At 41.2% G+C, this 72,089-nt stretch overlaps 1 protein-coding gene, 2 non-coding genes and 1 pseudogene across 3 annotated transcripts; 2 read left to right on the plus strand and 2 right to left on the minus strand.

Moving 5' to 3' along the window:
* Window positions 1-5,862: 5,862 nt before the first annotated feature.
* On the minus strand, window positions 5,863-14,480 carry LOC148666591 (uncharacterized). The gene is made up of 8 exons (XM_088632920.1): window positions 14,466-14,480; window positions 14,225-14,320; window positions 13,846-14,079; window positions 13,565-13,724; window positions 13,014-13,073; window positions 11,900-11,932; window positions 11,725-11,751; window positions 5,863-6,665 (listed from the first exon to the last, which is right to left on the minus strand). The coding sequence occupies exons 1-8, from the start codon at window positions 14,478-14,480 to the stop codon at window positions 6,103-6,105; spliced, it is 1,188 nt and encodes a 395-aa protein (XP_088489046.1). The 3' UTR covers window positions 5,863-6,102.
* On the plus strand, window positions 14,479-16,418 carry LOC148666592 (uncharacterized; annotated as a pseudogene).
* Window positions 16,419-40,463: 24,045 nt separating this feature from the next.
* On the minus strand, window positions 40,464-40,535 carry trnaa-ugc (transfer RNA alanine (anticodon UGC)). Its single transcript has one exon. It is a non-coding gene; the product is annotated as a tRNA-Ala (tRNA).
* Window positions 40,536-59,414: 18,879 nt separating this feature from the next.
* Window positions 59,415-59,496, plus strand: trnal-aag (transfer RNA leucine (anticodon AAG)). The gene has a single exon. It is a non-coding gene; the product is annotated as a tRNA-Leu (tRNA).
* The last annotated feature ends 12,593 nt before the right edge of the window (window positions 59,497-72,089 follow it).

Here is a 72,089-nt window from a genome sequence, read left to right on the forward strand (position 1 = left end):
GAGGTTTGTAGTGTTAAAGAGTTAGGGGATCTGCAGGAGACCCTGTTTTTCCCTACCTGGCCTAAGAGATGTTCTGTCATTTCAGGGTCATTCAGGTTCTGTAACGAACAGTTCTTTCCGGACCCTATGCGGACGACACAGTCCGACGGAGTGGGGAAACACTAGGGAAACGTCATGCAGGAAAATGGGGCTGAAGACAAGGGGGCGTGTCCACGGTGCGCTGGTGCACGGGGGAGGTGTGGCCGAGGCGAACAATCCGAGAGTAGTCCTTAGGGAAAATCCAAAACGCAAGGGTAAGTCCAAAACCAGGAGATCCATCAGAGCAAGGATTTAAAAACCACGAAGGCTGGGTCGGAACCGGCGGACAGGTAACAGGAACGGGAACAGAGGTTAAAACCTTAATGGGACCAGGCGCTTCCAGGTCCCGGACTCGCACAATATGGAAATCAGATGCAGAGCCCGGATGAGCGTCAGCGCCTGGCTTTTAAGGTGGGCTGGGAATGGGAAACGGGTGCAGAGAATGAAATCTAAAGTGAAAGGGCTGGAGCACCCTTAAGGAGGGGGGATTATAATCGTGACAGGTTCAGGCTTTTATCCAGAGAGATTCTGACCTTCATCACCACCCTCTTCTCTACAGAGACAAGCAAAAGGAATGTGAAGACATAACAGACAGGTAGGTGGCACAGTATCTGCATGGAGTTTACATGTTCACATCTGCTCATGGCAGACAGCACCCCAGTCTGGAATTGAACTCAGGGCTCTATCACTGCAATGCTAACCACTGTGCCACTATCGTTTCCTTAATGAACTCTGTCTTCTTTTCTACTTCCTGACAGTATGAGGCCACAGCTAGACTAGTGAGCCCAGACTCTCGGACTTGTTCCGCTGACGTTATAACCTACGATATCACGTTTCCCCTTGCAATGTTTCTAACTATTGCTTACTTCTTTGAAATCAAACTTATTTATTTTCTTTGCTGTTTTAATGACCAGAACTGAAGCTGTGATCCAACTTCCAAGTTCAATAGTCGGGTCAAATTCTAATAATGGACAAAAACAAGCCAACCCGAATACAAAGATAGGGTACTTCCTACGTTGACGTTAACTAAACGCTCGAGGAGTGACAGAGCTGGCAGGAGAGCAGCACTGTCACGGCTCTCCCATTGTAATTACAAAGAATGAGCCAGGGAGTCCGCTGCGAGGGTGACATTGTAATAAAAGGAGGGGAGCTAGGGAAAACGAGCTCAGAGCTGTGGTCAGCCAGAAAATATTGATATGTAGGAGAACGGAAATGCAAGTTTAGGACACCTCCCGAGTTTCTGATCGGTAACACTATTTGTCATGGAATGAATTTGCAGCAGCAGAGCGCAATCCCATTTTTTTTTCCGTCTCGTCCGCATCATCTATCATCTCCCCTCCCACCCCTTGTTGCTTCCTTTCCTCTTTTCTGTCAGATTGGGCATGACCAGGGCATGCTGCAAAAACAGTCTAAACGAGCCCACTAAAAACCCCAACCAAACACAGATGGTGGTCCACTTACTCTTGGAACAGAAGAAGGAATACTCCTTGCTGCAGTTGTTGTCTCCCCACGTTCCCGTCATTCATCATACTCCTGGAGTCTTCGTTCAGGGGCTGTGCCTTGCCCCAGTGGCGGAAAGTGAGGCTCTCCCCATCGGACCACTTCCAGGGATCGAGGAACAAACCAATCCACACCCATGTGTTCCGTGCCTGCTTGTTGACTACGGCGTTGTCACTTGGGTTCCTTATGACGGCCAGGTCAGTGTATCAGTCCCGGCAGTACTTCTGTGCTTCGGTCCAGTTCTTCTGTTCCTGGATCAGGGTGTACTGGAGCGCAGCGCCACCGCCGCTGCCGGTCACTGGAAACACCCGCCCACCCGTGAGAAACATTTCGTTTCGTGAGCTGGCCTGCTTTTTCTTAAAAGCTCGCAGGGGAGGGCTTGCCCTGCTTTGTGTTCGTAATTAATGTAGGAGGATCTGCCGAGCTTAACCTCCATTTGCCATTATGCAGCATTTTGTGTCAACCACTGGCAAAACAAAATAATCCCAAATAAATGCATTATGATTTCATGTTTTAACATCTTAAAATGTGAAAAAGTCCAGGGGGGGTGAATACTTTTTCACCTCTGGGCAGGAGTGTGCACCAGCCACTGTATAATGTACTCATAACCCTTCAAAACAGTAAACAGCAATAGACAAGTACCTTACTCCTCTTGGAAATGGATTTTAAGCTTGATGGTGGAAGTCTGTTTTCACAGCTACTCTCCCACTAAAGTTGGCCTCTTAACTCTTAATGTTGCGCCAGCACCTCGGTTCCCACTCAGGGTTACAGGTTTGCATAGATACATTAAGATGAAGCATGTGCAATGCGTTCACCTTAAGACCTGCAGACAGTGAGGAGGGGCAACGCAAAGGATTGTGGGGTGTGATGTCGCGGCACACTACACTGCCATTACAGAACACGCGTGGCCTGCTGGAAGAGGTGTTAGTGGGGCGAGCAGGGGGCACTCACCCTGCGGTCCGTGTGGGTCCTAATGCCCCAGTATGGTGATGAGGACACTGAACTGTAAAAAGGCGCTGTCCATCAGATGAGACATAAAACCGAGGTCCTGACTCTCTGTGGTCATTAAAAATCCCAGGGTGTTTCTCGAAAAGAGTAGGGGTTTTACCCCAGTGTCCTGGCCAAATTTCCCATTGACCCTTACCAATTATGGCCTCCTAATAACCCCCCTCTCTGAACTGGCTTCATTACTCTGTTGTCCTCCCTACTGAAAGCCACAAGTGGGGGCTGCACATTGTCGGTGGTAGTTTGATTCCCCATTACCTGTAAAGCGCTTTGAGTGGAGTGTCCAGAAAAGCGCTATAGAAGTGTAAGCAATTATTATTATTACTTCTGGTTAAGCTACAAAGCCCTTTCGTAAGCTACACATCAACACTCCCATTCCGAAGCAGGAATATTCACTCTTGTAGCAGACTAAGTTTTTCTGCTGCTTGCACAGGGCATCTTTCCATTTCCGAAAGCCGTAGCTCCCCTCCCCCTCGCCCGACGACCACCGCCAGCCACCGCCTTCGCGGTACAGTCCCAACCAGGCCAGGCTCAAGGTGGGACTCAAGGTGGGACCCTGGACCAGCTGAAGGAGATGCCAGGTGTTGGCCAGGATCAGGACTGATCACACCAGGACACCAGTACATCACAGGACACACATGCACTATCATACACCCTGGACAGGACACACACACACCCTGGACAGGACACCAGTCCATCACAGGACACACACACACACCCTGGACAGGACTCCAGGCCTCACAGGACACACACAGACGCACACACTCACACACCCTGGACAGAATGTGCATAGACACAGATACACACTTACACTAGGGCCAGGTTTCTCAGAAGCTAATGAACCTACCAACATGCAAACTCCACACAGACAACACCGCAAGTTCAGAATTGAACCCCAGGCCCCAGTGCTGTGTAGAAGTGCTAACCACAGCACAACTGGGCACTCATGGATTATTTCCTAGGAGGAGTTTACAAAAGGCATTCTGGGCAAATGATTTTAATTATTCTTATGATTTTGCATTGGGCTACATAACCCGACGATTGCTATAATGAACAGGCTGGTTAAATGAGACAGTGCTAGGGTTGGAGTTTAAAAAGCAGAATCAACACAGTATTATTGTTGTTATGAGACAGGCATGCTGTTCCTTGGGCTGGGACAGTGTATTATTATTATTATTATTATTATTATTATTATTATTATTATTATTATTATTATTATTGAGAGACAGGGTGACTGTTCCTCAGGCTGGGACAGGAGATCACACACTATATTATTACACTGTAATGTTATGTATAGTGTATATTATATTGCCCTGGTCTGAGTGCGTATCTTAGCTGGCACCACATTACACAGCTGTGTGATCAACAAAGCCCACATCCAGAAGACAAGTTCGTTTTGCCACCTGAATTCATCAATGAGACAATTTCTGGGTTTGACCCAGGCTCCTTTAACACAGCCCACATCTGCAAGACCTGTAGCGACCTTCAAGGGCTGTTAACAGAAGAGAGCAGGGAGTTTGCGCTCAGAAAGGGAGCTATCTGTGTGGAGTTTGCATGTTCTCCTATGTTCAATTGGGTTTCCTCCCATAGTCCAAAGACATGCTGGGAGGTTAACTGGCTTCTGAGATAATTGTTCCTGGTGTTTGTGTTGTGTATGCCTTGCAATGGAGTGGTGAGAAATAATGGACTTATTACATTATAATTAATAATAATTGCTTACACTTATATAGCGCTTTTCTGGACACTCCACTCAAAGCACTTTGCAGGACATGGGGACTCCCCTCCACCACCACCAATGTGCAGCATCCACCTGGACGATGCGACGGCAGCCATAGTGTGCCAGAACGCTCACCACACACCAGCTATCAGTGGGGAGGAGAGAAGAGTAATGAAGCCAATTCATAGATGGGGCTTATTAGGGCTTATTAGGAGGCCAGGATTCGTAAGGGTCAATGGGAAACTTGGCCAGGACACTGGGGTAACACCCCTACTCTTTTCGAGAAACACCCTGGGATTTTTAATGACCACAGAGAGTCAGGAACTCCGTTTTACATCTCATCCGAAGCACGGCGCCTGTTTACAGTATAGTGTCCCCATCACTATACTGGGGCATTAGTGCCCCCTGCTTGCCCCACTAACACCTCTTCCAGCAGCAACCTTAGTTATTATTGTCAAGAATAAAACAATATATGAAAAGGTTGAACGTCTTAAATGCGTTTTTTATACTGATACAGAGCCGCTCACACACACACGGAGACATCCGCAAGCGCCTTGTGCACAAACATGGGTTCAAATAGGAACAAAAAACGCCAGCCAGACAATTCGAGCATTCAAACCAAGATCCCAGCACGCACTCACGCTGGCAGCCTGTGCAGAAAAGCAGAAAGAACCACAAGTCTTCTCTGTTGGGAGGAAAAACACACTCTCTCTCTCACACACTCCTGATTACCTTAAATAGCTCATTCTTCATCTCTGGCTCCTACATACAGTATAGCAGCGCTCAGTCTGATTTGAATGAGGCTCAGCCCCCCACCTACACAGAAGACGCACACGGTTACAAACATACGCCTGAACAGAGTTTGACCCATGCAAACGAGCTTGATAAAGATAAGATTTTAAAAATATATCAGGATAAAAACACAACACCGAAAGAAACACACAAGCCTTACCCGTTCACAACCGTGTACCCCCACCTCTCTCACACTCGGCACGCCTGAGCTGATTTCCTTAAACAGCTTATCCTTCATCTCTGGTTCCTATATACAGTTTTGCAGGGCTCCATCTCCGTTGAATACACCATAAATGAAGATTAATTTTTTTTCTTTGCAAGAGGCCTAACATCTCTCTTCCGTTCTGGGCCGATTATATAAAATAGCTCAGTCTGAGAAACTGTTCACTGCCCCGACAGACAGGGAAGCCCGTTATCACTGGACATTCCCATACCTCCTGTGGGAAAGGGCAGCTGATCAAGCTTTGTGCACGCCAGATCTAGGCAATTTGTGCACGCCAGCCTGTCAGTGTGGGATACTCCCTTCAGACTAAAGAGACTCGGTTCCTCCAGTCTGTCAGTGTGGGACACCCCCTTCAGACTGAAGAGAAACAGCATTTCATTGTATAAACTTCTTTTTTTTCTTCTCTTTTCAGCATGGAATAAACCTGTACTTGTTATGTACTATATGAAACAACAGCGTCCATTACAACCCATTACACGTGCAGGAGAAGTTAACACAGATTGCATTTTTAAAAGCTTATTTTAAAATAAATGTAAAAACAGTAGGGTTTCTAGAGATATTGTATATTAAAGTCAGGAGTACAGCAGGCTGGTAGCGTGGTATATCTCCCTCTCCCGTACATGTTATTTTTCCCTGTTTCAAACTTTTTTTAAATGTTTAAACATGACACAACATCGTCATTTCTAAAATTACTATTAGATTTATGACATAATCTCACTACCCGTCACTAAACCCGTCTGCCAGTATGAGCAGTGCGAAAGAGAGCTGGGAGAGAGTCAGTCTGTATTCATGAGTCAGTAACGGGTTTAATCTCCACACTGACAGCAGGCAGCAGCTCAAGGTCTTTATCTGAATCCCAGGTACAGAAGACAGGATAGATCTTCTCCCCCTGAGTGAAGACCATGTCAGTGAAAGTGTAGAGATGAGCTCTGGACTCCACTGTGTAAAAGGAGACTTTCCTTTCCTCAAAATCCACACACACCCCCAGCTTCCTGGGCCGCAGACTGAGGGGGAGGTGGGTCCGAGGGTCAGTGAGAGCAGATAAATCAAAAGGCTTAGAGTGCAAACTCCAGTATCTCAACATCCAGTAACCCTTCTCAGGGGAGAATCTGAAATCTCCTTTACTCCGTACAGACTCTCTGGTCACTCCTATTATCCAGTATCGATTCACCTCCACCTCCCAGTAGTGTCTCCCTGAGGTGAAGGCCTCCCTGCTCATGACACAGCGCCAGTAATCAAATCTGTGAGGATTGTGAGAGAGACTCTTCCTCTGTCCCCGTCTCACTCTCTTCTTATCCTCAGACAGGCTGAGCTCACAGTGAGCTGTATCAGGGTCCAGAGTCACAGCAGCTGGGGAATAAAACAGCAAACATCACAACAGGCTCCTGCCGATTACATTACAACTCAACTCAATTATACTGTGAAATGTCTTTGTCCCCCAAACACACCAAGAGAGAAAAACAAGTAAATTAATAATTACTTCTCTTCCCTTCATGTGAAATTACATATTTTGTAATTGTTTCACTAAGTATTACACGTGCAAGTGATGCTTAGGACAAGAGTGGAAACTACAGCCCTGAAGCCGATATGACAACGTCTTCTGCTGATATTTCACACTCATTCTGTGTAGAACAGGACAAAGTGTCAAACACTGACTTATTCCACAGGAGAGTCTATCAGTCTGAAAACACAGACACCCTCTAGATCAGTGGTTCTCAAAATATGGTACATGTACCACAAGTGGTACGCGGAGCGTCACTAGGTGTTACACCATATGACCCTGGAACTTTGTTTTCCAACTGAAAAATTGGGACGGGTTTTCACATTTTCTATTTTAATAAAATTAGTTTGTGTCAAATACGGCGCCTATGTACTACGATACAGCACGTGTTAATACTTGATTGGACACAAGAGCTATTCTAAACCATTGTATAGGAGTGCGTGCTATGAACGTAAGTGACCAGTTGTATTTTTAAAAAGTTATCTCCAGCAAATAGGGAGGTAGGAGAATGTATGTGATTTTGGAACAATGCCAAACTTGTAAGCACAAGAGAGTGTGATAGATATCAGAAAAATATTTAAGAACTGTTCTAGGTTAATTTGAGAAAAATACACAGAGTGTCTCTGTGTTTCGCTCCCATGCGCATGAAATAAGAACTTCTTTTAACTTCTGAGATGCATCCCTGAACCAGGGAAAAATGCAAGCTTGCAGATTGCCCCAAACTATTTTTGAAGAACCTTATTTACCACTGGGAAAAGAGCTGACACGTATTGTCTGTGGAGAAAAAGCTGCTAAACAGCTCGACCTTCTGCCCCCTGCGAAAGACAATCACTCGTAGAATTATTGATATGGCGGATGATATCAAAAGATGAGCAGATGCTTTTCACTGCAATATTTCAGCTTCTGAATGAATTTATCGAAGAGAATGGCGTCAGTTGGATGAAATGCATCTGAGTTTGTATAGACGGTGCTAGAGCGATGACAAGCCGACACAGCGGTGTAGTTAGAGATGTTGTTCTAGATATGAAGTGGACGCACTGCAGCCTTGGCCGTCAAGAAAATGCCTGTGGATTTAAAATCTGTTAGACTTTGTTGTGAATTGTATCAAGGCTCAAAAATGACTTCACATCTGCTTTGCTCAACTAAACAGTCTCACCCCTCTCAATGAAATGGTGCTTTTTTTATACTTTATTTTTAATTGTTGTTGTTCCTGTTGTCATTTTGCAAAGAGCTTTGAGAAGCCACCTTTAAAGGCGCTATATCAAATAACCTTTATGATAATATTTATTATAAGTGTATGTGAGTGTGTGTGTGTGCACGTGCGCTCATGTTGGTCATTGAGATTTTCTGGGGTTCCTATGAGATGATGACTTGTAGGTGGTACTTGGATGCTTTGGTTTAATCAGGGGTGGTACTTGGTCCAAAAAGGTTGAGAACCACTGCTCTGGATCACTCCTGTTTGAAATGAGGTCTCCAATATCATAGGCGAACACCCCAATACACACTCACTCTGGTGGGACTAATGAAATAATATTGACACTCCAGTGTCATTCTTAGTGAAACATGCCACTGGGTTTCTTAATGACCAGGACCATGTGAGAACACCAGCTGAGAACACGTGTCTGAGCTGCTCTGAGGAAAACAGGCCACAGAGACACTGACTGATTTCATGTCATTGAAACACTGTCAGTAAAGAGAGATCAGAATTAATTACCCCCCTGTTCTGAGAGGAGGGCAATTCTCAGCTTAATACTCAACTGCCACTTCCTTTCACAGTGCTGGCATGAGTAACTGAAATTTACAGAACCTTATTAGCACCACGGAGATAAGGTATTTATTGTGGTTAGATAAGATAGTATTGTGTTTGAATGCAGCAGTTAATTTGTGAACAATATTGTCTACTATTTTAATTTGGTATTATATATGCAATGATACTGTCCTGTGTAAAGTAGCATTGACTCTAACAACAGAAGAATATGGTCACACTCCTCTTTCTGGAAAAAAAAAATAATTTAAAAGAGGATGTGTTCTGTCTTTTGTACACATGAAGTACAGCATTGTGTCAGTGAGTGTTCCTGGGTTAAATGTGTGTCGTTCTTACCATTTCTGTGACAAGTAGAACTGACACAGCTTTCCAAACATCTGTTACTCTTGATGTGAAACTGCAGAAACATGTCCTGTACGGGGTGTTTGCTCACTCTTTAAACACTGAACAGAATACATTTACGATGACTTATCCCTCCTATTGTCTTCCTGTCACTGTTACTGTTGGTCCCATTAAACATGAAGCCAGCAATAGACAAACTGTATAACTGGTTGTGTGTTGTCCTGGAATTCTTTTCTTTGCCACGTCCTCTGCAGCCAGAGGGCGCTCCTTCTCTGTCCTGTCTCTCATTTCCGGTTCTCTGCTGTCCTTCCGGTGTTTCTCTCTCTCTGGGGCTATATATTTCTGGGTCTTTAATTCTGCCTTGGCTCAGCATTGACGTTCGGATGTCCTGAGAGCTGCATAGCACCAGTTCCCCCCACGTCCGCTACCTGAGGACATAGGTTTCTTTACCGCATTCCCTGAACAGCTGAGCCCGGGCTAACCTCCGTCTCGCTGCTACGCATAGGGTCTTTTCGCTCTCCTGTCATTCCACGGTTCGTCCTTTCCGACATCTGTGACATTCTTTTTGTCTGTCATTCCCCTATCTCTTTACATTCATCTGCACAAAATACGCAGAAATACTGTTTTTTCATCCTTCAAATTACACCTCTCCTGCATTTTATTGTGTAATTCCCAATTCAAGTGTATTTGATGTCTACATACTGCGGTCTAAAAGCTTTTGAGGTTTTTCTGCTTGAAGATTTAACGGGTGACCAACGATAACCTAAGACATTCTTATTTTGATAGGAAACGAAGAACAACCAAAAGACACCCAAAAAAGTCTCCACAGCTGAAATGCTGTGTTTCTTCTCTTTTCAGCAGGAATAGACCTTTACTTATTCCTTTGCAGCCTAGGCATGCTGACACATCTCCTTACTTGAACTACTAAATGTGAATTTATTACCCTTGGCCTATAAATAGTTCCTCAATTCAAACAAAAACAAAATGTTTGAGAACCACTGCCCTAGGAATAGTCCCTCAATTCAAATTAAATATCCCCAACTATTATAGTAGCGTTTTTTTCACACATACATTCTTAGACACACAGTCACTGTGTCACTCTTTGAAGATAAAGTCCTGTCTGACATGGAAACACAGGAGCTAAATTTACTCCTCCTGCCCTGTGAAGACAAACCCAAATCTGAGGTAAAAACCCCAGTCTTCACTGACAATATTGATTAATGAACGGATGTTGAAATTACTGATCTATTCTGAGTCAATCACACCACTGAGTCTCTTACTGAACCCACATCATTGTAGCCTGTCTCAGTAGAGCTCACAGCTCTCAGATGTATTCTCCAGCCCAAGAAACAGACTCCTTACTGACAGATAAACACCCCAACATCTCTTTCTATGACTACTAAGTCATCTGATGGTGAAGAATCTCAGACTCTGGAAGAGAAACAGTCCACTAAATCTCTTTCTAACTGGACCTGAGAGCTCTGTCAGGATACACCGATATGCCTTCTGTCCTGGGAAGAGCCCTTCATTCCCAGATAATTACCCCCTGACTGAGAGGCATCTGCCCCAGACCCCTTTGTAACCAGACAGGTGTGGTGACACCAAACCATTAACTTCAAATTACAGCTTTCAGTAAACACATGATGTTAAAATGTGCACATCTGAGTGTCCTGTAATTAATTCTGGCAGAGGGAACCCCTCTGGGCTCCCAGATTTTCTACTGGTCCCCTTTCAGAGAAGCCTGCACAGTCCACTGTTCAGACATTCTTCCCAAAGAGACTTTCACTCTTCAGATTAGCTCTTCCTCCTTCAGCCAAACTCAGGAAGTCAGAACAGGAGAGTTCCTCTCAGGTACTCCATGTCTTACAGATACTATAATCACAAACAGAGACACCCTAGTGTGCTGAACTCATATTAACCCTTTACACCAAGTTTACCATCTTCATCTTAATCTTAATCTTAATCAGTACCAGTCACCTCCTATAATGAGACACTGGAGCAGAAACACCAGAATATTCTATCACAATGATTCTGAGCTGAAAATCACTATAAGACCCTCCTTCTCACAACAAATTAAGAAGATGCACTCTCTCCCAATATAAACGGATAAATGTGATTGAGTTTTCCTTTCACTCTAATTGTCCAGATAGAACAAGCCCTGACTCTGACCCATCAGCCCGGTCGGCATGTGAAGTAGCCATTTCGCAGACAAGGAAGAGGCCTACAGGCCCCAGAGGAGCCCCTGTACCAGAGTCAAACTGCTGCCTCTCGCAAGAGGCTGTATGTTTGTGAAGCTGCAGGGGAAGAGTACTGTCATTATACCATCTTTTAACAGTCTTTCTCCTCAGGATTTGAATGGCTTGTTATTATGAGACTGGCTCTGCACCTGATTCATTCCTCCTGGTATTTCACAGTTATTCCCAAATCCGGGATCACTGGTTCTGCCACATTCAGTCTGTAGACCCTCATTCAGGAGTAAGCAGAGACCAGAGCACATGGCCTTCAGGGAAAATTAGTTTCCTACACTGTCAGTCCCTCCAGGAGAGACTCATACTAGCCAATAGACTGAAACACAGGATGGAAATAGAAATTCCCACCATGAAACTTTGATTGATCTTCACAGCCCACTGAGATTATATGTAGGATGATACAGAAACATGAAAATGAAATACATCTCCTTCTGTATACAAACCAGGAATGACTTCCTCACACTAAAGAGACCTTCTGGAATCAAAAACTCAATAACCACAGACACTAGAGCTTAAAACAGCATCTCTGTCATCAAGAAGAGACAGACTTACCTGCAGCACTGCACAACCACTGCCATTCTGAAACACAGAGATACAGACACTGTGAATCACAGTCACACACTGGAACATAGACATACAGACACTGTGAATCACACTCACACTCTGGTAATAAAATGTCAGTACAATCAGTGTTGTCAGTCAGCAGATTTTCACAGAGTGTACGTACGTGATTTAGGGATAGGGGCTCGCTTCACAGGATCTGCAGATAGAGAGCAGATTTTTACTGTATTAATACCTACAGAGACCAGTATCACTGACTGAGTGACCTGTACCCACAGTGACCAATATCCCTCAGTCAGTGATACTGGTCACTGTAGGTATAGGTCACTCAGTCAGTGGTACAGGTCACTGTGACTACAGGTCACTCAGACAGTGTTATTGGTCACTCTGAGTACAGGTCACTCAGTCAGTGATACTGGACACTGTGGATACAGGTCACTCAGTCAGTGAGTGTTACTGGTGACCTATACCCACAGTGACCAGTATCACTGACTGAGATACATAGATGTTCTGCTCACTGGTAACACTGCCACTCTGGACATCAGCTGGACAGTGAGAGGTGTCAATGATCCTATGATGTTATGATGTTGATGTTTCTTTATTAGCCCAATACAATTTCTTGCATTAGGAATTCATCTTTTCGCATACCCCAGCTTTTCTCCATGGAGACACAGTCACACAGACAGGGAGAGAAGCTTGGGGTCAGAGCGCAGGGTCTGCCATTGTACGGCGCCCCTGGAGCAGTTAGGGTTAAGGGCCTTGCTCAGCGGCCCAACTGAGTAGGATTCCTCTGCCGGCCGCGGGATTTGAACCGGCAACCATTCCAGTCACAGGCGCAGATCCTTAGCCACAGAGCCACCGCTCCGCCCAAGCTACTTGGATCCTGTCCAAGCTACTGGCCAGCAGACTGAGGACCGTCCTGCCCCACATCATCAAATGCGACCAGACGTGTGGGGTGGAACAGCGATCCGTCAGCTGAAACCTCCAGCTCATGAAGCATGACATAGCCATGTAGGATGAAGCTATTTAAAGAGGTAGCCAGGTGGGGTTTCTACACGACAAAAGTGCACTAGACAGGACAGAGGGCTCTGTACAGGGGCTGAAGAAAACCCAGAAAAACCTGTCTCTTAGTGCTCCTCTTCAGAAATGGACAATTGCAGTTTCAGAGCCAGGACTGCATCCAGTGGTAACACCCAGGAGGCTTGGAGGGGCTCTTATTGTGTGTTTGAACCAGCCTCACTGACCACTTCAGGGGGGAGCTGTTGTGAAAACATACTCACAGTGTAAAAGTTCTGCTCTTGACCCAGGCTCTGGAGTCAGCAGACTGTAGACTTCAGTCACTGGGGAGACACAAAGAGAAATGTCTCATCAGGGCTGCAGTAACAGAGTAACAGGAATGACAGTTGTTCTGATTCACTTGGGCTGTAGATTCTATTGTAACTGGACTGATCTACTGTACTGGGATTGTAGCTCCTATTGTAACAGGACTGATCTACTGTGCTGGAACTATAGCTGTTATTGTAAGAGGTCTGTTGTACCATACTGAGACTGCAGCCCCTATTGTAACAGGACTGTTCTACTATACTGGGACTGTAGCTCATATTAAAACATTCCTGTCGAACTATATACAGCACAATATAACAATACAGTTACTGTCATAAAGATTTGTGAGACTAAAACTTTTAAGATATTTTACTGAGAATTTGAATCATTGACAGATAAGCTGCACTGATAAATTCAGTCACTGCACAGAAAATCCAGTAACAATATAAGAGAAAAACAGGAAATATGTAAGATATTCAGAAAGACATCAGTGTGGTTCTCCACTAACCTGTCGTGGAAATCTTTATTGATTCCTTCTTGCAGATGTCCTCCAGTCCATCTCTCAGTGCAGAGACAGCTCTCCTCACTGGCTCAGGAGAAAAGTGTGGACTGACAGGGATACTGGGTGAGTCTCCAGCTCCACGAGGGACACAGACAGACTGGAAATTCTGCAGCAGGGAAGAGGGAGGAGTTTCCAGTCAAACACAACACACATTCCTGGGGAGAAGCCAGGAGCAGCTCTGTGTGAGAGACACCCTTCCGTGCAGAGTCACAGAGCAGTGATGTTACCTGGAGGAAATGGATGTGATCCTCTGTGTGTGAGAGCTGGTTCAGCTCAGCGTCTCTCCTCTTCAGCTCAGTGATCTCCTTCTCCAGTCGCTCTAGAAGTCCTTCAGCCTGACTCACGGCAGCCCTCTCTTGAGCTCTGATCAACTCTGTGACCTCAGAGCGTGTTCTCTCAATGGAGCGGATCAGCTCAGTAAAGATCCTGTCAGTGTCCTGTACTGCTGTGTGTGCAGAGCTCTGAGGGAGGAGTCACACAGTGGATTATTACACAGGAAAACACTCAAACTACATTATTCTGTATGCTGTGTTTTCTAAGGGTACTGTCCAATATCCAGCTGTGGAAATGTGTGCCAGTGTGTCCACTGCTCTGGTCAATACCCACTCTGAGTGACTCTACAGCCTGTCTCAGCTCCTGCAGCTCCTTCTCTCTCTCCTGGATTCTCTGCTGGGTTTGTGTCTGTGTCGCCCCCAGCTGCTTCTGTGGAGAAACAGAGACACTCAGGACATTTCTGCTGTAAAAGAATCACATCACAGAGACACCCCTTACAGTCACCCTGGAAAATTCACACTCTGTATCCCTGATGTCTTATCCACATGAGATGTGTTTCTTGGTCCTATCTGACAAGCTCCTTTTTCATGTCTAATCTACACCAGCAGCGTGTGCAGCGCAGCAGAGCATGAGCCTCCACCTCCTGCTCGAGTTTTACACCTCACACCTGGGTCTGCACATCTGTATGTGAAGTGAAATATAAAAACACAGAAATTATATCTGAAACACAATCTAGAGCATTCAGTTTTCTTTCTAACAGCTCAATATTATGTCCTGACTGCTCTCTGCACCTCAAAACAGGATTTCAGCAGTGCTGATGAGCCCAGTAGCTGCTAGTTTCAGGATGGCCCAGGGCCAAAAGGTATACCGTGTCCCGTGTTGAAGATATAAAGTCCAGCTTTGAATTGTTTCTGCCAAAGGCTATTGTAAGGACAGTCCTAGATATGACAAACCTGGAGGGGAGACGTGTGCATAGTGATAGCTGGAGGGAGGTGGTCTGGTAGACTCTCAACCATACGTGGGTCTGTTGATTCTCTCTGGCATATACAGATCAAGGAATGAGGCCACCACCAGCTGATAGCATGCCGAGTCTGGTCGGGCCATTTTTCGGGCTACTATGTCAATCCTTTCATATTCTCTCAAGAGCCATTCGCTTTGACAAGCGGGACACAAGACCTGCTCGACGTCAACGAGACGAACTCGCTGCACTGGAGATGTCTGGGACAAGTGGGTTGAGCGCCTGCCACTCATTTACAGTCGTGGCCCGGAAGTCACTGTGGATGAGCGCCTGGTCCCCCTCCGAGGTCGCTGTTGTCAGGACTGCCAGTCATCAGAGATCAACCCACAAACCACAAACCACAAACCACAAACCAGTTCCAGCAGCGGACTAATTATAACACCCCCACTGCACGTGTTAAACCATCACCAACCGCTGTACCGTTCTGCACTCAGCTCTATTTAAACCCTCTAAACTGTCTACTTGCTGCTCGCTATTGACTTCTGTCCTAGAGAGCTCCTACCTTGCTCCTTTTTTGGAAACCTCTTGTACGACTACTTTTGGCTTTTTGAACTTACCTTTGCTCTTGACCACGAACTCGCCTGTCGATTCAGATTGGGCACTTGTGTTGTTTATGCCTCTACTCTCTCTCTCGTCTGCATAGGATCCTACTACTTCGTCACGTGGACTCGTTACAGCTGTCCTTCCCAACAATACATGTCGAGTAAACCAGGCAAATGTGGCATAAAGATCTGGGCAGCTCTACCTCCCCAGCAGCTGCCCCCCGACAAAAGAACAGACAAAAGGAAGAGGTGCCAGCTCTGTGCCCCAAGGGGTGTAAAAACCAGCATCGTACACCACAAATATAGGCACACGCCATCATTACCCACTGCATTCATGTGCGTGAACACACAAACACACACAAATGTCACTGTTCATTTTATCTAAAAGGCTTGTTGAATTTGTGATGTTTGCAAAATAAAGGGTCATTTGAAATTTGTGACTCTGTCTTTTCATTGTAGATAACATCATATGGTCAGTTGTGACTGGAAACATAACAGAAGTAAATATGTGGCACCTTGCAAAATTTGAAATGGTTTCAAAACTAGTATCTTGGCTAAACCTTGACATAATCTAGTCTTTGATAATCACTCAACATGTTTTCCTCAGGTCTTTACTGTAGTCAAAAAAACACATAAATTGTACTTATTTTACTCAAAAATGAGTAGCATAACTTCAGGTAAATTAGGTCTATATACCATAAGTTCCAAAAAGAAGTGCAGAACTTGTGATAATGACTAGGAATGAAGTTGTAACTTAATAAATATTTATAATTACTTAATAAACAATAAAATTGGAAACCCATCACCAATAGAAAGCTGTCTTTTACATGGGCTGAAGGGGTGTTAGGGTGGTAAGGAAGCACCAATGACATGCACTTGTGAGGCCAGGAGTTCCTAATCGAGTTAATGCTACTTTAACGCTCTGTAACTTTGACTACTGTAATGCTCCGCTCGGTAGGGTATCTAAACCCAGACTGAACAAATTTCAGCATGTCCAGAATTTGGCAGCCAGAGTCTTCACCAGGTCTAGTGCAAGTGATCCCATTACTCCTGTCCTGGAGTCCCTGCACTGGCTTCCTATCAGGTTTCGTGTCGACTTCAAAGTCCTCATGCTCCCCTAAAAGTCTCTGCATGGCTTGACACCCCAGTACCTGCCAGAGTTACTATCATCCTACTCGCCACCTCACAACCTTCACTCTTCTAATTCTGGTCTCCTGTCTGCAGCCCAGAGCTCTGGAATTCTATCCCTATGGATATCATAGAGTCACCTTCCCTGAGCTTTTGTATGGTGAGTGAACTGGCGCACTCTAGCTGCCGTCACATCATCCAAGTGGGGCTGCACATTGGTGGAAGTGGAAGGGAGTCACCACTACCTGTAAAGCACTTTCAGATGAGTGTCCAGAAAAGTGCTATATAAGTGTAAGAAGTTAATTCATGAGTTAGGAGACAACAGACTGACTCAAGGTGATTGCACATAAAACATCTAAAGTGTGTCAAGATTGTCTCTCATTTTGTACGTAATAAAGGCATGCAAAACTATCTCATGTCTGCCAATCATTGCTTCATCATAATTACAATGTTTAATATTCAAGATGTAAATGGGTGTTGGTTCTCACCAGAGCAGATGACTCCTGCGTCCTGTCCATGAGAGCACCCTGCTCTCCCCCATGAAGAGACAGTGCAGTGTGAGAGACGGCTCTCATTGCCCCGGCACTCAAACACATCAGCCCTTACTGGTCCACTGCCCTGTCCAAACCAGGCCTGTCCTGGTGCTGCTACAGCCTCCCCACAGCCCAGCTGCTGGCAGAGAACACTGGCATCTCTCAGGTCCCAGTACAGGTCACACACTGTCCCCCATTTACTGTCGTACTGCAACTCCACTCGGCCAGAGCAGGAGTCTGAGCCGTTTGCCAGCCTGAACCCTGTGTATCCTGCACACAGGACAGGGATTATAGTTAGGAATTGTGCAGTACTTACACACACTCTTCACACTTACACAAACCAATACTGTCCTACAAGTACCTGAACGTGTTGAATTCCAATTTAATTATTTTATTCATTAGCAAAAGTGGCAATTTAAAGTTTAATTAATTTACTGTTAATAAGAAGATTGGTGTAGTGAATCTTCATGGTTAAACACCAACCCCCAGTGCTGACACAGTTATTGTAGCAATCATCAGTTTCTCTTTTAAACTTCAGTTTTGAGCTCCATTAAAGACAGAATTAAATAAATTATCCTCCTCTTACCAAAACACTCCAGTCCCACATCGTTCTCATGGGTGCAGCTCTGTGTCTTTGTGGAGGACTTTGGACAGAAGAACAGGTGCGATTCACTTCCCTGGCACTGGAGCTCCTCTGTCCAGACCTGTCACTCCCCCTTCCCGAAATGAGCCCCCTTCAGCACCTGTGAGGGAACCCCACAGTCCAGCTCTCGACAGACAACTTCTGCATCCTGCCAGTCAAAGTCAGAGTCACACACTGAGCCCCAGGTCTCTCCGTGCTGCACTTCCAGTCTCCCAGAGCAGAGATCACTGCCTCCAACCACTCTGACCCCTCGATGAGCTGGAATTTCAGAACAATAACAGAGATCACTGTCCCTGACCACTCAATATGCTTGAATATAAGAAAAGTTAGGAAGAGAGAGCAGGAATAGAGAATGAGTATTCATTATTTGAACAAAATTGTGAGGAATTCTAAAGAATACTAAAACTATACACTGTTTTGGAATTTTGGAAAATTGCTCAGCCAAAAATTAATCTGTAAATTATCAGGCACACATTCACTGCAGATCAAGTCACTGTCATAGAAACACTGAGAGATCAATGAAAAATAAGTAAAATGACCAGACCCTCTGGACACCCCACTGTGTCATAGGAGCTGACATCCTAGAACTCTGGGCTTCAAAGTGGGAATTTGGTTGTGAAAAACAAGTAATTGACCTGCAGATATCTGAGACCCTGAACCAAGATGAAAAACACATTCTACCCCAAACCTTCCTGATAAACCTGGAGAAAACCTGGGAACTAAACAATGTCCTTCAATATAAAGCAGAAATGAACACTTACATATAAAAAATAAAGTTGTTTTAGACTTCACGTCCAAAGTGGTGCAGAGGTTATAGAAAACCAAGCCTATCACACCCAGTCCAGCTACTGTTGCAGCTGGTCTGCCTGACCTGCCCCCTGACAAAAACTGTGAACAGGACTGTCACAACCTGGCACTACTGGGGCAGGACTGTCTGACCTGGGCACTGGCATACACTCTGGTGTCACAGCCTGGCACTGCTGGAGCAGGACTGTCTGACCTAGGCACTGACAGACACTCTGGACAAGACCAGGACTGTCACAGTCTGGCACTGCTGGAGCAGGACTGTCTGATCTGGGCACTGACAGACAATCTGGACAAGACCAGGACTGTCACAGCCTGGCACTGCTGGAGCAGGACTGTCTGACCTGGGCACTGACAGTCTGGACAAGACCAGGACTGTCACAGCCTGGCACTGCTGGAGCAGGACTGTCTGACCTGGGTACTGACAGACACTCTGGACAAGACCAGGACTGTTACAGCCTGGCACTGCTGGAGCAGGACTGTCTGACCTGGGCACTGACACACACTCTGGACAAGACCAGGACTGTCACAGCCTTGCACTGCTGGAGCAGGACTGTCTGACCTGGGCACTGACAGACACTCTGGACACATCCAGGGTTGTGCTTCTCCACATGAAAGCAGATCTAAGTGAATGACACACTCTCATGGAGTTCAGCTCCACGTACACACAGCTGGGTCTAGCAGTCAGCTCCTGGCTATGTTAGGGATTCGGTAAGAGAAACCGAAACCAGTGAATGAACCCACTTGCAGGAGCTGATAAAGCGTAGCCGTGACCCGAAGAAAGCCGTAGTTGAAGGAACGAGCCGAGAGTCCAGGGGAAGCCAGAGATCCAAACAGGGAATGAGTTAGCGAAGCCAAACCGTGATCCGAAACCGTAGGCAATAGAGCAATCCGGGAGTCCAGGGGAAGCCAGAGATTCAAAACAGAGAGTGAGTACCGAAGCCAAGCCGTGATCCGAAAAACCGTCGTCAAAGAGGGAAAAACCGTAATCCGAAAACCAAGAAAGACACAAAGCAGAAGAAGGAGTAGCGCAACTAGGAAGCTCGAAAGGAAAACCAATACTGAGCCAGGAGGTAGGAAAAGACAGGTGTTTAAGTACAGGATGAGACGGGGGTGTGGTGGTGAATAAGTAAACTGATAGGTAGACTGATGAAGTAAGGCTACGCCTTCTTCTGCCTCCTCCGTTGCCGGGAGGCAGGGATCGTGACAGGCTACAGTGCATCACAAGAAAATACATGACCATCAGTGCCTTAAAGAAGTCAAAATATGGCAGAGCAGTTTAGATGTTAGGGGTCTAGTCTGAAATATCAAACCTGAAATCATTAATTTACATAAATGAGCCAACAGAACTGTTTCTTCTCAATTAATATCCAAAGCTGCATTGGTTTCTTGAATTCTTAAATTCTGGGCTCATCAGAATCAGACCAACAGTCACTCCACCACCAAGGATCAGCCCTTTGGACAGCTGGTAGTACGCTGGGCAAACGTTCCAAGGTCAAATTCTTCCAGCACGGGGGTACCTTTAAAGCGGAGACGACGGCACCGAAATTTTTTGGCGTGCCTTCTCTTTAAAGCCCTGGCCAAATATGAAGACAGTACGTACAGTTATAATTCAAACGGAATTAAAAACTACACATCCCAGTAACCATGGTGGTGCTTGTGATCATTGCGTTTAACCAACGAAACAGGGCGAAAAATCAGTCACATGACTTTGGGGCAGAGTTTCGAAAGCTTAACCTATCAGCAACAAAGCGAAATTTACACGATAGGCTACCTCAAACTGTCAGTTACACGACTGTGTATGTCGCTTAAGCCACTCCTATTTGGCATTTTAGTTATGGAGGCGAGAAGACGCCCCCCCCCCCTCTCTGGATGCCTGATTTGCCGCCATCTTTAACCGCTTCGTGTCCAAATCGCAGTAGCTACGCGTACGAAATAAAGTTCATCCCAGCTACAAAACATATATATTTTTGTGGTAAGAGGGAGCAAAACATCAGTATTTACTGCTATTAATTACTGTACGATTTATAGTTGAAATCTGAGCCTAAATATAAAGTTAAAATCTCAACAAAGCAATGTAGGAAATACAGAGAAAATAAATCCTTTCTGACATCTAAAATCAGTTTCGATCAAGGTCTCTAAAACGAACAAGAAAAAGAGGATTTTCGGAGGGCAATTACGCTGTATTTATATAGAATAAGTGATTTATGAGCAATCTAATTTCTTGTTCGTTTAAAACAGTGAAATGTCAGCTGAAAAAATCGCACCAGAAACAGCACTCTCTCTGCCTGTCATAGACGTTCAGGAAAGGCTGAATGAAGTCATGGTGATCAATAATAACAGTTGTAGGACAAGAAACAAAAGATAGTGAAAACTTAAGATTTTTAAGGCTAAAACTCAAAGTCATTCTACAAATTAAGGCAAATGAAAATTCAGGACGTTAAAGTGCTAGAGGTGTAAAAAAATACAAAAATGCACATGAATAAAAAGTTTTAGAAATGGAGCAAACAGAAAAAAAGCCATGCCTACAGTGCAGAAGAGGGATGCAGGAACACTTGCTTAGATATACAAAAAAATCACAAAAAGGTGTATGTTACAAAAGAACATGTAAACATGTACATCAATTTCCCTTCGCGATCAATACTTATCTATAAACATGAAACAGAGTGAGGAATCAGAAATTAGCATGCATAAAAAACAGCAATTCTGTCAGTGAGCCCTAAATGAATTAATAGCAACTATGGTTTCATGGAGGGCTTCTCAGATAGTTGGGCATTTAGGTAAACTGCCAGGTGAAAGGACTTGTAAACATATTTTGTTAAAGCAAGTCAGTTTTTTCCGCAACACATAAAAGACATTTTTCCAAGAAAGTTTAGCCTTTGTCACTAATGAAACCACTAAATAAAGACATAAATATAGAAATCTTAAGATGTGTTTTATTTAATGTTGGTAGCAGGATGAACTGTCAGGTTGAGCTAAGTGTATATTTTGTCGCAGAGTTGCTATAAGATGTTAACAGTGAAAAGGGTATTTAGAAATGAGTTATTTCAAGATGAAAATTTTCAGAATAATTGCAAATCTAGCAGGATAGAGAAAGCACAGAAAACTGGCAGTTAGATTGATCAGATTAGTATGAAAAGTCATTTAGCAAAGGGAATGAGAAGAGTGACAAACTAGTATACTTGTATACTATACATGATCAGGGAAAATCTGATCATGTTTCCCTATAACACTAATAAAAAACTTTATTTTATATATTACCATTAAAGGTGGCATCTCAAAGCAATACAGTAGATGTAAAAACAGATAAAAGGACCACAGATTACAAAGTAAATGCATATAAGAAAGACAAGCAGTTAGAGGTGCTACCAAAATTAGAAAATGAAGCAGATACAGACACTAAGTCTTCTGAAAAGAAAGGTTCTGAGGTTAGATTTAAATGCACTCAGGGTACGTGACTGATATCACTGGGAATACAAATTGAGAGCTCTGGGGTGCAGCTAGAGAAGACCCTGTCACCCACAGAATGTAGATGTTCTTGAGGACAGCTAGAAGACCAGAGTCAGACGGACAAAGGTGGGGGAGTAGACAGATAATAAGCCATATACTGTAGGTACAGAATGAGGATGAGGAATTTGAAGTTGACTCGAAACCTGATAGGTAACCAGTGCAAGGACTTGAAAACAGGTGTAATGCATCCCTAATAGGATTCTCGCTGTCATATTCTGAACATATTGAAGATTGCTCAGTGGGATTTAATTTCCCCAGTGAACAGGATGTGCATTTATAAATTCTAGGGAAAAAAAGCCTTTCTTAATTTCTCTAGTTCTTAGTTTCTCTAGTTCCCTTTAAAATAAACTATTATCCCACAATGCAGAGTATTAAATGGCCAGTATTAACACATGATATTTGTGATTTAAAGAAATTAACACAAGCAGCTTTTGGGGATTTAAGTGTTGGCTGAGTTATTGCAGGATAAAAGACTAGAGATGTTGGTAAGAAGAAGATAATTTTGGGAAAGCTAAGGAATGCACTGATAACAAGAACACTTCCTAATGGGGTTAGGCATACTTTTGGTGAAGATGATGAAGTTAACAGACTGTATGTTTACATAAATACTAAAATGAGGATTGTATTTTAGATTTTGTGCAGTTACTAGCATTGAACTGTGTGTTGGATGCACATGAATTGAAGGAATGGGCAAACATAGCTGATGTGGATCCACAGAGCCAGCATATTAAAATGTTTATAATTAGAGGTAATTTGTTTAAATAACTAGGTATGGATACTGATGTGCAAGAGAGGTGAAAAGGCCAGCACTATAAAATATTTTATTCTCAGTGAGATGCTGCCATTTCATAGTGGGTTTCTAACACTGTGTATAGTTCCATCTATTTCTAATCTCTTTATCCAGTACAGAGGATTTGGAGCCTATCCCAGTAAGCAACGGACACAAGGCAGAATACACCCTGGACATAGCGCCAGTAAATCATAGGACAGACAGACACAAACACACACACACCAGGGCCAGTTTTCCCATAAACCAATTAACTTACCAGTATGTTTTGGAGTGCGAGAGGGAGTCATATCACACATATGGAGAAAAACCATGTAACCCAGAGAGAACATGCAAACCCCACACACACAGGATGGCAGGAATTGAATCTAGGACCCCAGTGCTCCAAGATAGCAATGCTAACCACTTTGCCACCATTATAAATGGATGGATATCTTAGTTATCTTTCTAGTTCACAGGTTTGCATGCATAATTAATTTTGAAAGGCGCTGAGACATCAGGTACTACTGTTGTATTTATGAAAAAGAAACAAAACAAAAAGCATACTAACAACTGTGCCATCCTACTCTTTAGTTAATACAATTTATTATTTATAAACAGTTAACATTGTTAGCAAAATATTTTGAATTATATTTAACCCCATTTCTTCTTTAGTTTTGTATTTAACTTATTATATGATAGTCAGATTTAATGTATATTTGAACAATGAAAATATATTTTTACAAGATGCGGGGGAAAGTGACACAACTTATTACAGTGCTAAATTTAATATTGATTGCTAATAGTTTATGCTAACACCTAACTGTCTTAATTAGGTGTAATTAAAACAGTGAACTAAGTGTAACATACCATTCAGAAATACAATCGAGAATAGTTTTGTGGTGTTTGTATGGATGAAACGTTTCTAAAATGTATAACGTAACAAAATTAAAGACGATTAAATTCTGTAATCTTTCCAATTGTAATGTCATTAGACAGAACAAGAAGTTTCTGCTTTGTCTAAGGATGGTATCAAAAAGTAGTCTAGGTGGTGAGAAAGCTGTGCTTAATGATAATTAAATGACTTAAAAGTAAAAAGAGATGGTTCATATTGCTTGATTAATTTTAAAAACTAAGTTATAAATGCAGACGCGATCGCTGCCATAAGCGCTCCAGGCAGTAGAACGTTCGTTCTGTACTGCTGCGCTCCGCGCCTCCTCCCTCTCGGTGCCGCGCCCCTCTCTGACGGAGCGCAGTGGGCGGTACGCTATTTTCAGAGCCTCTGATTGGGAAAAAAAGACCTGCTGATGAGTTTCACACAACAGGAAGAGAAAAGAATGGGATTTTTTCTCTTCGAAACGTGCGTTGTCTTTATGAAATTCGTGTATTTTAAACGTTTAATTAAGAAGTAAAAACCTTACAGCGTACACAGAGATTCTGAGCTGATCACGAGGAAGAAAAATCACCCATTTTTCGCCCATAAAAAGTGGTTTTTAACTCTCGAAACCCATTTTTATAGGTTTTAAAGTTGTGCAATGTCTAAGTTAAGCAGGAACACATCATTATATCTCATTTTTATTTCTTTTTAAAAAAATTTAAAAATCGTTTGCCCAGCCTACTGGTAGTGCAGCTGAACTGAGCCCCACAAGACCATTAAAACACACCTGAGACTGACCAGATCCACTGACACTGACACCAACATACCATTAAAACACACCTGAGACTGACTAGATCCACTGACACTGACACCAACATACCATTTAAATACACCTGAAACTGACCAGATCCACTGACACTGACACCAAAATACCATTAAAACACACCTGAAACTGACACCAACATACCATTTAAACACACCTGAAACTGACCAGATCCACTGACACTGACACCAACATACCATTTAAACACACCTGAAACTGACCAGATCCACTGACACTGACACCAACATACCATTAAAACACACCTGAGACTGACCAGATCCACTGACACTGACACCAACATACCATTAAAACACACCTGAAACTGACCAGATCCACTGACACTGACACCAACATACCATTTAAACACACCTGAAACTGACCAGATCCACTGACACTGACACCAACATACCATTAAAACACACCTGAGACTGACCAGATCCACTGACACTGACACCAACATACCATTAAAACACACCTGAGACTGACCAGATCCACTGACACTGACACCAACATACCATTTAAACACACCTGAGACTGACCAGATCCACTGACACTGACACCAACATACCATTTAAACACACCTGAGACTGACCAGATCCACTGACACTGACACCAACATACCATTTAAACAGACCTGAAACTGACCAGATCCACTGACACTGACACCAACATACCATTTAAGTACACCTGAGACTGACCAGATCCACTGACACTGACACCAAAATACCATTAAAACACACTTGAGACTGACCAGATCCACTGACACTGACACCAACATACCATTAAAACACACTTGAGACTGACCAGATCCACTGACACTGACACCAACATACCATTAAAACACACCTGAGACTGACCAGATCCACTGACACTGACACCAACATACCATTTAAACACACCTGAGACTGACCAGATCCACTGACACTGACACCAAAATACCATTAAAACACCTGAAAATGAAAAGGCATTTCACCCAACAGCACAGTGGAACCACAGTAGATTGTTACTTCACCAGTGCTAAAACAGTAAAGGCGCAGTGAAGTAGATACAAACTCACTGAGCACAGCCTGCCTGTTTAAACTGAACAACACTGAAGTGCCTGGAGACAGAGGATGAGCTACGGGCTCAGTGAGACTGCATAAACACAGAGGAAACACAGAAACAAGACACACCAATCATATTAAATATACAGTGCCTTGCGAAAGTATTCGGCCCCCTTGAACTTTTCAACCTTTTGCCACATTTCAGGCTTCAAACATAAAGATATAAATTTTTTATTTTATGTGAAGAATCACCAACAAGTGGGACACAATTGTGAAGTGGAACGAAATCTATTGGATTTTTAAAACTTTTTTAACTAATAAAAAAATGAAAAGTGGGGCGTGCAAAATTATTCGGCCCCTTTACTTTCAGTGCAGCAAACTCACTCCAGAAGTTCAGCGAGGATCTCTGAATGATCCAATGTTGTCCTAAATGACTGATGGTGATAAATAGAATCCACCTGTGTGTAATCAAGTCTCTGTATAAATGCACCTGCTCTGTGATAGTCTCAAGGTTCTGTTGAAAGCGCAGAGAGCATCATGAAGACCAAGGAACACACCAGGCAGGTCCGTAATACTGTTGTGGAGAAGTTTAAAGCCGGATTTGGATACAAAAAGATTTCCCAAGCTTCAAACATCCCAAGGAGCACTGTGCAAGCGATCATCTTGAAATGGAAGAAGTATCAGACCACTGCAAATCTACCAAGACCTGGCCGTCCCTCTAAACTTTCAGCTCAGACAAGGAGAAGACTGATCAGAGATGCAGCCAAGAGGCCCATGATCACTCTGGATGAACTGCAGAGAACTACAGCTGAGGTGGGAGAGTCTGTCCATAGGACAACAATCAGTCTTACACTGCACAAATCTGGCCTTTATGGAAGAGTGGCAAGAAGAAAGCCATTTCTCAAAGATATCCATAAAAAGTATCGTCTAAAGTTTGCCACAAGCCACCTGGGAGACACCCCAAACATGTGAAAGAAGGTGCTCTGGTCAGATGAAACCAAAATCGAACTTTTTGCCCACAATGCAAAACGATATGTTTGGCGTAAAAGCAACACAGCTCATCACCCTCAACACACCATCCCCACTGTCAAACATGGTGGTGGCAGCATCATGGTTTGGGCCTGCTTTTCTTCAGCAGGGACAGGGAAGATGGTTAAAATTGAGGGGAAGATGGATGCAGCCAAATACAGGACCATTCTGGATGAAAACCTGTTGGAGTCTGCAAAAGACCTGAAACTGGGACGGAGATTTATCTTCCAACAAGACAATGATCCCAAACATACAGCAAAATCTACAAAGGAATGGTTCACAAATAAACGTATCCAGGTGTTTGAATGGCCAAGTCAAAGTCCAGACCTGAATCCAATCGAGAATCTGTGGAAAGAGCTAAAAACTGCTGTTCACAAACGCTCTCCATCCAACCTCACTGAGCTCGAACTGTTTTGCAAGGAAGAATGGGCAAGAATTTCAGTCTCTCGATGTGCAAAACTGATAGAGACATACCCCAAGCGACTTGCAGCTGTAATCGCAGCAAAAGGTGGCTCTACAAAGTATTAACGCAAGGGGGCCGAATAATTTTGCACGCCCCACTTTTCATTTTTTTATTAGTTAAAAAAGTTTCAAAACTCCAATAGATTTCGTTCCACTTCACAATTGTGTCCCACTTGTTGGTGATTCTTCACATAAAATAAAAAATTTATATCTTTATGTTTGAAGCCTGAAATGTGGCAAAAGGTTGAAAAGTTCAAGGGGGCCGAATACTTTCGCAAGGCACTGTATTATGTTTATAACGTATCTTGCTTTGAATTATTATTATCATCATATTATCAATACTAGATTTTAATTATTTTAATTTTAATTTAATTGATCATGATGATGGACTCTAGATCAGTGAAGGAGTTTTCATTGTCCTCAAGCTGGAGCCTGGAGAGAGTCTCTGTCTCTTACCTGAACACCTCACTCCAGCATCATAGGCATGAGAGTAGCCATACTGTTTCACTCCACGTTTTTGACAGTCCCTCAGCGCAGCCTCTGACCCCGTGCAGGAAACCCCACTCAGCAGGACTGATCCAGACCCTGGGCCGAAGTGAGCTCCTCCTGGTGCTGAAACAGCAGATCCACAGCCCAGCTGTCTGCACACCACTGAAGCAGCATCCAGATCCCAGCCAGAGTGTAGTACTGTCCCCCACTCTCCACCATGATACACCTCCACTGTCCCCTCACAGGGACTGGCACCATTCACCAGCCTCACATCAGCACTGCCTGCAGAGAGAGAGAAACAATCCCTATCACCATGTCTACAGGATATTTTTATATTAAGACATTTTAGAAACACACTTGGTATTTTTATTTTGTTTTACCTGTTTGATTGGATTGCTAGTCCCTCCAATGGTGAACAAGAGACAGTGGAGTGACAGGAAGTCCACCAGCAGCCATCTCACCTCTCCTTCCACACACCTGTGTCCAGATCCTGTTATATATCTCTCTGTCCATATCACTGTGTGACTGCAGAGGGCTGTTCTGCTGTGGTTGCTACAGTGGTCAGTGGCTGTAATGATGGTGTTCCTGTGTTTCTAGAAAATGTGGTCTGTATAGTGGTCAGTGGCTGTAATGATTGTGTTCCTGTGTTTCTGGGAGCTGTGGTCAGTACAGTGGACAGTGGGTGTAATGAGTGTGTTCCTTTGTTTCTGGAATCTGTGGTCAGTACAGTGGACAGTGGGTGTAATGAGTGTGTTCCTTTGTTTCTGGGAGCTGTGGTCAGTACAGTGGACAGTGGCTGTAATGACTGTTTTCCTGGGTTTCTGGAAGCTCTGATCAGTACAGTGGACATTGGCTGTAATGACCATGTTCCTGTGTTTCTAGAAGCTGTGGTCAATACAGTGGACAGTGGCTGTGGTGTCAGAAGGCTGAATCACTGAAACCTGGTTTGGTGTATCTGGGTCTCAGGCCCCACATGTACTTAACAGTGGACACTGACTGCATGTCTGTATCAATTAAGAGATTTAAACACTAATAAGTCTTTTCAACATTCTACTTTGAAAATAAGTTATGAAATCCAAAACAGAATCAATAGAAATATTTTCTTAACAGATGGGTGCTTCACAACTTGTGCTGAAATATGTGAAGTGTAATGCTGCAGAAAGATGGAAAATCTGCAGCAGGAGATATAATTGAAACCCAGGCACAGGACTTTGAGCTATTTCAGAGTTTGAATGATCAGGGAGTAGCAGATCGAATGCAGGCTGCTGGGCTGAATGAAAAAGGTGAGCAGAAAGAAAAAATAAAGAGGGAAGCCCGTCTCTCAGCTGAAATAAAGAAAAGAAAGGCTGGAGAGTCAGCGAGGAAAAGGAAAGAATTAAAACAGAGAAAATATTTCAGGATTGAAGAGTGAGAAATTAAAATAACCGAGTGATAAACTTGACTATGAGAGGAATGCGATCGCTAGGTTCACAAGGTTTTGCTCTAATGATGGAGATTCGGTGTTCTGAACAGTTTCAAATAAAGAGGTGATTAGTGTAACTGGGATCCTGAATGAAAGACTGAAGGTTTAATTGAAAGACGTCCTGACCCAGTCTGAATGACAGGGTGAGCGCTCGAGGGAATGTTGCTGTGGACGTGAGTCAGTCCCAGCCCAGACTGTATGTGAAGTGTGTATACTTACTGTCCAGGGCACATTTACAGTAACTAGATTTGTTCTTTTTGATTAAATTTTCAATCACCTTCAGTTTGGAGTGTGAAATATTTTTTTCCATTACACACTATATGCTACAATTCATTTAAATACTACTTTTTATTCCTATATTTTTTTGCTATGCTTACATGATAAATATGTGAACAATGTGTTTAATCTTTTACCTCTCAAGATCTTAGTACATAATTCACAGATTGAATTATAGTTGCACTTAATAATATATTCTAGAATCACAGTGCACAGGTTGTTTTTATTAATCTTTTTTTTTTTAAATTCCATAATGTAAGAAAAATTATCCCTATCATTAGTGATCTAAGACTAACAAACAACAATTCATTTAGCTGTGAAGTATCAGTCAAATGCAGAATAAACATGGAACAAGAATTAAACCTTTATCTCTTCAAAATGAAGGACTTCCAGGTCAAATACACATTTCTCAAATAAAACTCCAGTCTAAACAGATCCCAAACTTTTGTTTAAAGTTGAAAAAACTACAAGATTTGCCTCAGGACTCCTGTGTTGTTACTGGACATTGTTGTCTAAAAGCACCCAGTACGGATTCAGGTCAGAAAACACACTGCAATACAAATACCTACAGTACCACCTGAATCTGACTGTTATAACAAATAAACACAACTATATGTCTTGTCCTCAATCATGTTACAATGTTAGATCCTTCTGTAATATAATTACCAAAGTATCTAAAACTACTGTAATCATTCTCAAAAATAACCATGGATCAAAAATATTTTAATACATTTACCTTCAGTACTCTTATTTGTATTAGCACATTCACCTGCAATAGTTACTAATATTATTTGTTAATCGGAAACGTGCCTTAAATATACTTTTATCTCTGATCACCTGTCTGTAATAGTTCTTTGCACTAAAATTGTCACCTTCTCTCAAAATATTTTTTAATAACATTTCCATAATGTTATAATGTTATTATTATTAATGTTACTTTAATAATACAGTAAATACAAAATGTGTCAATAGTAATCATACTGGAGTCTCAATAATACTCTAGTATTTAATAACACACTTATCTCAGTTAAAATATTAGTCTTAAAATACTCCAGTGTTTAATAACACATCCGTTAATTACTTTAATAAAACATATTAATTCATCAGTGTGTAAAATAAAATATCAGTCCGATCAATACAACAGTGTTTTAAAACACACTGATCTCTGTTAATACACTAGTCTGTTTTTATACCTGTTAGAGAGGGCAGAATTGAGCACAATGAAATAAACAACCCCTGGTAAATATTTTGAAGATGTTGTATTATTGTTAAAACATTTGTATTCCTTTTTGTTTGCAAATGGGAAAATTTCCACAAGTCCTAGGACATGACCCAAATTACAGCCCAAATTTTGTATTTTATTATTGTGGTAATAGATAAGGGATTGTCAAGTTGTACAACATTTTTGATAAGGTTGCTAAATATCTACAATATTAATAGTTATAATAATTATATGTTAGTATTTAAAAAACATTATCCTTAGTCTGTGTTGTGTGTAATAGTGTATAACTGAATATAAAACTATTAATTCAGCATTAATAGAAAATAGATTAAAAAACATATAAGCTGAATTAATATTATGATTAATTGTGGAGGTGAAATTCTTGTTAATACTGCAAAATGTCTATTATTTTTCCTTATTTATAGCACCAGAATAAAATCAATTATAATTTTAAGGAATATCCATAAAGCTGAGTTTTAAATTAAACAGAAAAGCGCTTCTGCATGCTGTGGTCACTACGGCAGGCAGTGGCTGTAATGACTGTAGAACCTCAGATGGCTGGTCCTGGGTTCCAGGAGACTGTGGTCACTATACTGGACACTGTACTAACTCTGTGGCTTCCAAGTCCTGGGACCAGTGTTTCTGTGTTACTGGGACCTGTGGTCACAACAGTGGTCAGAGGCTGACAGGTACTTCACATGTTGTGCTGAAATGTGTGTGAGGTGTATATTCCCATTGTCTGTATGTGAATTGTTGACAATGATTTTCTAGCCTTTACCTGCCAACATCTAAACTTAACACATGATCATCAGATTAAATTATATTAAAGAACAACATTTTTCAAAAATACCAGACAGGTTTAACATATAGGCACAGATACATTTATTATGATGTTGTCCTGAGCAAACTTGCTCAAAAATCTAAACTTGAGTCCTGTGATTACAAATTATTTTTTTAAATATTGCATTTGTATGATAACATGTAATTAAATATTTAATTTGTATAACTCATACTTATATAATTGCATTTGATAATAATTTCAGATTTCGAATGTAGTCAAAAACAATAAAGCATTCTTATTAAAACTTCACAATTTACAAAAAAAACCTGTCATTAGATAACTAACCTAAAAACACAAAATAAGTTATTTAGCTGTTAAATAATAGACAAATCCTGTATAAACACAAAACACAACTACCATTTTTTTAATTCTTGCTGTAATGCCACAATGTCTTGTAGTTGTTAAATTATTAATGTTACACCTCAGTTTCTGTTGAGACCCCAGTTAATAATAATACACCTACAATACTAAGAATTTCCACAATTGTGTTAATATTTTTCATTTTATAACTTATAAAGCAATAAAGAATGTAACTTTTATCAGCCTGTCCTTTTCAATGTGAAAACAAGCAAACCTGGTCTTTATGAACCAGGTAATACATATATCAGTTTTATTTTAATACTATAAAAATACAAGAGCTAATTGTCCTATGACTGAAAATGTTTTACATTTTCAAAATGTAATTGTAAGTCTTTAAAATGAAGAATTCACACTCATAACTTCCTATCATATTGGAACACATATTCTTATAACACCTAGAGGAACTACTTGTTTTCACAGCAACTGAATATCACACAGCCTAACGATAGAAACCTGGACTGTCTGAATACACCAAAGATATAATGGCAGCATTAAAACTCCAGTCTTAATTCTCTAGCATGAACATTTTAGGTGGTAAGAACATATTTACTGTATATCTATTAATACATCAGTCTGTAATAATTTAATATCAGTCACAATAATAATTCACTATTTAAAAACGCGTGTATCTCTATTAATGCACCAGTCTGTAATAAGACAATACAGAGGAGTCAGAATTGAACACAATAAAATAATAAACAACCCAGGGTATTTCTGAATCATCCTGTATAATATGATATTATTCTAGAAACATTTTTTATTGCTCACACTTTTTTTGTTTTCGAGTAAAGGAAGACTTTTTCACATGTCACAGCATATCACTCAAATTATCACTTATATATAAAGTTTATTATTACAGTAACAAGTAAGTTAAATAACTTTTTAAAGATTTTATACACTCCATGTTTTCACAAATTATCAATAGAGGGTGATAATGGCCAGCTTCTGCTCTATCCATCTATAACATTATTGTTATATAATGTTTAGAAATCTTAAGAATATTTTTAGAAAATCCAATAAATATTAAAAGCAACTAATTCAATTTAGACACAGCTAATTATATTTCCTTACTTACAGACCAAGATAAAATACAGTTATAATATTTTTGATGAATACCCACAAAGCTGAATGTAAAATGAACATTTAAAAAATGTTCAACCCACTTATTGCTCCATTTCCATCAAAACTTTACTTAATTTAATTCCAGTTGTTGTCTGTCTGTCTGGACAGGAGAAGACTGGTCACTTACTGGCTGAGCTGTGCAGCACCAGGACAGCGAGAGAGAAGATGGACAGGCAGCTCTCCATTGTCATCAGGACAGAGCGCAGCTGAGACCCCTGTATTCACCCCTGAGCCCACAGGGCAACTGAGCTGCTGCTCCGCACCCCAGACCCCCAGTAACAACACAGCCCCCCGCCCCGCCAATCACACACAGCACTGCCTTTTCAGACTGACAGCAGGAACCTCTCACACAGGCGGGATGGCCAATCACACAGGGCCCTTTCAGTCTTCTCCATATATATCAGAGACACATCACTGTTTCCTCTCCCTGAAGACACTCCCAGCAGCGCGGAGGAGAGGAGAGACAGGAGCAGCTCTGTGTCTCACTGGAGGAAACACAGATACAGATACAGACAGCAGGGCTGCAGGTGCTGCAGGGGCAGGAAGAGATCAGATATTAAACTAAAAAAAATGTAGACAAGTATTATATTTTTAAATCAGTATCAAGATAATCAATTATGCATATATGGTCCTGTAATTCTTGCTGTCTGTATCAGGAAGTGTCTAGAACGTGGTCCTGTCTTGCTGTCCGTGTCAGGCAGTGTCCAATGATTGGTGTCCTTCAGTGATTCACAGAGTTGTTGTGTCTCCAGACAGTAATGTCTTCTGGTCATGGTCAAGGGCAGTGTGAGGAGAGCCTGTGCTCAAGGTGGCAGTGAGGTCACTCAGGTCAGCACAGGAATACAGAGACAAGGTGGACTGAAGAAGAACTGGCTGTCCTGTGACTGTGATCAATAATTTAAATGAAAAAAAAGAAAAGCCCAGCAGTGATTGTCCCCTCTGTACTGAGCCTGGTGGACAGGAGCTCTTCCAGTTGAGTCCCTCAGACCCTGAGTCTGTCTCTGCACAGCTCCAGTCCACACAGATGTTCCAACCCCTCCAGTTGTGACCCCAGTGTCTCTCTGTGTGGAGCCGACTGCATGACTGAGACTCTCTAACAGCACAGTGGAGCTGAACTGATACTGATACACTGATACACCACCAGTCTGAACAGTGTGAGGGCACAGCTCACATCCTCTTCCTTATTATTATAGGTAGTAGGAGCAGCAGTAGGAGCAGCAGTAAGATATAAGTAGTAGCAGTAGTATCAGTGGCAGCAGCAGTTGTGGTAGCAGTAGTAGTATTACTGTAGCAGTTATGCTGTATTTAAACTCTCCTGTTCAATATAGCAGAGGTCTTGTGTTACAGCTTCACCATAATAGCTGCAGCATCAGGAGCCACAGAGCAGGAGTCAGTTTCAAATTAGAAAAAGCAACAAAATAATAAAAAAAAAGTTCAGTCCTTGTTAATACAGTGGTGATTTAAGGCAGAGCTGTACTGGAGCCTCAGGTCAGACTCTGCAGTGAGTCTGTGGTTTGTGCTCCTCCGAGCTCTTCCAGCACAGGAAGCCAGGTTGTACTGTGAGGCTGTGGGTGTCAGTGTGATGAGGCAGCTGAGAGCTGAGCTGTACAGAGAGACACACAGGGAGCCCAGTGTTCAGAGCTCCAGTGCTGCACAGGGAGACACAGGAGAGCCCAGTGTTCAGAGCTCTAGTGCTGCACAGGGAGACACAGGAGAGCCCAGTGTTCAGAGCTCCAGTGCTGCACAGGGAGACACAGGAGAGCCCAGTGTTCAGAGCTCTAGTGCTGCACAGGGAGACACAGGAGAGCCCAGTGTTCAGAGCTCTAGTGCTGCACAGGGAGACACAGGAGAGTCCAATGTTCAGAGCTCTACAGGGTGACAGGTCCTCTCCCCACACAGCTCTCTCTGTGTGTCTCTCAGGGCTGAACAGGAGGGGCTGTTCCTGTCAGAATGGAGGCTGACTCTCAAAGCTCCAGTGTCAGTATGAGGAGACGCTCTCAGACCTGACTGCTGCCAGAGCCTCTGAGCCTGAGTGGCCATGAGCACTGAGCTCCTCAGCAGCTGAGAAAAGCCTCCTGTCTCCTGTGCTCACAGTGTGGTTGAACACCTGCACTGTCTTCCTGCTCCTTCTCTTCTCTCTCCCCTTTCCTGACTCTCTCGCTGCGTGTGCTCTTATCTGTCCATCTCTCTCTCCTCTTCTCTCACTCTGACAGTCTGTGCAGAGTATCTGAAGGGGATGTAACATTGCTTGGCAAAGGAAAAGACTTCTCAGAGGCAGAATAAAAAAACGTATCTCCTCTCAGTCAGATTCACAGCTCAGACTCACACACAGAGCTCTGGGTCCCTCAGTACTTTACCCAAACTCCTCCCTCCTGAACAGACAGAAGCTCATCTCCATCCTTCTCTTTATCCCGACAATTCAGAACCAGAGAACATTGAGACAATCAGTGCTGCTACATGAATAATATCAGACAGAACAGCCTGGACTCAGGTCACATCTCCCCCTTTTCTCCTTCCTCACAGCCTCTTAGAGACAGAAGTGTTTGACTGAAAATTGAGCAATATGTGATTATCTCTTATTATTATTTTTTACTGATTTAATGAACAGCAGTATTGCTACTCTTATAAGTGTAATATGATTATCAGCAGAAGCAGACCGATTGTCTTGTCTACAATAGTGACCAGTTGACCAGTCTGTAGCTCTGAGCAGTGGGACTCAGATCACACAGAAGACCTGTCTGTGTGTTATTCCACACCAGCCCTGGGATACAGTGTCTCCCACACGTCTCTCACGGAGTCTTATATACAGTTAAACAGAGTCTGATAACAGTGATACAGTTAATTAAATCATCAAACTGGCTGAGGAACTGAGAGCTCGAGTGGAAATAAAACCAGGAGATGCTCTTCAACCTCCAGGATCAGGAGTCTGATCCTCCTGGATTCTGTTCTGTGGAGATTCGTGTAAAACGCTTAAAAGCACTTATTACAGGGACTTGTGCCCTTTCTCTTCTGCTCTACGGGAGTATGCTATACAACGCATTAGTCTGTGAAGTAAGCTATTTTTTTGTTTCATAAATTGTATTTATGAATTTGTATTTAGCGCCAAGTCACTGTGCACTGCTAGGTATCTCGCCTTCGTCACAAAGAGCGGTGTGACGTCACGGACAGCAACTAATACTAATATTGTCTTCATGTTAATATTAGTGTAAGTACAATCGGTAGTTTTAACATTAATGCTAGTGTTCATGTGAGTATTAATGATGATAGTGCTACTGATTGTTTTAATACTAGTTTTCCTGTTAATATTAATGATAATTATATAGATAAGGTTAGATTTTTTACACTAGTAGTCATGTTAGTTTTAGTGATAGCATTACTGTTATTATTAGTATTATAAGTGTAGTAGTATTTTGTGTCAGTGGTGGTGATGATGATAGTGTAAGTCTTAGTGATAGTGTTACTGTTGCGATATAATTGGTATTTGTATTAGTGTTATTTATAGTGTATTTGTAGTTATGAGTGTATGTGTTTGTGAGTGTGTGGTGTTTGTGAGGAGTGTGTGGTGTCTGTCAGTGTGTGAATTTGTGTTTGTGAGTGTGTGGATGTGTGTCTATAAGTATTCGTAGTGTCTATGTGTGTGTCTGTGAGTCTGTGTAGTGTCTGTGTGTGAGTGTGTGGGTGTATATCTGTCAGTGTGTGTGAGTGTGTGTGTAGGTGGACTTGGGCTCCACTCGTGTGTCTGATAGAAGTGACCCATCAACAGGTGTTGAGGTCCAGAGCTGTTTGCGAATGGAATCACTTTCTAGAGTCCAGACCCACATCCACAGATCTGTGAGTGCCCTGTTTTTATCACTATTACTAGTAATGACAGCAGTAGTAGTAGCAGGAGTATTAGTATCAGAATTAGTATAAGAATCTGATGTCATGGTGGTAGTAGTAGTAACAGTAGTAGTATTAGCAGCAGAAGCAGTAACAACAGTGGCAGTTGGATTATCCAAGCAGTTACTTCAGAAACTACGGTTTTACACATTTATACTCTACTTTTCTATGCTTAATGTGACCTTGCAACCAACAAAATTCAAGAGAAAAATTTTGGAAAAATAATTGAAACTAATAAACCTACAACACCCTGGTGAACCCCCCCAACCAATACTTTGTGGAAGATCCTTTTGCATTTATTACAGCAGTAAGTGTTTGTGAATAAGTCTCCATGAGCTTTGCACACCTGGACTTTGCAATTTACTCTGTAGACAAGCAAATCTGTTCAAGGAAGAAACTCAGTTTAGTGAACTACTGGTGAATTCAGCACAGGTTTTGTCATCACTTGTCAGGATGGCTGAGTGGTCTAAGGTGTCAGACATGAGAACTGATGTCTTTCATCTTGGTTGGGTGTTCTGGTCTCCAAATGGAAACATGGGATTAAATCCCACTTTGACAGCTACTTTTTTATTTTGTGTGTATTGTTCCTGTCTTATTGTGCTGACAATGACAATAGGAGGAAAACAGAGAAACCGTTTATCAAGAACATGATGGGCAGGAAAATGCTTCGTCAACACTTAAATGTGATTAGCAGAAAGGAACTTTTAGATGGGCTACAATTTCTGCCTTAAGAACTTTTTGAGCTGTCTGTAAGTGAAGAAAGATTTCCGGTAAGGTATGCATTCAAAAGTCAAAGACCGAAATATAAAAGCAGCAACACTGTGATTTGTGAGTGTTCTGTACTGTTAAAATCCACGGGTTTCCATGCTTCTTGGATTTCTTAGCCCAAGAAATGATTCCTGTTTCATTTTCTATTCGCAAGCTCGATTTCCATCACGCTCCTCAAACCTCAAAACCGAATAACAAACGCTAATCAAAGTTGCACAAGGGCTACACTACTTTGCCCCGTCTAAATACCATTATGTGAAATTAAGAAACAGCAGTATTTTGACAAAGTGCGGTCTTCAAACAGTAAACGCTCAAGTGTTTCTATTTACTTGTGAGCAGACCAACCTTGATTTAGGAAAGCCTTTGCTCGCCCCTTGCTTTAACAACGATATCAGAATCGAGCCCCAAAGTGGTAAGAAAGCTGAATTACACAAAGCACATAAGACATTGGGTTGTCACTGTACGCTATCACGTCTTGCTTGCACTGTCCTACTAAAAGAATAGAGGGATCAGAAAGGACACAAACAAACCTTGAATCCACAATTCTGAACTTAAGGGTCACCAGCTATACCGACTGCACCTCTCTTGCTCCTCTACTACAACAGTAATATTACTAGCGTTGATTGAACATGGTATAGTAGGCTGACAGCTGAAACACATGGCTCACAACCAGTGACAGTATCATCACCAGATATCGCTGCAGCATATTGGTTTGGGAGCAGGAGTAAATATCCCATGGAAACATGTATGCCTCCATTAACATTGTATAGTAGGTGGACTTTTGGGCTATGAGGGTTCAAACCCTGTCCGTGCTTCTTCATTCTACACCACATTTCTTTATCTAAGTCTTCAAATTACTTGGCAAAACATTGGTTCTTGTTACTCTTTCTCTTAAGCGGAAGATTGGTAGTTCAAGCCCACCTAGAGGAGCACGTCTTGTGATTCCCATGTAAGCATAATATCTGCTCAAACTCGATTATTGTTCTCAGTGACACTTAAAACATCTTGATATCTGCAAGAAATGCAAATATTGTGCACGTTTAAAGCTACAAGAAGTAATCAATTTAGTTCTTAAGTGAATATGATCTGGAATGCTCAATAATGACCAACATCAGCAGCTTCCAAGAAATTAATTTGAATTTCATACTCATCTTGCATTCTCAGCTATAATACTTCAGAATTACAGTGCAGATTTGGTGGAGAACTTCGCAAGCATTATTAGGTTTGGACTGTACAATTGTATTTTAATATCTTGGTATATGTACCTTCATTTTAATATACATGTAACCATAAATGCTGTTAAGTATATTGTACTTTTGTTGTACTTTTTAAAACATTTTACCTGAGGACGCAAGGGGACTGTTATATCTTCTGATACATGCAAGACATCTGTAAAAGAAAGTGACATTTTAATAAAATTGGTGATTAAAAGAAAACCACAACTTATTGATATTATCCCTCAATATCGAAGATCAATTGAAGGATTTGAAGAAACTATCAAAGAAACAACAGCAATACCAGATGATTTGGGTTTTGAACCAATGATTACACCTCAATAATCAATTCGTCCTCAAAAAAAGAAGAGACAGGCATGTTTTGAGCCTCATAATTCTGGATCCACAAGAAACGTGTTTTGGGTGTACTTATAACTTCCATCGAAGAGAGATCTCATCAGTTGCATGCAATTGAAACTTTCGACTTTTTGGATGGTATTAAAAATATTTTTTAAAAAGAAAATAAACAATTTTCCAACGAAGATCTCACGAAGGATTGCCAGGATCTATTCTTAGCGTTTGGTAGTGATAACACTGCTGATATTGATGGAGTAGAAACGTACGATGCATTGACAGCTTTTCTGAACCGAGAAGTCCTAGAATGCCACCTATAAAAGAGTTAGGATTCATACCAAGAAATACTTTTTGTTTTCCACCCAGAAGGCTGCTATTGCATTACATATCTTGTGAACATTACCAGTTTTGGTAGCTTTTGGGCGCGATTTTCCAAAACCAAAACTAATACAATTATTTAAGATGCACCATGTCCAAAAATTGTAAATTGAGACTAGTATTACTACAGAAAAAAATATTTAACTGAAATATTAATAAGACTATGTAAGTATAAAAAGTAGAACAATTCAATTCATATAACTTATTTTTTATTCTTATTAGAAATGGGCTCACACACCGGAAGACACTAACGTTTATCTTCGTTAGAGTGTGTGAATAACAGTTTAACCCAAAATGTTTGTAATTGTGATCTTGTTAAAATGCAAAAAATCGTCTATCAGCAGTAAGAAATTATTAAGAAAGTAAGAAATTGTTTTATTACACAAACTGTAAGACGTGCAGAGAGTTTACAGTTCGTGTCCTTCGCTTTGTCTTAACTTAAGCGTTCAGGATCCAAGCCCGTGTGCGGATGGTTGTGTTTCTTGAATCTCTTGTTATCATCAAAAGTTGTTGTTTAGTCCTTCAGTACTTTCTCGAGTTGTACCATGGAAATTTTATACGATTAATACTTTTCATGCTCTTTTGCATTTTCATTCACATACGGAAAAAGATCAAAGTGTCCTTATGGCTGTGCTCCACATCTACACGAGAGCACCTGTAACAGTACAGGACACGGAGTGAGGAATTCGCGCAGCTTTCAGTTTAGTGCGGAGCCCAGAGGGAGGACTCACTCGCTGAATGATCTCTCAAGAAATCCCGGGTGAGATTTAACAGGTGATTTCTTCAACAGCCACGACAAGTGTGGAGACGTTCTCTGGATTTCCTGAATATGACGTTAAATTAGTTCAAATCATTTGTTGTAGTTAACAGAACTAAATGCTTTGGAGGTACATTTAAAACAGCAGAGCAACACTGTAGCACTTTGTGTGTGACTGAACTTAATTGCGTAAACCTGGCTCTCTATGAACACCGACAAAGAGTTCTCACTCAACAGAAGATTGCGATGTGAGCACAATAATATAAAGCACGTGGAGATGCCAGGGATTGAACCCGGGACCTCATACATGCAAAGCATGCACTCTACCACTGAGCTACATCCCCAATGGTGTGTGCTCATGGAGAATGCCTGTAAATTCATGGGAATGAAGAAATAAGGAAGGAAAAATAATCGCATTGAAGCTTCCAGAGACTGGGCAAAAACGAATCAGTTATTTTTATATCCAGTCACACGGGCGACGGTGGTTAATTCCTCGACGGGGGAGTGCTTTTTTACCTCCTTACTCTACTGTCTTTCAATTCTGTTTTCTTTGAAAGCTTTTTGCATCTTTTAAGTGCTCTCGGTTAAACTACGCATAGAACAACAGCAGTACTGATGATTTTCATGGACCGATGCACACTTCTTCTGTACAACTCCAGTGATAAAGCCCTGTCTGTAAATATTGTAGAAGAACGAAAAAGGGCGAAACAACACTCCAACCACAGGAATGGTAACCGGAAGGATCGTGTTCTTATTTAATATGTCATTTTGAGATTTCTTGTCAACGCAGACAGGCATTAGAGCTGAACAAATAATTTATAGTGGTGGTTGTAAACATGGAACATGTTATTTCTATACTAGGAAGAAAGGAGCAGACTCTTAAACTCTTTAACTCTTAAGTTAAAAGAGACAAAAACGACACCTAATCACAGCTAACATTAATTAAAATGACATCACAACAAAAGAGCGGAGCCTTGAGTGAATCAAATTCGTTTTCATTGAATGTCTGTGTCTTCATCACTTTGACCGGGGTAAAGTTAGCTTGAAGTTCGAAAACGGTTTTGGCACGCCTGTAGCGTTTTTATAAAACAATTGCTTTGTATATACAATTGCTCTGTGTATAAAGTACAGATGCAGCGATTCAAAGTGCGCGGTACAGACACGAACCGGAGGTAATTGGCTACGGCGTCGCGCATCGTGACGCAAGATGACGCGGGGTACCGCGGTATGTGATTGGTTGACCGACAGGGGCACTCGTGGTCCGTTGGTCTGTCGTAGAAAGATTTACAGTAAACGTCTTTACTGTGCCCGTTGTAGTATTGAATATTCATATGGAATTTTACCACTGAAGGGAAATCTTAGTAGTTGAGCATAAAAAGAATAGGAGCATATTGCAACGCGTGTGAAGGCCATAAACGATATTAATTTTGGAACATAAACATACAGTATATGGCTGGTCTCGGTACTTTAAAGAAAACATACACGAAACATTTCTGTATGAACCAGCTTAGAGGGCTAAAGACAGCTTGTGTTTAAATTGAGTGTAAGGTAATTTATGCTTCTAAAGTCATGGTCAGCATTTATTATTGTACTGTGCTGTAAACTTGTTCTGTGCCTAATTACATTATTTTATAGCTTTATCAAATCTGTACATTGTCTGTCTATAATGTTTCTGTAGTGCTTTTTCAGCTCTCAGCATGTGACCGTGCTGGTGGCGCTGTGGGTTAGGTTCTTGACTCCCATGTCTCATGGTCTGTGATTGAATTTGTCCCTGTTGTTAAGTGTTAATGTGTTGTTAAGTGTGAATTTGTACCTGTTTCCCTGAGGTCTGGCTTTTTTTCTGGAAAACCATAACTCTGGTCTTGTCCAGATTGACTGTCGGCGCCCAGGTCTGACAGTGCTGCTCCAGCAGTGCCAGGTTCTGGTGCAGCCTCTGTTCTGTGAGCGACAGCGGGACCAGGTCGTCTGCAAAGAGCAGGAACTCGATTTCCATAATTAATGCAGATCAGTAAATCAAGGGACAAAACAACTATTGCACCCGGGTCCTCAATGGGCTTTGACGTGCTAATGCGTTGGTTTAACAGTCCGGGTGTGGCAAGCCTCTAATGTCTCCCGACTTCGGCAAAAGGCACCTGCCTTTCATTGGAAGACAATGAACATTCTAGCCGTACATGTGAATATAGCATAAATCCAGAGGGTCCAGAGGCAAAAGTGCCTTGCCTTGCAATCTCCGGGAAACCATTAGTAGCATGGTGAATCGGAGATTCTCAACCCTTACTTCGTGCGACTGGAAAAGAATTTGTGATCAGATCAACGAAATGCTTCGTAGAAGGAGGCGCTCTTTTCCTCTAGTCTAACAGTCTGTCCACAAACAAAACATTCCTGTTAGACAAGAGGAATTGAAAAAAAAACAATTACTTTTGTCAATGGAAACCGGTGTGTGTGTCTCTCTCTGCTGGATGTCCCTCTCACTCTCTGCTGAATGATTAAAAGCATTTTATTAAAAACGCATTTGCGTTTGTCTGGTATTAACTTTGGTCCCTTTTAACTGTTTTTCCATCTACTGTATTGCTTTGAGATGCCACTTTTAAAGGTGATATGTAAAATAAAGTTTTTTATTATTGTTATAGAGAAACATGATCAGATTTTCCCTGGTTCAGAAAAAAAGATCTAAAGTGCTACACCTAACTTTCTTAATTCGATGTATTTAAAGCAGTGAACTACTGTAGGTGTAACATAACATTCAGAAATACAATCGAGAATAGTTTTGTGGTGTTTGTTTAGATGAAACGTTCCTAAAACGTATAACGTAACAAAATTAAAGACGATTAAAATCTGAAATCTTTCCACTTGTACTGTATGTTATCGGAAAGTTTCTGCTTTGTGTAAGGATGGTATCAAAAAGTAATCTTAAGTGGTGAGAAAGCTGTGCTCAATGTATTTAAGGGACTTAAAAGTAAAAGGAGATGCTTTATATTGCTTGACTAATTTTAAAAACTAAGTTATAAATGCAGATGCTCCCTCAGTGCCGCGCCGGGTGTAAATATCAAAATATACATTCGTACCGGGCAGAGGCCGAAGAGTGCCCGGCTGGGGTGCGCGGGGAAGAGCAGGACAGGAGTGAAAGTGGTCAGGGCGGGGTTTAGGAAGGCGTACAGTCTGGGCAGGTATAGATAACACTTTTCTAAAAGGTATTTGAAAATTAAAAACGATTACAATCTAATCCTTCCACGTTTGATCCCAAAATCACAAGAAAAATAAATCTAAACGCTGAAAGTTTATTAAGATACTTAGAAGACAAAGATACTGTATCAATTTATGTTGCATTAGTCTGATTATGATTAAAAAAACACATATAATTTAACACGCGCTTGCGATTTAAATCAAAACACAATTTAAATCAATATAAATGTTTATATTGTAACGCATACTGTCCAGCCTCCATTTCTCTATAAAAATTTACTCTATTACACACACACACAATAGAAGCAGGAAGCAGAAGCAGGGACCGTTGTCAGAAGGGAAGAGGATGACTATTCATTGTTATCAAAAATGACTTAGAATTGATCATGTTGTGATATTTTGAAATATAAAAGTCAATTGATTGTCCATAATATTGCTATTCTATTTTTTCGAAGAAATGTTTGTTAAAGGAAAAGTCCAGCACCAGCTGGATTTGAACACACAACCTGTGAGTTGGTAAGCGGGCACGTAGACCGGTGGGCTACAAGGGAAGTCACATGAAGAGGGAGGCCCTACACAGCCCTGTCGCAGTACACGAATATAATCATATCGTTATTAATTTCTTGAGATACGCGATTCCATATTATATTCCCTTTTAATCAAATTCTAAAAGTATGCTTGCTGACTCCGGTATCACGTTAGTTAAAGACTTCGATGCTTAAAATGTTTAGGGAGAAATGGAATACTGGTGTGTATTTTTTCTTTAAAGTACCGAGACCAGCCATATACTGTATGTTTATGTTCCAAAATTAATATAGTTTATGGCCTTCACACGCGTTGCAGTATGCTCCTATTCTTTTTATGCTCAGCTACTAAGATTTCCCTTCAGTGGTAAAATTAGATATGAATATTCAATACTTAAACGGGCACATACTGTATACAGTACAGTTTGCATACGGTAATATGTTTATGTTCCTAAATCAATCTCTTTTATGAGCATGTGAAAGGCATGGTGAATCGATTTTCAAAAATTACTGTACTTTGCATGATTGGAAACAAATGCGTGATTGCGAAATGCTGTGGTGTTACTTTTACAAAGACGGTCAATGAAAAAAAGAATGTGGACCAGGGCAATACTTTGTTTACAGCTTGTCCAAGGTCATTCATTATTAATACTATTAGTAATATCTTCGTTACAGACTTTGATGGCGACAGCTCAAACATGAGAGGTTGAGCTTTATTAGCTCCACCTTGCGGAAATTCCCGATACTATTATTTTACTTGCGGTATTATAAGAGAATTTACGGTAACTAGCGGTAGAGTGCGTAAAGCGCACCGCAAAATAATGCAGCTCGTTTTGAATGGCTGCATCTGTATGCTACAAGTACTTGAATCTCCCTAAACACAACTCATTGAAATATCATTACTTATTTTGCTTTGTCTAGTTTCAGTGTGACAGGTGTGAAAACTGGTTGTAAGAATTGTGCCTCTCAACAGAAGAATTTGAAAGGCCAAGAATGAAGACACCTGGTTATGTACATTTCACAATGCCTGTAGTGCTGAATAGTTTAGGTATGTATACTATCACCATGGAATGTTTTGTGAGCAAGAAACGTAGTGCTACAGCAGATTTGAAAAATACAAAAATGGATTTTGGAAGTGTTTCAATATAATGCGTTTGAAAGTTAATCTTCACACTCTGTATTTTTCAGTGTATTCTACTACTGTAATCAAGCAATTAAAAATGAAACCCCTAACAGTTATTGATAATCAGTTTTTATTCCTTATTGCATGTTTGCACAACCATCATTAAGCTAGAAATATGACGCATCATGTATGTGTAATTTTTGTCCAATAATATTGAAACAAACGTGGGGGAAGATGTTAGGGATAATATTAAAGAATGATTTCACAACCAGAAATGTCTGGATTTTCAAAGCAAATAGCTGCAAAAAAAACTCCAAAAAGCACTCTGTAGCACAGAGACGGAGCACCAGAATATTGCATGTTACAGATATGAATTTAAAAACCTAATTCCAATACCATTTTATGTGAGATTTGAAAAATTCTACAGATGGTTTTCAGTTGAACATTAAACAGTTTAAACTATCCGGGTCCTTTATGTAGGCCTCTCAGCTGGAGGATTTGCATAAGACTGTGCTTCATTTAAAACATTTTCAAAACCTAACTACCTAAAAACAAATTAAGACAGCATTTTCCTGCATTCCTCTTCACAATACTATACTGACTGAACCAGGTTCAAAACAGAACAAGGAGAAGCTCTTCAGCCAAAGAGCTGTGGGGATATGGAACAAACTATCCAGACATGTTGTTGAAGCCAATACCCTGGTTTCTTTCAAGAGGAACCTCTTATGTTTTTGCATTCTAGGCACCACTAATAAGTGAACACCCACCCTACACTGCAGAGCATTGTATATGTGCAATGTTTCTTATCCCTTTCTACAGAATAACTCTCCTCTGAAACACAGGTAACTACTGGTTTCAATATGCCTAACATGGAGAGTACTGTCCTTTCCATAATCATTGACTTAAAGAACTGATGGAGTCACAGATCTTTCCTAAAAATACAAATCACATACAACACTAGAGTTAAACAGTGAATATAATTTCAAAACTTGGTCAATTGTTTCTGCAATTTAGTCAGAAATCACAGGTCATGTACTGCTATCCCCAAAGTTAGCAAGCAAAAGATCTTCGATACGGACATCTTGCACCCAGATCTGAACTGGAAAGGGAGGTCGATTCCATTTGGTCAGAGCTTGTTCAGATAATTTTGTTTCCAGGTTATTGATGCGGAACTCACAATACAAGTAGAGCAGCACAACAGGAAAGTGCCAAAAAAAAAGACTTTTCACAGACCAATCTGGGATGGTAACCAATGTTGAACGGAAAAAAAAAATTGTCAACTTGTTTAATAAGTCTTGGGATTTTGGATATGAAGTTTTACTTTATAGATCGATATGAGCCATTCAGAGAAGGAAAAAAAAACTCAATCATCTTCTACAGAAAAAGCCCAATAACACCCCTACCAGCTCAACCAATCCCAACCTTGTCATTACTATACCCTCTGACCTTTTCCTTTCACAGGATGAGCGATCTCTTCTTAGCAAAGGCCTCAGTTTTGTTCCAGTCCCCAAGAAGCTGGACACCCAGCAAACCCAAGTTGACCTCAACCGTTTTTACCATGGGATTCAGCTCAAAGCTCATTTTGCTGACGGCTCCTCCTCTCCGGTAGAGGACAATAACCCAGTCACTGATGCCATTAACAATATCAATCCTAAACAGAGCTCTTGGACTCCAACTGGCCTCTCTGTCTCTCTACCACTCCTGCCTCCTCCCCTCTCCCAGCTTTTGTTCTTCTTTGCTAGAGTTGACAACGCATGCTACTTGTATGGTCACCCTCCATTCTGTCGGCCACAAACCAAACATGTCAAACAGACAGGATACCTTCCAACAAGGAACCAGGATCATCTACAAAATGATCCAAACAATATACCATTTACAAAACAGCGTTTTTTTGGACGGGAGAACAGAGAACCCACCAGCCTGTGACGGAAGTCAGAGGAACTCAAGCACCTCATAAAACCTCTCAAGCCAGCCAAACTCACATATTTGAAGCTGGTAAGCAATGCCAAAAATTGGCTTCACACCACACTGCAGATCCTCGAAGAGCACTACGAGGAAAATCTGTAATGACAACTAGAGGATCTTGAGCTTCCCCGCTGGGAGAAAGCTTTCACGCTTGCTTCCAACTGATCAAAGAAACATCATGGGAGGAAATTACAGAAGGACACCTTTGGACCTTACCCAAGCTATCAGTACTGGGTTAGGGAAGGACACTCAGGCAGACCAATTATCACAGTAGTTCTTAAAGTCTACAATGGCTTCTACTGGAAAGACTGCAACCAAGACCAAGTAAGAGTTAAGTTGTTTTATAAAGTCATTATTTTAGATCAAGGTATAATTCTGATAACAAAAATACAATAAACAATACAGTGAAGCTATTGGAGAGAAAATTAAGGCTCAGTTAAGAAACTGGAACAGTCTTGACTTGTTTCTTTACACAAAAGTTATTTATTTTCAAAAGAGACCCATGAGGATTCCTCTGGTGTGCAAGACCTGACTGAAGACATTTGACCAGTTTCCTCTTCTCCTAAAGATGGTGTGTATGAAATGAGCCTCAGCAGAGGAGATCAGCGAGGTCTCACTCCATGCCAGGAAGGACTTGTTGAATCACCTGAGGAATGGGCAAGTTGGGGATTAATTAATAATAATTGCTTACACTTATATAGCACTTTTCTGGACACTCCACTCAAAGCGCTTTACAGGTAATGGGGACTCCCCTCCACCACCAATGTGCAGCATCCACCTGGATGATGCGACGGCAGCCATAGTGCGCCAGAACGCTCACCACACATCAGCTATCAGTGGGGAGGAGAGCAGAGCCAATTCATAGATGGGGATTATTAGGAGACCATGATTGGTAAGGGCCAATTGGAAATTTGGCCAGGACGCCGGGGTTACACCAATACTCTTTTCGAGAAACACCCTGGGATTCTTAATGACCACAGAGAGTCAGGACCTCGGTTTTACGTCTCATCCGAAGGACGGGGATTGCAAGAGCATAGAGCTCATGTCTGGTGAGGATGTGAGACTGGCAGAGTCAGGGCTGTTTTATGGGCTGTTTTATGTGGAATCCTGAAGACAAATCATCAAGGTGAGATATTTATAATTTATAAGGGTTCTTCTGTTTCTTTTTTAAATTTACCATTATGTAAAGGTATGTTAAAATAATAAACCCGTGTTCCAGATGCCCTGAGTAAGAGGCTGCTGTCCAGCATACTTCTAATCTAGTTTGTCTTACAGGTATATAATGTTTAAATGTGTATCTTATATTCCTACTGGCCCCCAGTAGTTAAAAGTCATCAGCAGGCTCTCAGGAAGACAGTGGCCCAGGCTGGACTGGATAGATAGCACTTCCTGGATGCTCCTCTCCTGGCTGCGTTTAAATAGGACCTTACTAAGGATCTGCGAGTGGCAGATTGCTCTCAGGAGGTATTTGTTTTTTAAAGGCATTTACAATTGATCAGTGGTATTTCCATAGCACATGTTTTTACCCTTTAGCTTAAAATTCACCCATGTGAAATGTCAGCCATAAACATTATGACTCTTTATGGATCGATCTGAATAATCCTTAAACTTTGTAAAGGGCATAACCAAAACACAATTATTGTAACCAAATGAAGACCACTGGACTGTCTCACCAAACCATTGCTAATTATATCAAGAACATAAACCATTTTCCGTGCTACATCCTGGATGCAATCAATGTAAAAGTAGATGATCCCAGCTTGGCTAACCTCATCATCAACTTCAAAAGTATCCTAAAGGATATTCAGAAGAAAAACAGTAAGAATGTCGCCAAGAGATTACCAGAATACAAAAAAAGATGTTGATAGCATTACTTTCTCCCACAGATATAAGCAGATGCAGAGTCCAGAACCAGAGTTTTTATTTTCTTGCTATTACAGGTTGAGGAATGGATGCAAAGAAAGTGTTGTTTCAACAAGTGGGCAAAAAAATGGTAATAACTGCTGTTAACCAGCACAATACCTCATCACAGCAGCTGACTTCCTTTGCATTGAGTGAAGAGGAACATTAATATACGCCTCCACCTGATTCAGGGTTGTAGTGGAACTGGAACCATCCTGGAAAGCAGTGGGCGCAAAGTACAGTATCCCCCATAATGTGACACCAGTCCATCACAGAACTTGCAACCTCACACCACGGCCAATGTCCATAAAAGCCAATTAAAATCCATGTTAATACAGAACAAAAGACCTCCACCTGCATAGTTCCCCATCATGTACAGTATTTAAGAAAATCTGGAATGCACCTTAATTGCATTTTATTTGTGTTTTATCAGATGTTTCACCTTTACTTCACTAAACTACGCTGTAATGCCCAAGTCAGCAGCTGTGAAAGGAGACAGAAGTTTTTCAGTTAATCTGCGGGAGAGACAATTCACAGTCCTTCCAATGATTTGAGAAGACTGCATGAAAAGTAAGCATAATAATATTACTTTAATTTCTCTGGGCTGGAAACATTCACACATGCTTGCTTGTTTGTTTTGTAGATGCCACCTGCCATTCATTACGAGCCAGAAGGGCAATTGAGATGGCAGCAAAAAATGTAACCGATGCACAGAAGAGCATTTGTGGCGGATTACTTAGCCCATTCCAATGTGCCTGCAGAGAAACATTATAGAATACTGACTCATGCCAACATCTGTTCAGCAATCAAATTAATTGAAGGCTTTGCAGGAGAAGGAGTTAAGTAAGCATCATCGCAATCTTAAAATAAGTATCTCACAAAACAACGATTATTCTTTTTTTTTTTTGAATGTCAGGTCAAGCAATCAATCATCAGACTCTGGACAAGAATGCACACCTGCTGTGGAGTAAGTTTGAATACAGTAAACCTCTTCAGTTATTTTTTGACATTGTGTTACAAAGACCTGTGATATTTTATTTAAAATTTTTATAACATTGGATCAAGGCCAAGGTCCACTACAGCAGCTGCATTATTCACACATCCGAAGACAGATGATGCTATAGGCTTCCAGCAGCTGATACAGGCATTTCCAGCATCATTAGACAGGCAGCTTCCCAAAAAGAAGGAAGCATCTAAGACTGACTTGAAGTCACAGGCAACACTGTTATGACAGGTCGAGATCAGAACAGAGGACGTGAGACTGCAGACCATTAATGGTCAGTTTACAAATCAATTATTTTCAACAACAAACACTAAGTTTGGAATATATTCTGAGGATTTATATTGTGGTTTTCCTTCCAGACCATCATATTATCAGGTTACCAAAGAAGGCCAGGTAACCCGCTATGTTCAAAAGATAGGCTGGTCAGCCAATGCATCAACAGTGTCTGAAGTGCTTGAGAAGTGGAAGCCCAACACAGGACTGCCACCAAATGACAAGCAAATTACAAAGATGGTAAAGCGTCAAACCAAGAGAGGCCTGTGCATCACTGACAATCCTGTGAAGGGGAAGAAGGTTGTGACTTCCAGGCGTTTCCAGAAGGGAGAGGTGGTGTGTGATTAGCATGACGAGGTCACAAAGACAACTGCTGAAGCCCTAATGGCAAAGATGGCAGAAGGAGAGATGAGATGTCTTATTTTCAGATGAACGCGCACAAAAACCGTGAATTGATGCTCATGAAGAACACTGTGCCTGCCTCCCTGATAAGGAGGCAATCTGAAGATGGATAAAGAGAAAAGACAAGGGCTGTAAGAGAGTCATTCATAATCAATGAACAGCCTGTCATAATTCTGTCTCTGACAAAAAGGGACATTGTTGAGGGAGAAGAGCTCCTCTTTGATTAAAGCTTTTCCAGGAAATAATTTCAAGGAAAAGGACAAGCTCTGGAGTGGTTGGTTCACTGACCATTTCCAAAAAAGAAACTTAGTAAGTATATTAAAGTGCATATTTTGAAGATATTCATTTTCTTGTACCTTGGAATTAATGTAAAAATGATATTCATGTTAATGTCTTGAAAATCGCATTTCTCATTCTCATCAGCAAGGATATAAAGAAGGGATATGGGACTGCCCAAAAGATACATGATTTTCAGAAGAGTATAGAAGGCAGATAACTATCCCACTCAATTGTTACTGCAAAGAAATGTCACAGTGTAAACAAAAAGGTGAAGCATTCTTGAAATTTATTGACAGAATCTGAATAGCACAGCATTCCCAGACCAGGCACTGGAGTTTCCCGTAGCGTTAAATGGGCAGTCTCTTGGTAAGTGTGAGATCAACAGAGTACTGGACTTCATGAACGACACCTTTCCAATTCATCGAGAACAGAGCCCACAAGATGAGTCTAGAGAACAATTTCTTTCAATTTTCGTGGTAGTTTCTGAATAGGTTAAGGACAACATAGTTGTAGAGCTATCTTTCAACTTCTTAAAAGTTGTAAAAGTGATTACCATATTGTCAGTGGTTTATATTTAAAATCTAAAGATTTAAAATTGAATCTTTCTTAAACAAAGGACATTTTTCACAGGAACAGCAGCCTAAATCAGTTGATGACTGTAAATATGACAAGCTTGTGATAAATTGTAAAGTGCAAAAGTTGTTTTGCTCTGGTTTTGTCTTCAACATCATACTAATAGGCATGTTATTTTTAGAGCAGCTGCCTGCCATTCACCACCAGCCAGGATGCCACTAGGTACATGAGATGACCCAGAGTACTTAATGATGCAGAGAAGAGCATATGGGGGAAAAAAAGATGACAAGAAATATCCATTAACGTGCATCTAGAAGCCAGAAGATGGGTGGTCAGCATTTCAAGAGTGGACAATGGAGGTTGAATTCAAGTTTTAACAGTGATTGTCTATGTTTGGTTTCAACACAAATCATATTAAGGAACAACTAATAGGTTTATTCCATGCTGAAAAAAAAAAAGAGGTTTGGGCACACCTGAAGAAGGCTCCACGGCCGAAACGTTGTGTTCTCTTTCTTTTTTTCAGCATGGAATAAACCTATTACTTGTTCCTTTGCAGCCTACGCATGCTGACGCAGCTACCCACCTGAACTACAAATCATATTAATATGCTCACATTATTCATTTGTACAAAGTGCCCGATATTCAATACAGGCCACGCTCCCATGAGTACACAGAACACAGCCAGAACGTGGGTAGCTGAAGTGTGGCGGACCACAGGGAAAGCACTCTTGCCCACACGGATGTCTCTGCTCTGAAAACCACTGGATAAAGGTATATGACGGTCTGTTCTCAGCTGTTGATTTTGTGAAAAATATTGAATATGAAAGATTGAAGTGTCACCATTCAATGAAGTTCAGACATTAGTATTATATTGATAAGCTAGATCTGTTCTACTAATAGCTGTAGTACTTTAATATTGTACTATTTGCTCTGGTTTTCAGACATCAGTCCAAGATCATTGGTGGGTTAACTGGTTTCTGGTAAAATTGGCCCCACATACAAGTGTATGTGTTTACATTTCTATCTGGCATCCTCAAAAGATGGTTTTGTTTTTTCTTAATTGCTCTTGATTACTCGAGTGTATTTGGCATGATACATTTGTGATAAATGCTTTTTCTTTGTGAACAGTCTTATTTTAATCTACATAATGTCAATGAGTTAGTACCTTAAAGAACAAGCAGTAAAAAAAATGAAATTTCAGGTTTATTAGCTAAAGTTTTTATAAGTGAACTGAGATTCCTTTGCAGTGCAGAGACCTGTTTTCAATATGCTGCATGTGCTCATGATGGACTTGAAATTCGTTTTTGTCACAATGTAAAAGTATAATAAATAGACAATATACTCTATTTATCAAGACTTGACTATTTTAATTCCATACTTCCATTGAATAATCTAAATAATAATTTTCTCACAGTGAAGACCTGGGTGACATAACAGGGGTCAGGGCTGTGTTGACTGGAGGTTTGTGTAGACTGGCCATTGTCTATGTGAGACTGTGGGATCACTGGGGATTCCCCCCCGCCAACACCTGTAACATTGTCAAGTGGTATAAAGATAAAGTCCCATCCATTAAGGGGTCACTATTTGTCACATTCTGGCTGAACAAGAGACAAGATAAACCTCCCACTGTCACTGACAGAGCAGTCTGGGACACTCCATGCTAGACTGGACTGTTGTCTTTGGAAGATGGGGTCACAGGAGATGAAATATAACAGCTAGGCAAGACTGCTAGTGATCCATCACTGACAGACTCACCCACACATTGAGAAGAGAGCATTGGCTTCTGTACAGAAAGCAGAACAATTCACTTTAACTGGTCAAATCAGATCTAATGAGTTTTATTGCCCTCAACAAGACTGGACAATTTACATCAACTTACTCCAGCCCCCCTTGTGGAAACAACCCCCAATTACTGTTCATGAGCTCCCAATGGAACAAGCCTGGAGCAGCAGAACAGAGGTTTTTGTTTCTTTATGATGTAAAACAAGTCATCCCTTGGGAATAAAAACTCTCCCTCTAGTCTGGTGGGTATCTCCTGTATTTGCCCCATATTTCCAGGGCTTCTCAGCTGAGTGATCCAAAGCTGATCTGTAAGGAGCTGAATTCCACACTGGGTTACAACAGACCCTGGTGGGAGAATGGGCAGGGGAGGTTGTGCTCCTGAACTAGTACCCTTTTCTCCTACTCTTGTATTTGCATCACAGTCTATAAACTCCAGCCCTATTGCTTTTCTTCCAGTTCATTTTTTTTAAATACAGCTCGTGAATTATGTATACTCTTGTGAAGTATCAAGAAAGCACTCTTATCTTTATTTCACGTACACAGCAGACTGCTTGACAGAAAAAAAAAAATAAAAGCGCTATTCCCGACGGTCTAGCACAGCAACCACAACGTCAATAACTTTAACTAGAGGAAGAAAACCCAGTTTTTACTCAAAAGGCAAAAAATCGTTAAAATCATAAATCTCCAACACTGGCTAGAGACTCTGTGTGTCCGCGCTCAGCGGTTATATGACAGGACTCGGCGCGCAGCAGGTGCGGCTCATTGCTCTGCGCTCCCCGTGCGGAATGCGTGTCTCCTCCTTCCAGACTCGTAACACCGCTGCATACTGTACATCTCTCTTAAATCCCAGAAACACAGAAACTCCGGGGTGTTTCTGTGAGTCAGTACTGGGTTTCTCTGTTCGAGGTTACAAGCAGAAACAAAAAAAGCACTGAAAGCAGGAAGTTATTTCTGCTCGTAGGCATAAACGTGTAAAAATAAATGTTCTGATTACTAAAACCCTAATAAAATCCATCTAAGTCTCCCTTTCGTTCCAATGCACATAACTGAATATAAACCAGTCAAGTTCAGGTACTTTTCTGATGTATCTGAATAGTTCTGGCGCAGCTGTTATAACAAAGATACTTACGAACTTTCATACGAGCTCTTGCCGTTTTTAAATTGAATATTTTTTTGACCAGCATCACTCATAGTAAGGATCTGACCAATTACATTCCTGAATTTTAAACGCATTTAGTATTTATTTTTAACTTGTTTTATTTATTTTTAAAAAAAATTACACACCTGTTTTAATGTTTTCTTGCCATTTTTAGCATATTGTAAGTGGATATTTTTCAAACATTTTATGTTTTTAAATCGTATGAAACACAATCAACCCATTGTAACTTCCCATTGATAATTCCTGAGCTTTATAACTGTGTATTAATTCTTTTTACCTTGTTTTAATAATTTTTTTTATTATTTTTGCATTTTACAGAGCTTTTTAATATATTGTGAGCATTTTAGTGTCATTTTAAAATAGGACTATCAACGCTCCTGACTTTTAAACCTGTATTTATTCTGACGTTATTCTCTCCACCTGCAGATGAGGGAGGTATTTGATTTTAAATTTGTTGATTTTGGGGGGAAATGTACATTAATTTCCTTGTATGTATCACCAGTGGGAAACTTGGCATTTTTGGATTAGTGGATTAGTGCAAGGCCTTCAGACTGATATAGAAATGACGGGAGATTTAAATGACACATTTGATAAATCAGACAGGCACAGCATAATATCTAAAATGGCAGAACCCTCTAAAGTACTGAAACATTTCAGGCACATTCATAATAAATACAATTTATTTAATTTAAAGCATAAAATTTGCTTTAAAAAGAAAACCACAATTTGTACGATATCATATTTCAATATCGATGTTCAGATGAAGAATTTGAGGATTTGAAAATCAATGGAGAGTACATTAATTTTGGAACAATGTTTGCATCTGAAAAATCCTTCCTCCTGGAAAGAAGGGAAAAAAAAAAAGTTTTGAGTCTCAGTCTTCAGGATCCCCAAAAAAATGTGCAAATGTTTCCGATGTATTTTGGATAAAGATATAACTCTCATAGAAGATACATTTTATCAGTTGAATGCAGTCGATACTTTCGACTTTTTATATGATGACAGGACCTACATTTAGGGCTCAGAACTGATAACACCGCTGCTATTGATGGAGTAGAAATAAGTGATGAACTGGCAGTTTTTTTTTTTGAGGCAAGAAGTCCTAGAACACCTCCTATAAAAATGTTAAGATTCAGAGCAAGAAATACTTTTCCACCTCACCTAATGCTATTGCATTAACGAGGCTGAGTTGGCTTCTTATTCGCCAGCTGCTGCTTTGCGTTTTTCGTTCCATCTTAAATGCTGCTGCTGTGATGTTATGTCGTCTTTCGCCTGTAGATGGCTCTCTACAGTCATTTTTAAAAATACTTATCCGGATGTATTACTGTACATTTCCTCAGTAAAGGGGAATATGTAAGTAGAGACTGTCCAAATTGCATTTTTGTATGAAACACATTTCAGAAACACAATAAAACAATCTGGCATGTTATACCACGGGTAAATAAGACAAAGGCAAAACGTAAATTCACTGGCACTTTCTGCATATTTTCCACGACCTTGTCTTCTGATCATAAAAAGTCTCAAACTCTTGCATTTTGCAAGAAATTTTAATATAGCAGTTTTAAATGGAACATTTAGAACATGGCATATGAGAATATATGGTTAACTGAGGATGAGCAGAGGGTGATCGCACTTTCTGCTTATTGCTGTGAACCTACCTCCTGGTTATAAAAATGTCTAAAACTTCTGACACAGATGTGTGAGAAACAATGGAAAAGACTATCAAAATCCTGAACTTCAGGACATTGTACTGTACCGTTTTTTAAATACGACCCTCTGAACATGGCATGAGAGAATACATTGTCAAATGGTAAATGCAATGTTTGCTATATTGCTAGGGCCCTCCCTCCTGATTTTAAAATCGTCTAATATTTCTGACATCAAGGTGTGAGACACAATATAACAGACTGTCAAAATCCTGAACTTCAGGACATTTTATGGTACCATTTTAAAAATATGACCCTCTGAGCATGGCATGTGAGAAAATGGCATGTGAGAATGCATTGGGAAAAGGTGAATGCAATTTCTGCTGAATTGCTATGGCCCTCCCTCCTGATTAAAAACTCGTCTCACAATTCTGACACTGAGGTGTGAGACAACGTGTAACAGGCACTCATAATCGTGAAGTACAAGAGATTTTACTGTTATGTTTTTTTTTTATATTGACCCTCTGGCATGTGAGGACTTGTAGTCAACAAAAAAGCACACATTCTGCCAATTTGCTTTGTCCCTCCTTCCTCGTTACCAAAACATCTTAGTATACCGACACTAAGGTAAATGTCTCTAAATCCAGAAGTTGTCAAAGTATATCGGAGTCAACCGATACTGACCAGGTTCTGCTGATGCTGAGCCCGCAGCCTTCACCATAAGGTCCAGTTCCCCAAGCCTGCTAACCATATATGTCCATCCCTTCTCGTCAAAACTCGTATTTTCACAGGGTACCTTTCAGAAATTGCAGTATAGAATGAAAAAAACTCCAATAGATATCGGCCACTGTTGGCGATTTTCCTTTAAGATAGATAGATAATACTTTATTAATCCCGTAGGGAAATTGACAAATGATTCTCCAGAAAGTTTACAGAGTGTATCACTTTCACTGAGACCGAGAAGTGTTAAGCTGTACATGAGTCTTTGTGGCTCGGTTGTTAACCAAAAGGGTGGTGGTTTGAGACCTCCCAGGGACGCTATGAGCCTTTTAATGAACACACCCTCTTCACTTCATTTCTCCATGGCCGGTCTTGTACCGCAATCAAATACAGAGCCCGCAGGGGGCAGTAAGCCCGCATATATAGCTCACTGTGTATAAAATGAAGAAGCAGAGGTTAGTTTCTCATCTGCATGTTGCAGAGCCTTACGCAACTCGTACCAACAGTTGGGGTTTGATCCCTGCACGGGCTATTAGTTGAAAGACCATTGTAAATGACGTGTAACAGATTTATCCAGCTGGCTGTTATGTTTCATACTAAATTGCTATCTTGAAACCAAAATAATTAGAAATATGGAACACAACTGTTGTTCCCCATGAAGAAAAGCTGTTTTACACTGACGTCACTCCTTTTTATTTAATCCAGATTTTAAAAACAACTCCGCCCTATCAAAGGAAAATGTTACACAAAAGTTGGAAAGCACACTCTGAATCCATCTGTATATTTGATTTCCGCAATCCGTTCAAGGCTGCCTATGTTAATCGTAAGTGTATAAATGAAACATTTAATATATTGTTCAGTTTAAATCAAAATGCTTTACTACTACAAGAGAGAAGTATAGTATGGAGGATGCGACAAATGTGTGATTTCTTGGAAGAAAACTACTTTTTTTTGCATTCGAAATTAATCGAAACAATTGACACACAAACCCTTTGTCTTTTTTAAAGAGATTATATCTTTAAATATAAATAAAAAAATAAAAAAATATCTCTTTAGAGATTTGGACAGGGGCAATGTATTACTAGTAGAGGCTGCTGACTAATTAACACTGTACTGTCTGGAGATCAGCTCCATTTGCAATAAAAAACATGCGTAACAAAGCTGGGGAGCAGCTGAACTTGTGCTCAGTAGTCAGTATGGTGCTGAGGGTTCAATACTGGCGTTGTTGTATTAGCACGAGCTGCACAGGCTCTGAATCAGAAAATTTCAATTAGTCTGATCAGTGCAGGACAAATCAATGTAGAATTATTGCTTTGTCTGTCTCTTGTTTGTATATAAATGAATGTCTCTGACAACTTAATGTTAGTTTTTAATTTAGTTTTAGTTTTAGTTTTACGATGTAGGTCACACGTTGACATATGCACAAACACACGAAATGTCTCATTCCTGATTCAGCTCATGCTCCATAGGAGAGATAAGATTCCTCCTGTTTCTCGTACAACCATATCAGAACAGAAGCCCGTGTCACCCAGCTCTGATTCAAGATCGAGTCGCATCTTCAACATTTTGTTTCTGTTTCTGATCATTATTTTCTTTAGTTATGATCAATATTGAACTTTTTCGAAATAAAACAAAAATAATCAAACATGCAGGCAGATTTTTAAAAAGTATTAGGTGTTGACAGGGCGCTCCTTCGGAATAGTCGTCAGAAAATGTGAGAAAAGGAAAGTTACATAAACTCTCACGCACACTATTAAAGATTGGAATCTGATCGTAAAAACACTAGCTGTCTCCCCGTCGGTAATCAAACCCCAGTTTCCCGAGTGACAGGCAGGGACACAAACAACTTTATGAACTAGGAGCGCTTGCTTGCTATTATGAGGCATTTACTCATAAGTATGTTACTGTTTTGGGTTTGGACTTTAATTTTCCCAATACCAGTTTTTTACAAAAGTAAAGGCACACGGCACACGGCACAAGGTTCAAGCAAACCTGAATACCTTTGCAAGAGACATTTCAGAATCCCAGTCAAATCCAGTACAATTGCTGGATCCCTCGAATTCGACTGAACTATAACACAGATCTGCAGTCCATGATTAGAATACTGTGGGTGTGTTGTATAAGCCATACTTCCCAAAATAGTTCGAAGACAGGAGATACATGCTCGTTTAGGAATGTTGTATAAAGTGAAATGGTCTGGGAAGAGTCCTACGTTTGAACAATTCAAAATAGACGTAAAGGGGTATTTACAGACTCTTTCTAAATGTAAGAACAAGCTGTGCGGACCTTATCTTTATTTACCTTGTGTAATCGTTTTTCAAAAAGTGTAATTGTATTATAGCATGTGCCCCTGACGATTTTCTTGATACGTTATATGTGCTCTTGTTTGTATTGTATGTAGTTTTGTTGTTCAAATAAAAAGTAAAAGACACAACTTTCCGGATGCGGCTTCTGTAAAAAATAAAATTACATCAAGGGTGCTGTACGCAGAGGTCTGAAACCTGCTCCACAGAAGATCTTTATCCAGAGGTGTTAAAGAAGTCGTGATCTCGCCATGAGAGGGGAAGCATCTCAGAAAAAGCAGGTGCAGTCGGTTCCACGGTCATAACGCCACTAAATCGGGCGACAAGAGCAAAAGCCACCCGGCTTCCTCCGGGCAAGTAATAAGACAAAGAGAGAGGGCACAGAAGGTAGCGTGGCTGAGTGGTCTAAGACACTGGGTTAAGACTCCAGTCTCTTTGGGGGTGTGGGTTCAAATCCCACTGCTGCCAAGTGCTTCTCTTGAGACCTCCTTTCAGCTGACTTCTAACAAAAGGGAGGGAGTTGCTTTTGCGCAGTCTCTCAAAAAACTAAGCAAAGTGTTCAAAGATACTTTGTCAGCTTGACATCAAGGCAGAAAACAAAAACTTTCTTGCATCCGCTCAAACCAAATACGCTTTGCCACCTTTTTCGTTATGCAGGGAACGACGTCTGCCAAGATCACTTTTGAGTCAATGCAAATCATAGTGTGCCCTCCGTTTTAATGTTGGTTGTGCTGGCGTGCTGCTTCTGTCTGTGAAACTCTATGCAATCAAGGCATTGAACGTTTTTTTTCAATTATTGAAAAAAAAGTGTTCCATTTTTTTTCTTAAATATTGATGGTTTAATAACTTATTTAATGTGAAACGGTCATTGTGACTGTGAAACGGTCAAATTGTCAGTGAAGAAATCAGTAATGTGAGGAAAGGTGAATTGTGGGAGCCTCTTGACTCCCTGTGTCATGCTGCATTTCTCTCTCATTGTACTGGGAGTGGTGCCGTCGCTTCTGGATAAAGTCTGTCTTGGGTCATTCCAGACAAGTCAGGTATGACTGTGCTTCACCACAAGAAGAAACACTTCACTTGCGAGGATCCCAACAGTATATTTCTCCTTTCAGAGCCCATGGGAGTGAATTTCATACACAATTAAAAAAAGGCTAATTTTATTTAGAGGCTTCAGACACTTTTTTAATTAAAAAAGTGACCTGAAACTCCTTAGCTTTCAGGTTTGCTAGAACCTGTAATAACAAAGTGGTCTCAAACTTTAATTGTCTGATGTAGCTGTCTCTAAAGTTGGACATGATGTTTTGGAGATGCTGAGATATTGAGAAGAACTCAACTACATGGTGAGAAGTCTGGGTTCAGCACCAGCAGATGGTGAAGAACTCTTAACTGACCCCAACCTAATTTGAACTCACAACTTTCAGAGCTAGAATCATCTACACTACCACTGTGCCACACCCTCTAGTCTTCTTTAGCTCCCCAAAGGAGAAAAATCAGTGTCCCAATGTCTTTAACAGAAAGGAAAATTTAGACAGGCTTTCATTTCTGCATTAAGAACTGTTTGTGCTGTCCTGTAATTGAGGAAATCAATTGCCTAAATCAGCAAAGAATTCTACGTTTGAACAGTTCTAAATAGACGTAAATGGATATTTACAGACTTTCGAAATGTAGGAACATGAAAGCTGTGTGGACCTGTGGTTTTTATTTACTTTGTTTAATCTTTTTTTCCATAAAGTGTAATTGTATTATTTATGTGCCCCTCACGAGTCTATTAATACGTTATATGTGCTCTTGTTTATATTGAATCTATTTTGTTGTTTCCGGAAAATTCCGGATGCGTGCTGCTGTAGAAATAAAATGACATCAAGGGTGCTGTACCCAGAGGTCTGTAGCCTGCTCCACAGAAGATCTTTATCCAGAGGTGTTAAACAAGTCGAGATCTCGCTATGAGAGGGGAAGCATCTCAGAAAAAGCAGGTGCAGTCGGTTCCATATTCATAACGCCACTGTCGGACAAGAGCAAAAGCCACCCGGCTTCCTTCAGGCAAGTAATGAGACAAAGAGACAGGACACAGTGGTTAGTGTGGCTGAGTGGTCTAAGGTGCTGGATTAAGGCTCCAGTCTTGTTGGAGGTGTGTGTTTGAATCCCACTGCTGCTAAGAGTTTTTGTGTTACAACCATCAAATGGAGCAATGTGTTAAAAGCTACTTTATCAGCTTAACATCAAAGCAGGGAGAAAAAAGTGTTTCTTCTTCTCAACACAAATTCTTGTTTCCACCTTCAGCTGGAAAGTTTGTCTACCAAGATCACTTTTGAGTCAGTGCAAATCACAGTGCGCCCTCAATTTTAATGTCGGTTGTGCTCCTTTTATCTGTGAAACGTTAATGTTCTGCATTTTCAAGTTGAGTCTTCCTTAGGGGTAGAGCTGATTAAGTCTTTCCGCATAGCGCTCCATCAGAAATAACTTGTCTACGTTCAATAGAGATTGTGGGTTTCACTTCAAGCAATCACAAAGCATACATAGATGTCAGATCTAAATGGGGAATTTGTTGATAACAAAGCTGAACGTTTTTCCATGTCCTGCTAGAGTATCTACTGGCTTGCCTTTATCAGCTGTCTTGGAAAGATAAGCTGTGCTTCCTCTCAGGAAAAATCATCAGTAATCATCAGTAATTTTATTCTGTGCGTATGGCCTTTATTTAAAGTATATGAAAATCACGAGTTCTTAGATTTATCCAAATATCAGCGGCACCTTGTAAACCTGTCATGAGAATTCCTTCAATCCAATAGTTTCACTCCAGGGAAAAGGCAGGGAAACATAGAGAATTCTTATTTAAAGACAACATTTGTATTGGATTGCATGTAAGCAGGCATCACTCAGAATTCCTAATATGATTTTGAATTCAGTTTTGCAGTGCTTTAGTGCTTTACTACTTTCAGAGAGTCCTTTATTGACCTTGCTGAAGCAGAGAAGCGACATAATCACAATTGTGACCAGTTTTTCTACTGTTTCTGGTTAATAATGATGATTATTTTGTATTTTGATTAGTATTTTTCATAGCATTCTTCCTCAGCTTTTAAGTTATTTGGTGAGCAAGAACCACTGAGAACAAGTCTGAATCAATCAAGAACACATATGGTACTGCTGTCCTGTGTACAACTGCTTAGCCCGAATATAGCTTTTCAGTGTTGAAGAAGACGTTTCCAATTTTGATTGCTGGTTTCAGAGGATGTGCTACAAGATCACAGATTCATTTGAAAAGATTTGGAGATGCATTGGCTGGGACTCAAACCTGGCTCAATCGCATGAAGGCACCTATACTCAGCAACGAGAGGAAAGGAGAAGGGGCCAGAGGTAGTGTGGCTGAATGGTCTAATATGCTGGATTTTAGGCTCCACTTTCTCAGGCGTGTGGGTTTAAATCCCACTACTGCCTAATGTTTTAAGACCTTACTTCCTGTGATTTGTAATATGGTCAGTAGAAGTACTTTATGTAAGTATCTCTTATGTCAGCGCTACAAGTCACTTACTGCTCCACAGGTCCGGGGTTCAATCCCTGGCATCTTCAGGTGTTTTATATTACTGTACTCACATCGCAATCTTCTGTTGAGTGAGAACTCTTTGCTCGTGTTCATAGAGAGCCAGGTTTACCTTTTGAATCTCACCCGGGATTTCCTGAGAGATCATTCAGCGAGCGAGTCCTCCCTCTGGACTCTGCACTGAGCTGAAAGTGAATTCCTCACTGCGTGTCCTGTACTGTTACAGGTGGTCCAGAGTTAATGTGCAGCACAGTGACATGAACACCTTGAACTTTTTCTGTCTGTGAAGGAAAATGCAAAAGAGCATGTAAAGTATTGATCATATAAAATATTCATGGTACAACTCGAGAAAAAACTGAAGAAAAAATTCAAGAAACACAACCGTCCGCAGATGGGTTCGGATCCTGAACGCTTAAGTCAAAAGAACAAAAGCGAAGTAAACTCTCTTCATTGTCTTATAGTTTATGAAATAAAACAATTTCTTACTTTCTTAATAATTTCTTACTGTTGATAGATGATTTATTCAATTTTAACAGAATCACAATTACAAACATTTTGGGTTAAACTGTTATTCACATACTCTTAACAAAGAGAAACGTTAGTGTCTTCCGGTGTGTGAGCCCATTTCTCAAAAAATTAAAAAATAAGTTATATAAATTGAATTGTTCTACTTTTTAGGCTTGCATAGTCTTATTCATATTTCAGTTAAACCTTTTCTTTTGTAGTAATTTCATTTGATATTAAAATTAGTCCTGATTTACAATTTTTCATCTTAAAGAATTTTGTAATAAGTTTCAGTCTAGGAAAATCGAGCCCAGAAGCTAACAAAACTGGTAATGTTCACATAATGTGTAATGCAAAAGCAGCAGTTGGGGTGGGAAACAAAAGGCATTTCTTGGTATGAATTGTAAAACTTCATAGATGGTGTTCTAGGACTTCTCGCTTCAGATAAAGCTGTCAATACATCATAAATTTCTACTCAATCAATATCAGCAGTGTTATCACTACCGAACGCTAAATATAGATTCTGGCAATAATTCATGAGTTGTTCGTTAGAAAATTGTTTATGTTTTTTTTTTACATATTTTCAATACCAGACAAAAAGTCGGAAGTTTCAATTTCATGCAACTGATGAAATCTCTCTTCGATGGAAGTTATAAGTACAGTACATCCAAAATACTGCGGAATCAATCAAATTTACATGTTTCTTGTGGATCCAGAAGATCATTTTGAGACTCAAAACATGCCTGTCTTTTCTTTTTTCGAGGACGAAGGAGTAGCAGCAGGAGTAGCAGTAATGGCAAGAACGTGTTTAGAGTTCAGCACTTCTCATTTCTAATGCAGAGCCATCGACTCGGAAGCACCACCCGCGATAACAGAAATTGCAGAATTGGTCTGTTCATGCTGCCTACACGCTTTGAATTGCTGGCATTTTTTGCAAGTTCCTTTTTGAGGGTTCATGAAATTCCTCATATTTGAGCCAACACTAAAATATTTCATTCGGGGTCGCCTAATTCATAGTGCAAACCGAATCTACAGGGGAATGCTGTGGCACATGAAGCTGTTTGTTATTCTGTTGTGAGGTGTGAGGAGCGGAATGCAAATCGAGTTGGTGAATAGAAAATGAAACAGGAGTCACTTCTTGAGCTACCAAAAATTCCAAAAAGTATGAAAACCTGTGCATTTTAACAGTGCAGAATACTCACAAATTGCACTGAGTTGCTTGCTTTCTTCTGCTGCTTTTATATTTCAGTCATTCACTGTCAGCTACTGTAGCACTGGAACAATTCAAGAGAGGTAAAAACAGAAGCTGTTAGGAGTGGGATTTGAACCCACGCCTCCATTTAGAGACCAGAACACCCAAGCCAGCTGGAATGACACATGTCTTTGAGTCTGGCAGCTTAGACCACTCGGCCACCCTCATGAGCAAGAGCAAGTGCTGTGCTGAATGCACCAGTAGTTGACTAAACTGAGTTTCTTCCCTGAAATTATTAATCAGATGTAGGCTGTCAAATTTTGACCCATCTGTAACCTAGAATACTAGTGAATATTTTCTACACCACAGAGAGAATATACAGTAATATCATACCAGCAGCAAGGACTCGCTCGTGTGTACAGAACTCATCCATTGTGCTCAGCCTCTTGATGTGGAACTGGGAGTCCAACGGTTCTGTACACCTTCCCACACAGCTCAGTTCGTCTCTGATCTCCATCAGGAGACCCAATACCCACTTCTGAAACTCTGAAGTCATTCACATTTTGTATCAGCATTTGAAAGGAATTGGATCAGGATTTTCTTACACTATTGTTATATTAGCATTACAGTAGTGTTGCTAATGTGCTACATGCAATTTATAATCTTACAAATTTTAAGTTCCCACATTTGTAGTTGATTTTACGTGATCTTCACCTTCAAACTATTTTATGTGCCATTTATTGCTTATTAAAATACTATTTTTAATCAAAATAATATTAAGTAAGACCTGTAAGTAGTATAAAGCGACTTCTTTCGTCAAACTTTTTGACAGGTACCATGCCCCCTTTTTCAGCCAATGGGAGGCCGTGGAGAGAGGATGTCCCGCCTTCCCCCACCGAGCAGTCTTGAGCCTCAAGGTCCAAATACCCGCCACCGCATTCCCCTCGATTTATAAATCAGTGTTTGAAAGCACGTATTAGCGACGAGGGTTGGAAGGCGATCATGTCTGCAGCGGGGTTGAGCGCGCTCTATTATAACCCTAAGGAAGCGGGGAGTTACGGCAGCGTGGGGAGTCTGTTGAGGGCCGTGACGGGTGTCAGACTAGTTGTCCGGCACGTGTGAGCTTTAAGAGAAACAGGACGCTGGTACCTGAAATGGACCGGCAGTGGCAGGCTGACTTGGTGAACATGAGAGACTACAGTGAGTTCAACGATGGTTTCTGTTACATCTCATCACGTATAGACATGTTGTCTAAATATGCCTGGGCCGTGCCACTGAAAAGTCTGGAGGGGGTGTGACAAGCGCTTTCAGAAATATATTTCAAGAGGGTCGTACTCCTAAAAAGCTACAAGCTGACAAGGGAAACGAATTTCTTAACAGGACCTTCCAAAATTTTCTGAAATGTGACAATATTGAACACTTCATTATGGCCAGTGATGTGAAGGTTAGAGTGATAGAGAGGTTTAACAGAAATATTAAAACTTGGATTTTTCCACAGCACGTTTCATTTCATGCATGAGCTGATCGATGTTGCAGTAGTACCCTCTAGGTAAGGTATGTGTCCATATAGTCTCATCGCTGATGAACAGAAAATCTTCATCTTGATCAAACATGTTTAGCGTATGCCGATAGTGCAGCTTGACCAGACCCACTTCCCAGCTCCTGCCCAGGTCAATCGCCTTTGCCAGATGGTCTGTGAAGCACGTGCTGGTGTTCTTTGGAAACATCTTTGAGGATGAATTACTGGCCAGCGTAACATAGAAGACATTGGGGTTCATTTTTCAGCACCTCTATATTTCTTTGACCTCGGAAGCCTTTACCTTAACTATTGAATTTATCGCTCTATCTGCGCCACTTTACCAAAATCTGTTTGTTTTTTTTCACGCCCCCTGGCTGCTTTAATCTTTTGGATGTGATAGACGCTCTCAGAATTGGGGTTTATCTTCTGTAGCTCTTCTGCGTAGAAGGAGCCCTTAATGTCATCGCCTGTGTAGTCCTGCAGTTTGTAATAGGGTCTTAGAGCCGGGGTCCGCTCTTTGACAATGAAAATTTCATCTGTGAAGGTCTGTTCATACCCCTTCTCAAACATTCCCTTTTATTTTGGACACCCGCACACGATCACCCACGTTAAATGAAAACTTTGACGGTTTTCACTTAAAGTGTTCGCCATAGACGGTTCTCCACATTTCAAGGGAGTTATCAGTCGTAACAGAAGCCGTGGGTCGTTTAATAGTCATGTGGTAACTATGATTATAAAAGTAAATAAGATCAGACAGATCGATATATCGAAAGGTGTTTTTGTGTGTCAGGTACCTCCACATTTTTGTTTTAATAGTTCGGTTAAACCTCTCTATAACACTACTGTTCGGTGGGGGAAGGCGGGACATCCGCCCTATAACAACACCATTGGTTGAAAAGGGGGCAGGACATGGGTTTTAAAGTTTTGACAGACGCTGCACACCACAGTGGGGCAGACTTGAGTTTTTCAAATAGCTCTCGGTTACCAGCGTTGGCTAGCAAGGTGCCCGGTACGTTGATTTCGGCCATTGCCCCCGTGAACACATCCCAACCTTTTAGCTTCTTACCAGCTGCAACCGATTGCTGTTGTGTGAGAGCCCTGACAAGATCAATCATGTGAGAGCCCTCAACGGGTGCCCCCTCAACGGGTGCCCCCTTGTACACAAATTTTCCTTTTTAATTCCAGGCTATTAACAGTTTATTGCGTGCCATAGTCCTTAACAATATCTCGGCATTTCTCTGGAACCACTGAGACGCGCTGTCTAAAATATACCCAAGTCAGCGTCGGTCGATGACGACTGTTGTGGTGATGCGTGTGATAGATCGGCGGGTGCATTTTCGGGTAGTACAACAGTTAAAATCCCCTTTTCAGAAAACTCCTGGCGTACTAATGTCAAATACCGTTGTAACACCCGATTATATAATCTCACTTTTTCATATTCAGGCAGATGCGAGTTCTGAAAAAAGTCTCTCATTTAGTCATCCAACCTGCGGGTTGTTATTTTTCTCACATCGCTTTCGTTGCCGGACCGCTCTCGGAGTCGATCGAGTTGTTTCTGAGGTACAAGGTACATTTTTTTCAGCGTGCTCCATTATCGGTGTTGTAGAAGCCCCATAATCAATGGTACCGCAATACTCAACAGTGTCCCAATAAAACTGCCGGACTGGTTCACCAAGAGTCTTTCTTTTAGGAGAAAGACCCTTTTGACTCAGTCTTTAAAAGCTAATGCTTTCTCTTCAGGGTCCCAAACTGCTAAGCAGATAACGGTATGTTCCCTTTCAAGGTGTTCAAGGTGAGCACAAAAGCTTTAATATTTAAAACACCATAAAAATGCTCTTCATGCAGTAGAACAAAAAGTATTTTAGAAATTTGGTGGTGTGGGCCCCGTTGTAAAATATTTCCAATCACCGTGGTCGTGGTACAAAATTTTAATGACCACCTTTAAATGTTTTTCAAAAGCGGTAATGTCTGACAAACTAATTTTCCGATTCTCTGGAAAACCCAACTCTTTGTGCATTCGTTTAGCGCCCTGTAACATTTCCCCATCGGTACAACCCTCATTCAACAAACCATACACACACCCGGCGAAACACAGATTACCGCCCGTGTAATGTAAGTCGATAAGGTGCGCTTTTTTCTGAGCAATTACCCGGCTGTACAGAACGGATTTAAATCTTCGGCGGGCACCCCCCTGCATATTCCTAACCATCATCACCACTAAGCGGTGGCTGTCATCGGTGAGAACCTCTGTGTGGCTCTGTAAGAGGTCCGAGATGTGGCTTAAAAAATCGGCAGCATTTAATTCTCCGGGGTGTCTCCTGCGTGAGAACAAGGGTTTGTTAAAACCACCCGCAGTCAAACGCAGCTGTACAAAATCATTCGCCCCGATGTTTGGAGAAAGTTAATCCAATATTCTCTGGACTGCACCATGCACAGCGTCTATAGCCTGTACATACGAGGTTATTCTGTCGAGATTAACAAAACGAAATTCTTCATGGTGCTCTGTTGCTCTAAAATTATTATAAGACCTGTCATAACTACGTATACGCTCCAGGAAAACTAAGGGGTCTCTATTCACCCCTGCACCGCCACCAACCTGATTCAGATCGTTCAGTACAACCGGTTCTCGGTTACCCACATCCTGTTCTGCTACAACAGCCTCGGGCCTTAAGTTATTTTCTACCACGGCATTCTCATTGCGTGGTTCGGGCGGCCCTTGGGAAATCTGATGCCTCTCTCTGAATCTTTGACGACGCAACAAACATGCTTTTGCCAGTTTAATTCTTTTTTTTATGTACAAACGCTTGCTGTTGGCAAGCGCTCGGTCTTTTAAACACTTTTTAGACCGCATGTTTAGTCATTTATCACCGGGGTTTTGCACCAATGAAGCATGAAATATCATCATCATGGTCTGAAATCCTGAGCTTAGAGCGGCATCTTCTGTAGAAATTATATCTAAGAGGTTAGCGGTGAAAACCTGGATCTGTTTTGGAAACAAGGTCTGTACACCGGCTAAAACCGCTCTTAGATGCTCTAAAGCTCGTTTTTTGGCCACCTCATTACTGATCGCCGTTGATAGTGACTGTGTAATACCGCGCACTGAATCTAGCACATCCAACACCAAGTCTTTAGGCGCATTATGATTTCTCTCCGCAGGCTTGACACGTCTGGCTTTGGTCAGCGTCTTAACAGCCGTCTCCGATGCAGTCACCTACTTAGGGTCTGACGTTTCCGCCACATTTGTTTCGCCGCTCGTCGATACAGCGGCTGTGTGAAAAAATAAAAGACTTTTTATTACCACGCCAATGCTCCACATCTCAAAATCAGAAAACTACACGGTGTTAAAAATAAAAGACTTTTCAACATAACAATCAATGAAATCTAAACTGTCAAAATCAGAAAACTACGATAACTATGATAAAAACGCCACACATGTGGCGCATCCTTACACAAAGGGCTGCGGGTGAATGGAACAAGTTACCTGGACATGTTGTTACACCGGTTTCCTTTACGGCTGTGGTGGCGCTACTGGGTCAAGCGGCGTGGTTAATGGCCTATAGACCCGTGCACAGACCAGTCGCTTTTAACTTTAAAAGCTAAGCAGTTTTAAAATAAGGTTTTTTAACACTCCCAAACAGAAAAAACACTGGGGGGTTCTACAGTGTGTATTCCAAAATACAGCGTCTTTTGCACAGAACCTGTGGTAACACCATCCCGCTGATTACGCAGGCAAATTTTTTTGCCCTGCTAGAACAGATCGCCCAGTGTGGTTCGCATGGCTTTAGACACGGGGAGCGGAAGGGGGTTATGAATGCTTTTTCAGATGCCGCAAAGTTTCTCAGCAATGTTGGGGTGGTGGTTACGTGTACCAAACTAATTTTCCGCACCAACATTTAATTGTTGAATGCAAACAGGAGCCAGTAACGCGTGTGTGCTGCGCTGTTTCTGTGTTTGAAAACCCCCTGTTGAAATAAAGCGGTTCACATTTCACATGGTGTTTGTCCTGCGAATTCTTTCCGTGAGACTTTACGCAGTCAGTGTGTGTGTGTGTGCTTGCACCCCTGCTGCTTTTGAGACTCAGCTTGTGCAGCGTATAAGCAGCCTGGCCGGACAACCACTCGGCCACCCGGCCGCGGCTAGCGCCGCTCACACCCCGGGATCTCGCGGCCCGCACCAGACTCCCCGCGCCGCCGTAACTACCCGATTTCCTAGGGTTATAATAGAGCGCACTCAACCCCACGGCAGACTTGGTCCCCTTACAAACCAATACACACTTTCACACACCTAAAGCGAGGGATGCACTGCCTTGGGGCTTTGGGACCCTGAGGCTCCGGACCGACTGGCTGGGGGGGAGGCGGGAGTTCCAACAACGACACACCATTGGCTCCTGAGGGGGTGGGACATGCACAAATAACAACACGCCATTGGCTGGCAAGGGGGCGGGACAGCCAACCACCGCAGACGGCCATTGGCTGGAAAAGGGGGCGTGGTACCTGTCAAAAGTTTGACGAAAGGTGTCGCTTTATACTACTAACAGGTCTGTTTTGAGTCTCATGATGATTCTCTTCTGGATCTGAAAAAAAAACAAGCAAATTTGTTTCCGATGTATTTTTCAATTTTATCAGATTTTTTCAGGTGAATGCAGTCGATACATTCAAGTTTTTATATGATGACACTTAGGGCTCAGTACTGATAACACTGCTGATATTGATAGAGTAGAAATAAGTGATGTATTGGCAGCTTTATCTGAGGCGAGAAGTCCTAGAACACATACAAAAATGTTAGGATTCAGAGGAAGAAATATTTTTCTACCTTGCCCAATCCTTTTGCATTAACGAGGCTGAAGTTGGCTGCTTATTCGCCAGCTTAAGTGCTGCTGCTGTGATGTTATGCCGCCTTTTGCCTGTAGATGGCTCTCTATAGTCATTTTTAAAAATACGAATCCGAGTTGATTACTGCACATATCCCCAGTAAAGGGGAATATGTAAGTAATGATTATCCAAATTGCATTTTTGTATGAAACACATTTCAGAAAATCGAAAACCAATTTTCAAAACTCACAATAACACAAACTGGCATGTTAGACAACAAGTAAATAAGACAAAGGCAAAACGTGAAGTCTCAAAATCTTGCATTTTGCAAGAAATGTTATTATAGCAGTTTACAATGGGACATTTAGAACATGGCATATGAGAATATATGGTTAACGGAGGATGAGCAAAGGGTGATGACACTTTCTGCTTATTGCTATGACCATCCCTCCTGATTATAAAATTGTCTCACAATTCTGCCACTGAGGTGTGAGACACAATGTAACAGACTCTCAAAATCCTGAACTTCAGGAAATGTTGCTGTACCATTTTTAAAATATGACCCTCTGAATGTGGCATGAGAGAATTCATAGGGAAAAGCTAATTGCTCTTTCTGTTGTATTGCGATGGCCCCTGTTTAGAAAAAAACATCTCAGAATTCTGACACAAAGGTGTGAGACACAATGTAACAAATTATGAAAATCATGAAGTATAAGAAAATTTACTGTACCATTTTTTTAATATGACCCTCTGAACATGCCATGTGAGGATTTATAGTCAACAAAATAGCACCCCTTCTGCTGAATTACTTTTTCCCTCCTTCCTCGTTACCAAAACATCTTAGTATTCTGACACTAAGGTAAGAGAAGATTTGTAATTACAAAACTTCTCTGTTGCATTTCTGCGTTGTGACATTCTGAACATGGCATGTTAAAGTATATAGAAAACCTAGATCAGAACAGGTTAAATGTAATTCATAGTGATTTATATTTTTTTAATTCTTTCTAAATGAAAAAAATGTTTTTCAGTGATTATGACACTTCGGTATTACATAAAATATGCTTCAATGCCAAAATAAATAATAATGGAAAAAATACCCACAGTGGACATTCATAGTTGCGATTATAGGAATGTTATATATCAGGTGAGTAGCTGTGTCAGCATGCGTAGGCTGCAAAGGAACAAGTAAAGGATTATTCCATGCTGAAAAGAGAAGAAAGGAAACATAACGTGTTGGCCGTAGAGCCTTCTTCAGGTGTGAGAAAGACAGGGCAGTAAGCAAAGATAATTTTCTTTATCTTTGCTTACTGCAGTTTATCTTTGATGACAACATCAAAGACGTTAGGACGTTTTACGGCTAACAGCTCCACATCAACTTCCTTTTATAACTAACCTCATCAGATCCCTCAACTCCCAACTCTTCCAATCTCTCACTTCAGAGAAGGATAAAAAACTCAATCATCTTCTACAGAGAAAAACCATCAACACCCCTACCACCTC

The sequence above is a fragment of the Lepisosteus platostomus genome, chromosome 5 (genome assembly GCF_059453375.1).
Source record: "Lepisosteus platostomus isolate fLepPlt1 chromosome 5, fLepPlt1.hap1, whole genome shotgun sequence".
Taxonomy (NCBI): domain Eukaryota; kingdom Metazoa; phylum Chordata; class Actinopteri; order Semionotiformes; family Lepisosteidae; genus Lepisosteus; species Lepisosteus platostomus.

Bases quoted from the DNA above. Each gene is read 5' to 3' on its own strand.
- LOC148666591 (XM_088632920.1), bottom strand. The intron at 13,074-13,564 runs GTTAGTGGAGAA...GTGTCTCCCCAG, and splicing joins AATAAAGATTTCCACGACAG to TGACTGAAGTCTACAGTCTG. The intron at 11,752-11,899 runs GTACGTACACTC...TCTGTGTTTCAG, and splicing joins AGCCCCTATCCCTAAATCAC to AATGGCAGTGGTTGTGCAGT.